General features: G+C 42.6%; 1 protein-coding gene across 1 annotated transcript; it reads right to left on the minus strand.

Annotated features, from left to right (window-relative positions):
• Positions 1 to 27159: 27159 nt before the first annotated feature.
• Positions 27160 to 59995, minus strand: GNAI1 (G protein subunit alpha i1). Its single transcript, XM_073551324.1, has 8 exons — positions 59895 to 59995; positions 59651 to 59792; positions 52064 to 52221; positions 44237 to 44365; positions 35717 to 35846; positions 30886 to 31039; positions 29240 to 29446; positions 27160 to 28777 (listed from the first exon to the last, which is right to left on the minus strand). Exons 1-7 carry the CDS (start codon positions 59897 to 59899, stop codon positions 29256 to 29258), a joined length of 909 nt encoding a protein of 302 aa, XP_073407425.1. The 5' UTR covers positions 59900 to 59995; the 3' UTR covers positions 27160 to 28777; positions 29240 to 29255.
• Positions 59996 to 72089: the final 12094 nt, after the last annotated feature.

Raw genomic sequence — 72089 nt, forward strand, 5'->3', positions numbered from 1 at the left:
TGCCAACAAACAGCAACCTTGTACGCCCTCAGAGTCCTCCTGGATGGAGAAAGAAAAATGTTGTGAAGAAGAAACGGAGAGTGGTGGTCATGGGGGATTCCCTGCTGAGAGGAACAGAGGCCACTATCTGCAGACCGGATATAACTACAAGAGAAATGTGCTGTCTTCCAGGTGCAAAAATTAAAGATGTGTCTGACAGGATATCAGGACTCTTCAGACCTACAGATGACTACCCATTCCTGCTACTACATGTGGGGACAAATGACACCGCAAGAAACGACCTGGAAACCATCTGCAGAGACTTTGAAGACTTAGGCAAGAAAGTGAAAGAACTGGGAGCGCAGGTGGTCTTCTCTTCCATCCTCCCAGTGGATGGCCATGGAACAAGGAGGTGGAATAAGATTCTGCAGGTGAACAACTGGCTACGTCGATGGTGCCGTCAGCAACGATTTGGATTTCTGGATCACGGAGTGAACTACTTATACGATGGACTACTTGCTAGAGATGGGGTGCACCTTACGAAGACTGGAAAGCATGTATTTGGAAGTCGCCTTGCTACACTTGTAAGGAGAGCTTTAAACTAGAACAACATGGGAAGGGAAACAAAAGACCAGAAAAAGCCATACACCTGACAAATGCTATTGAGAACTCTGCTATTAGAAGTGGAAAGGAAGAACAAAGACGAAAGAATCTAATTAATAAAAATATTGGAGAAAGAGAAACCAATCACAAACTAAAATGTTTCTATACTAATGCACAAAGCATGGGCAACAAACAAGGAGAATTGGAACTACTAACACAGGAAAAGAAATATGATGTCATTGGAATCACTGAAACTTGGTGGGACAATACACATGATTGGAATACAAGACTAGAAGGATACAACTTATTTGCAAGAAACAGACTTGATAAACGAGGAGGGGGTGTCGCATTGTATGTTCGAAACGCGTATATCTGCACAGAGATTGAAGCTTCAGAGACTGGGAGTTCTGTGGAAACTGTTTGGGTAAGAATACAAGGACAGAACAATGGAAAGGACACCATTGTAGGCATTTACTACAGGCCGCCTGTGCAAGCCGAAGATATAGATGAACTCTTTATGCATCAGATGGCCAAGTTCTCCAAAAAATATGACATGGTTGTCATGGGAGATTTCAACTATCCAGACATTTGTTGGGAATCTCTCTCAGGCAAAACTAACAGGTCAAGGAAATTCTTATCCTCTCTTGCTGACAACTTTATCTTCCAAAAGGTAAGGGAGAAAACAAGGGGAACTGCTACCTTGGATCTAATCCTTATAAACAGGGAGGAAATGGTTGAGGTGGTAAAAGTGGCTGGGACCCTAGGAGGTAGCGACCATGCTATTTTAGAATTTTGGATAACTAGAGGTGGAAGACCTGTGAAGACTCAGACGTCAAGGTTAGATTTCAGAAAGGCAGATTTTAAGGGATTCAGAAAGAGAATTGGAGGGATCCAATGGCTGGATATCCTTAAAGACAAAAATGTCCAGGAAGGATGGGAAATCTTGAAAAATGAAATTCTCAATGCACAGTTGTTAACAATTCCGAAAAGAGGGAAGAATAGGAAGCATTTACGGAAACCAGGATGGATGAACACAGAACTTAAGCACATGCTAAAAAGGAAGAAAAAAATGTTTATAAAATGGAAAGAGGGAGGCATATCTAAAGAAGAATATAATGCTGTCTGCAGAACCTGCAGGGCACAAATCAGATTATCTAAAGCTGAAAATGAACTGAGGCTTGCAAGAGATGTCAAAAGCAATAATAAAGGATTTTGGGGATATGTCAAAAGTAAAAGAAAAGTCAAAGATGCTATAGTATTTTTACAGGATGAAAATGATGAAATGGTAAGACAGGATGTTGAGAAGGCTGAACTTTTAAATTCCTATTTTGCATCTGTTTTCTCTCAGAAAGGAAATGCAACATCAACTGTTATTCACTGTCCTATTAAGGGAATAGAAGAATCCAGGATATCTATAAACAGAAAGATAGTGAGGAAACACTTAGCTAACCTAAATGAATTCAAGTCTCCAGGTCCAGATGAATTACACCCCAGAGTACTGAAGGAGATAGCAGAAGAAATTTTTGAACCCCTCTCCATAATCTTTGAAAATTCTTGGAGAACAGGAGAAGTGCCAGAAGACTGGAGAAGAGCAAATGTTGTCCCTATCTTCAAAAAGGGGAAGAAGGTGGACCCAGGCAACTATAGGCCGGTGAGTCTGACTTCTATACCAGGAAAGATCTTTGAACAAATTATTAAACAACATGTATGTCAATACCTGGATAAGAATGAAGTGATTAAACAGAGTCAGCATGGGTTTGTAACTGAAAAGTCATGTCAGACTTACTTAATTTCCTTCTATGACGGTATCACTGATTGGGTGGATCAAGGAAATGCTGTAGATATAGTATATCTTGACTTCAGCAAAGCATTTGACAAAGTTTCTCATACAATCCTTATTGAAAAAATGACTAAGTATGGAATGGACAAGGCAACTGTTAGGTGGATTCATAACTGGCTTAGTGATCGGACCCAAAGAGTGGTCGTAAATGGCTGCACATCCAGTTGGAAGAATGTCTCAAGTGGGGTACCACAGGGCTCTGTCCTGGGCCCTGTATTGTTCAACATCTTTATCAACGATTTAGATGAAGGAATTGAGGGTAAACTGATTAAATTTGCTGATGACACAAAGCTAGGAGGGATAGCTAATACTAGAGAGAGAGAAGATTCAAAAAGATTTAAATAAACTGGAGAAGTGGGCAGCAACTAACAGAATGGTTTTTAACAGGGAGAAATGCAAAGTACTACATCTGGGCAATAAAAATGAAAAAAGCATATATAGAATGGGAGGAATAGGGCTAAGTGACAGCACATGTGAAAAAGACTTGGGTATACTAATAGATCACAGACTGAATATGAGTCAACAGTGTGATGCAGCAGCAAAAAAGGCAAATGCAATTCTAGGATGTATTAACAGAAGCATACAGTCTAGATCACGTGAAGTCATTATTTCCCTCTACTCCTCTTTGGTCAGACCTCATCTGGAATATTGTGTCCAGTTTTGGGCACCACATTTTAAAAAAGACATCAACAAACTGGAGCAAGTTCAGAAAAGAGCGACCAGAATGGTGACCGGTCTGCAAACCCTGTCTTATGAGGAAAGGTTGCAGGATTTGGGAATGTTTAGTTTGCAAAAGAGAAGACTGAGAGGAGACTTAATAGCTGTCTACAAATATCTAAAGGGCTGTCACATTGTAGAAGGATCAACTTTATTCTCATTTGCACAAGGAAAGACTAGAAGCAATGGGATGAAACTGAATGGGAAGAGACACAGATTAGATATTAGAAAAAACTTTTTGACAGTTAGAGTGATCAATGAGTGGAACAGGCTGCCACGAGAAGTGGTGAGTTCTCCTTCAATGGAAGTCTTCAAACAGAGGCTGGACAGACATCTGACTGGGATGATTTAGCGAATCCTGCTTTGAGCAGGGGGTTGGACCAGATGGCCCAGGAGGTCCCTTCCAACTCTACGATTCTATGATTCTAACTTTCATATGGATGTGGAAGTCAATGTGAATGACTGCTGCAAATCCCTTTTCAGTTCTAGTTTAGTACATTTTGTAATAAACTGATATCGGAAAAATAAATATCAGTTTTACATGCCTGATAACAAGAAAACATTTAGTCTCTTAGGAATGGTTATACTTACAGTATTTCATATCTATCTCCAAAGAATTCTTTTCTATCTCCTTAGACTTCTAATCATTTTTCTGTATATGTCATAGCAGACTACTGTATTTACAGATAATAAAACTTAGTGCAAATATCATACACAAAATAGTCTACTGTTAGAAGATAAGCAAATGGCGCAATAACAGCAGAATTAAAGACTATTTGCTCAAACATGTTATGTTATCTGGGAGCATTTGTATAATGAAGGTGCCCATACACCTTCTCTTGGTGGCACAAAGTAGATAAAAGTCTACAGACCCTTGTTAATGCCAGGTTTTTGTCATGTAAAAATAATCATACCAAGAAGAATCATTTCAGAACTTTTTCCATGGTTAATGTCACCTATAATTTATACAATACATTTGAACTGAAATTTCTTTGTGTGAAAAAAACAAAAAGAACCAAAATAATGTGGCTTCTTTGCAGTAGAACTCCAAATATGTCCTGTGCACAGCCCGCTTCAGGTCAACCCACATATTTTTAAAAGGATTCAGGGTCTGGCCACCGTGAAAATTTGTCCTTCTTCTGGCAAAGCCATTCTTTTATATATTTGGGAGATGTCCTTACGGTTGTGCTGAAAGGTGAAATTCCTCTTCATCTTTTAAGCAGAGGACTGAAAGTTTTGATGCTAAATTAACTGATATTTGGAACGGTTCAAAATTCCCTTCACTTGGACTAAAGCCCCAATTCCAGCTACTAAAACACAATCCCAAAGCAAAATGCTGCCTCCACCATGTTTCACTGTGAGTATAGTGTTGTTTTGCTAATGTGCACTGTTAGCCAAAACTTCAACCTTGGTCTAATCAGACAATACGTTTTTCACACGGTTTTGTCAGAATTGATGGAAAATCATAGGTGCTTGGATGTGTTACTTTGTAAGAAAAAGGCTTCTGTCTTGCATACTATATAAAAAGCCAGTGTTATGATTGAGTCACCGAGGAGGAAAAAACAAAAATGCAAGCTCAGCCCAGAAAATCAGAGAGGTTGGAAACTAGCGGATTGCAGACCCCTAATCCTATCACACAACTAGCAGTAGCCGTGGAGTGTTCCTACGGTGATCCTAGACACCTCGTCACAGCCGCAGATCTAAATAAGCCTAAAGAGAGAAAAGGGAAAAATTGACTGCCCCAGAGTAGACCCCAAAGCAATAGGCAGCCCCCAACATATGACGGTGAAGCAAGATGAAAACACTAACACAGATAGAAAGATAGGATGAGCAAACGATGGGGCCCAAGCTAACTAAAAAGGACAGGACAGAAAAGCTGCTGTCTGCAATCCGAGAAAACCCTGCTAAAAATATTACCAACACAACTGATAAGCAAAAAGGACACTGAAGTCACTAGACTTCAAACCCTATATCAGCACTCAGAATATTCTGAAAGCAGAGCAAAAGAGAACACTGATCATGGAATAAGAATCCAGCACACCACCAGCCGGGGATGGCTGAACTCCAAAACAAGGTAAACAAAACCAAAACTAATAAGTTCAATAGCAGAGCAAAAACTTATCTTTGGGAAGCAAGAATCAGACTGGTCTCCAAGAATCCAGCAGAGAAATCACCAGCCACTCAGAAGGGCGTCGGCTGCCTTATATCCAGTCTGAAGTTCCTGTTACCCAGTCACAATCCACCTGATCAAGCGTTTGGTTTCTTTCATCCAAAACAGCCTCACTACTTCCTTCACCAGAAGAGGGAGATCCTCGGACACAAAAGGTGAATGAACAGATGAGCTCACAACAGCCAGACAGTAAGAATACAGATTGGAGGGGTTTGTCTTTATGTAAAGTCTTGTCTAAAGTCCACTTTAAGGGAAGATATTAGCAAAGGGAATGTGGATGTCGAGTCCATATGGGTCGAAATGCACGGAGGGAAAAATAGTAACAAAATTATATTTGGGAGTTTGTAACACCCCAAAGAGAACAGAAATCATGGAAAGTTTACTACTAAGGCAGATAGATGAAGCTGCAACCCATAATGAGGGTCCTTGTTATGGGGGACTTTACCCGGATATTAACTGGGAAACAGAGACCTGCGAAACCCATAAAGGCAACAGGTTTCTGCTAATAGCCAAGAATAATTATCTTTCACAATTGGTGCAGAACCCAACCAGAGGAGCAGCACTTTTAGACCTAATACTATCTAACAGACCTGACAGAATAACAAATCTGCAGGTTGTTTGGCATCTAGGAAATAGCGACTACAATATTGTACAGTTTCACTTGTCTTTCGCTAGGGGGACATGTCAGGGAGTCACAAAAACACTGAACTTTAGGAAGGCAAAGTTTGACCAGCTTAGAGATGCCCTTAATCTGGTTGACTGGGACAATGTCCTCAGAAATAATAATACAGAAAATAAATTGGAAATGTTTAAGAACATCCTTAATAGGCACTGTAAGCGGTTTATACCTTGTGGGAATAAAAGGACAAGAAATAGGAAAAACCCAATGTGGCTAAACAAAAACGTAAGAGGGGCAATTAACAGTAAAAAGAAAGCATTTAAACTACTAAAGCAGGATGGCACCGTTGAAGCTCTAAAAAACTATAAGGAGAAAAATTCTTTATCTAAAAAAATAATTAAAGCTGCCAAAAAGGAAACAGAGAAGCACATTGCTAAGGAGAGTAAAACTAATCCCAAGCTGTTCTTCAACTATATCAATAGTAAAAGAATCAAAAGTGAAAGTGTAGGCCCATTAAAAATTGGTATGGTTGTAGATGATGAGGATAAAGCTAATATATTAAACACCTTCTTCTCCACGGTATTCACGGTGGAAAATGAAATGCTAGGTGAAATGCCGAGAGACAAAAAAAACCCTATATTAAGGGTCACCAATCTAACCCAAGAAGAGGTGCAAAACCGGCTAAATAAATTAAAATAGATAAGTCTCCGGGTCCGGATGGCATACACCCATGAGTACTAAGAGAACTAAGTAATGTAATAGACAAACCATTATTTCTTATATTTAGAGATTCTATAGCGACGGTGTCTGTTCCACAGGACTGGCGCATAGCAAATGCGGTACCAATATTCAAAAAGGGCTCTAAAAGTGAACCTGGAAATTACAGGCCAGTAAGTCTAACCTCTATTGTTGGTAAAATATTTGAAGGGTTTCTAAAGGATGTTATTCTGGATTATCTCAATGAGAAGAACTGTTTAACGCCATATCAGCATGGATTTATGAGGAATCGCTCCTGTCAAACCAATCTAATCAGTTTTTATGAAGAGGTAACCTATATACTGGACCAAGGTGAGTCATTGGATGTGGTATATCTTGATTTTTCCAAAGCGTTTGATACAGTGCCAAACAAGAGGTTGGTACACAAAATGAGAATGCTGGGTCTGGGGAAAAATGTGTGTAAATGGGTAACAGGCTTAGTGATAGAAAACAGAGGGTGGTTATAAATGGTATATTCTCTAACTGGGTCGCTGTGACCAGTGGGGTAACGCAGGGGTCGGTGTTGGGACCTATTCTCTTCAACATATTTATTAACGATCTGGTAGAAGGTTTGCACAGTAAAATATCGATATTTGCAGATGATACAAAACTATGTAAAGCAGTCAATACAAGAGAAGATAGTATTCTGCTACAGATGGATCTGGATAAGTTGGGAACTTGGGCCGAAAGGTGGCAGATGCAGTTTAACAATGATAAATGTAAGGTTATACACATGGGAAGAATGAATCAATATCACCATTACACACTGAACAGTAAACCACTGGGTAAATCTGACATGGAGAAGGACTTGGGGATTCTAGCTAATGATAAACTTACCTGGAGCAGCCAGTGCCAGGCAGCTGCTGCCAAGGCAAACAGGATCATGAGGTGCATTAACAGAGATCTGGATACACATTATGAGAGCATTATACTGCCACTGTACAAATCTCTGGTTAGACCGCACATGGAGTACTGTGTACAGTTTTGGGCACCAGTGCTCAGGAAGGCTATAATGGAACTAGAGCGGGTACAAAGGAGGGCAACAAAATTAATAAAGGGGATGGGGGAACTACAATACCAAGAGAGATTAGCAAAATTAGGATTATTTAGTCTAGAAAAAAGACGACTGAGGGGCGACCTAATAACCATCTATAAGTATATAAGGGGACAATACAAATATCTCTCCGAGGATCTGTTTATACCAAGGAAGGTGACATTCTCTGCGTCTGGAGGAGAAAAGGTTTTTCCACCAACCAACATAGAAGAGGATTCTTTACTGTTAGGGCAGTGAGAATCTGGAATTCTTTGCTTGAGGAGGTGGTGATGGCGAACTCAGTCGAAGGGTTCAAGGGAGGCCTGGATGTCTTCCTGGAGCGTAACAATATTGTATCTTACAGTTATTGTTAGGTTCTTTTGAAGGACGTAGATCTGGGGATTTATTCTGACAGAATTTTATAGGCTGAACTAGATGGACTAATCATGTCTTTTTTCGGCCTTACTAACTATGTTACTATGTTATATTGTTGCCACCTGCAGCACATTATCAGTACTTGTCAGAAATTCACAGCCTCCCCAACCAATTTTCATTTTGTCATTTCTTCAATTTTTGAGGGCTGTCTATCCAGTCCTTCTGACTGATAACTTTCAATGAGATCGATTTGATATCATGCAAGCCAGGGATGGGAAATTAATGTTCCCAAAGGGCCACATGAGACAACATGACTATTGTGGAGTGCAAAATTTAATTCTGCTCATTACCATTTTACATCACTTCATATTAATAACAATTAAGTCTGGTGACTCAATGCTACTGTTAATACATGTTATGATAGGGCTTATTGTAACAAATTCTTACCTGTATTAGCCAATGAAAACCATATAGTTAATTGCTTTTTATTAAGCTTATATAAAACAGCAAATATGTCTGCTCATGTATTTCAGTCCTTGAATTGTGATCTACAGCGCCTGACATTAGGATGCCCCAAGTCTCAAGACTCAGTATGATGTTATCACACAGACCAACATCTTTGAGCCCGCTGCACTCAGACACACAGGCTCAGTGATGGAAAAGGGATCTGAGGGCTCCCTGTTCCATCATTGTAGTCACCGGTATCTGGACTCTGAGGGTGTAGAGTGATGTCCCCCCTGGGACAACCTAATAAAGTTAAAAAAAAAGTGTAAAAATAATTTTTTTTTAAAAAAAAATCGCTAAATTAAAAAAAAAAAAAATATTCCATAATAAATTCATTTTTTAGAAATAAAAAAAAAAAAAAAAAACATTAAAAGTACACATATTTGGTATCGCCACGTCCGTAACGACCTGCCCTATAAAACTGTCCCATTAGTTAACCCCTTTAGCGAACCCCTTAAAAAATAAAAAACAAAGCAAAAAATAATGATTTATTATCATACCGCCGAACAAAGTGCAATAACGTGCGATCAAAAAGACGCATATAAATATCCATGGTACCGCTGAAAATGTCATCTTGTCCCGCAAAAACTGAGCCGCCACACAGCATCATCAGAGAAAAAATAAAAAAGTTATAGCTCGCAGAATAAAGCGATGCAAAAATAATTTTTTATATAAAAAAATTGTTTTTATTGCATAAAAGCGCCAAAACATAAAAAAAATGACATAAATGAGGTATCGCTGTAACCGTACTGACCCGAAGAATAAAACCGCTTTATCAATTTTACAGCACGCGGAACGGTGTAAACGCACCCCCCAAAAGAAATTCATGAAACGCTGGTTTTTGTTCATTCTGCGTCCCAAAAATCGGAATAAAAAGCGATCAAAAAATGTCACGTGCCCGAACATGATACCAATAAAAACGTCAACTCGTCACGCAAAAAATAAGACCTCACATGACTCAGTGGGTCAAAATACAGAAAAATTATAGCTCTCAATATGTAGTGATGCAAAAACTATTTTTAAAATAAAAAGCGTCTTTTAGCATGTGACAGCTGCGAAAAATAAAAACCGCCATAAATAGTAAATCAAACCCCCCGTTATCACCCCCTTAGTTAGGGAAAAATAAAATTAAAAAAAAAAATGTATTTATTTCCATTTTCCCATTAGGGTTAGGGTTGTGTTGGGGTTAGGGTTGGAGTTAGAATTGGGGGGTTTCCACTGCTTGGGCACATCAGGTGCTTTCCAAACGCGACATGGCGTCTGATCTCAATTCCAGCCAATTCTGCGTTGAAAAAGTCAAATGGTGCTCGTTCCCTTCCAAGCTCTGCCATGCGCCCAAACAATGTTTTACCCCCACATATGGGGTATCAGCCTACTCAGGACAAATTGCAAAACAACTTTTGGGGTCCTATTTCTCCTGTTGCCCTTAGGAAAATAAAAAAATGGGGGTAAAAATATGATTTTTGTGGGAAAAAAATGTTTTTTTTATTTTCACGCCCGGGCGTTATAAACTTCTGTGAAGCCCTTGGTGGTTCAAAGTGCTCACCACACATCTAGATAAGTTCCTTAGGGGGTCTAGTTTCCAAAATGGTGTCATTTGTGGTGGGTTTCCACTGTTTAGGTACATCAGGGGCTCTCCAAAGGCAACATGACACCCGCAGACCATTCCATCAAAGTCTGCTTTCCAAAACGTCACTACTTCCCTTCCGAGTCCCGACGTGGGCCCATACAGTAGTTTTCTAACACATATGGGGTATCAGTGTACTCAGGACAAATTGGACAACAACTTTTGGGGTCCATTTTCTCCTGGTACCCTTGGGAAAATAAAAAAATGGCGACTAAATGATCATGTTTGTGGAAAAAATAGGATTTTTTTATTTTCACGCCCGGGCGTTATAAACTTCTGTGAAGCCCTTGGTGGTTCAAAGTGCTCACCACACATCTAGATAAGTTCCTTAGGGGGTCTAGTTTCCAAAATGGGGTCACTTATGGGGGGATCCTACTGTTTAGGTACATCAGGGGCTTTCCAAACGCGACATGGTGTCCGATCTCAGTTCCAGCCAAAAAAGTCAAATGGCGCTGCTTCCCTTCTGAACTCTGCCATGCGCCCAAATAGTGGTTTACCCCCACATATGGGGGATCAGCGTACTCAGGACAAATTGCACAATAACTTTTAGGGTCCTGTTACCCTTGGGAAAGTAAGAATTGAGGGTGAAAAGATCATTTTTGTGGAAAAAATATGATTTTATAATTGTACGGCTGTACGTTATAAGCTTCTGTGAAGCCCTTGGGGGTTCAATGTTCTCACCAAACATCTAGATAAGTTCATTGGGGGGGTCTAGTTTCCAAAATGGGGTCACTTGTGGGGGGGTTTCCACTGTTTAGGTACATCAAGTGCTCTCCAAACGTGACATGGCGACCGATCAGAATTCCAGCCAATTTTGCATTGAAAAATTCAAACGGCGCTCCTTTCTTTCTGAGCTCTGCCATGCGCCAAAACAGTGGTTCCCCCCACATACCAGGTATCAGCGTACTCAGGACAAATTGCACAATAAGTTTTCCAGTCCAATTTCTCCTTTTACCCTTGGTAAAATAAAAAAAATTGAACCTGAAATATTTTTGGTGAAAAAAAGTTAAATGTTCATTTTTTTTTTTTTAAATATTCAAAAAAAATTCCTGTGAAGCACCTGAAGGGTTAATAAACTTCTTGAATGTGGTTTTGAGCACCTTGAGGGGTGCAGTTTTTAGAATGGTGTCACTTTTGGGTATTTTCTATCATATAGACCCCTCAAAGTGGCTTCAAATGTGATGTGGTCCGTAAAAATAAAATAGTAAAAATGAGAAATCGCTGGTCAACTTTTAACCCTTATAACTTCCTAACAAAAAAAAAATTTTGGTTCCAAAATTGTGCTGATGTAAAGTAAACATGTGGGAAATGTTACTTATTAAGTTTTTTGTGTGCCGTATCTCTGTTGGAAAATTGCGAAATTTTCCACCAAATTTCTTTTTTTTTTTTTAACAAATAAACGTAAGTTATATGAATGAAATTTTACCACTAACATGAAGTACAATATGTCACGAGAAAACAATGTCAGAATCGCCAGGATCCATGAAAGCGTTTCAAAGTTATTACCTCATAAAGGGACAGTGGTCAGAATTGTAAAAATTGGCCCGGTCATGAGCGTGCAAACCACCCTTGGGGGTAAAGGGGTTAATAAATGCCAAAAAGAGGTCCCAATATTGAACCCTATGGCACCCACTGTTAACTGTGACACAATTCAAGTTTGTCCCATTAATATGCACCCTCTATAGCTCCTATCACTGACCCAGTTGATAATTCAAAATATTTTTCCCTAGACCCATTGTCCTCATTTTATGCACTAACCTTTTATGTTGCACCATATCAAATGCTTTTGAAAAGTATTGATAGAGGACAACCACAGTCTCAGTTTTGGTCCAGTCATCATAGAAGCCTTTTAGATTGGTTTATAAGGGATCAGTCTTGTCAAACTAAAATTGATGCTGGGTAACGAGGTCATTTTGTTGGAGACACTTGAGGATAGCATTTTCTTAGAAAACTTTTCAAAGATTTTACCCCCAGCAGAAATTAAACGTCTAGGCCTGAAGTATCAAGGCGGTGTTTGACCCTGTTATTAAGGAATCCTTGAATATTAGAGATACGTTTATCAAGTTAATTTATTTGTGCAGTACTCAACGAACTGGTGATCTTTCTATTTTAATGATTTCTGAGGTGGCACTGTACTTTCTGCTGGATTAAGCAGGTGACATTTATGAACAAGTTATAATATCCTTTATATCATCTGTCACACAGCCTTCATAGTTAGAGGGTGATCAAAAGATTGGCCTTTCCCTCATTCCACTTAGGTTATTACTGAGAGAGTTAATACCTTATGAAGTCTTACTCTAGATGCAGTTGAAGAACATTCATTCTTTCGTGAGGAGTCTGTCCCATTTTTTCCCCCATTTTTCGCTCTATAATTGTTTAATGGCATGACTTCCCCCTCACTTTTTTTTTCTAAACGCTTTCCTTTGGTACTTTGTTGCGAACCTTACAGTTTTTCAGTTCATCAGGTGCTTTCTCCTATTTCAACCGTATTACCAAATGGTAGGGGTGGGGAACCTTTTTATCTGCAAAGGGCCATGTAGATATTTATACCATCCTTCGGGGGCCATTCAAAATTATCAACATGAAAATTACCCTTCTACATTTGGCCAACCATTTAATTAGCTCACCCCCTAATGTGAAGGCTGAAACAGCTTCTCTTTAGTCCGGCTGTGACGTTAGGTGGTATGGATGATGTGGCTAGCCATAACTGATTTTCCATGTTTGTTTCATTCTGGAGCGCAGATATACATAACGCTACATGTCTTCTCTCAGTGGCAAATTTATCACTGATCACATTGCATTTGTAGAACTCACAGTGGGCGATCTGCCGTATATGAAACAGGAGACACACTGTCGTTTACACATCACACAGGAGACACAAGGAGCTCTATATACATCACAGGAGATGCTAAGAAAGCGGTAGATACATCACAGGAGTTGCTGGGGATGCGGTATAGTCATTACAGAAAATATGGGGCTCTGGTATAGTCATCAAAGACGACGTGAGGCTACGGCATAGCAATCACACGAGCTACAGGGCTGGAACATATACATCACCGTAGATAAGGGGCTGTGTCATAGACATCACCCGAAATATGGTGCTGGGTCATATAGTCATGGCCGAAAGTGTTGACACCCTTGAAATTGCTCCAGAAAATAAAGTATTTCACCAGGAAAATTATTGAAATTACACATTTATTTCCTCTGTATGGGAACAACACAAATAAAAACCCTGAAAAAAAACTCACCTCTGGAAGGTAACAGGTGTGGGCAGTATGAAAATCCCACCTGACACTAGATAAAAAGGGGAGAAGTTGATTGAATCTTTGCATTGTGTGTCTGTGTGTGCCACACTAAGCATGGGGAACAGAAAGGAGAAGAGAACCAAGAGGACTTGAGAACCAAAATTGTTCAAAAATTGTCCACGGTGCACAACATAAGAAGTTTTACAGTCCATGGTGCCAACTAATCTGCCTTGACATGGACGGCAGAGAAAACTTGATGAAAAGTTGCAACACAGGATAGTCTGGATGGTGGATAAGCAGCCCCAATCAAGTTAAAAGAAATGGCTAAGGGTGCATCAGTATCAGCGCAAACTATCCGTTGACATTTGAAAGAAATTAAACACTATGGCAGGAGACCAAGGGTGACCCCACTATTGATAGACATAAAAACCGCTAGACTGCAGTTTTCCAGCTTTCCAAAATGTACGCAAGCCAAAATCCTTCTGGGAAAGTTTTGTCGAAAGATGAGACCAAGATAGACCTTTTTGATAAAGGACATCATTTTACTGTTTACTGAAAACAGAATGAGGCCTACCAAAAAAAAAAAAAAAAAAAAAAAAAAAAAACACTACCTACAAAGATGGTGTAGGTTCAAAGATGTTTTGTGGTTCTTTTGCCGCCTATGGCACTGGGTGCCTTGACTGTGTGCAAGGCATCATGAAATCTGAAGATTACCAAAGGATTTTGGGTCACAATGTAAGGTCATGTCAAAAAGCTGGGTTTGCGTCCAAGGTCATGGCTTTTCCAGCAGGATAGTGGCCCCAAAAATACTTCAACAAGCACACAAATGGATGAAAAAGCACTTGAGAATTCTTCAGTGGCCAGAAATGACTGGATCTAAATGCCATTGAACACCCATGGATAGATCTTAAAATTGCTATTTGGAGAAAGCACTCTTCATATATTAGAGACCTCGAGCAGTTTGCAAAAGGAGAATGGTCAAAAATTTCAGTTCAGAGGTGTAAGAAACTTGTTGATGGTTATAGGAATTGATTGATCGTATTTATTTATTTCAAAGTGTGTGCAACCAAAAATTAAGTTGAGGGTGCCAACAATTTTGTCTGGCCCTTTTAGGCCTCTTTCACACATCCGGTTTTCAGCATCAGGCGCGATGCGGCGAAAAGTGTAAAAACCGGATCCGGCGCCGGTTGCCACCGGATCCGGTTTTTCCCCCATTCAGTTTCATTATTGCCGCATCGCGCCGGATACCTATGCGGCGTATCCGGTTTTTGCCTGATCCGGCAAAAACAGCCTGTCCGGCGTCTGGAAAAAACGTTCCATGTAACTTTTTTTGCAGCGCCGGACCGGCTTTTTCCACAGCGCATGCCCGGACTCTGTGAATGTTAACCCCACAAGTGCCCGGCGAGAGAGAGAGAGAGAGATCTCTCTCTGTCACCCGGACACTTGTGAGAGATCTCTCTCGCCGGGCACTTGTGGGGTTAACACTCACAGTGTCTGGGTGAGAGAGAGATCTCTCTGTGGGGTTAACCCCACAAGTGCCCGGCAAGAGAGAGATTCTCTTGCCTGGACACTAAGTGTTAACCCCCATGTCTCTCTCTCCCCTCCCCTCTCCTCTCCTCTCCTCCCCTCTCCTCCCTTTCAGCAGCTGTCTCATTGGCTGCCTCTGTCCACCTCGTCCTGCGGCTCCTTTAATAATGTCCGAGCCGTATCGTCTCGCCGCACACACATCCGGTGTCACGGCTGCAGGCCGGATCCGGCGGCCCGGCTTTTCGCCGCACGCCGCCGGACCCCACACACCGGATGTGTGAAAGTAGCCTTAGGGAGTTTTGTGTGACATTATGTCCAATTTGCTTTTTTATGTTGTTCCAATATACTGAAAAGAAATAAAGATGTGTATAACAAAACAATTGTAATGCTAATAATTTTCTTGGAGAAATACTTTATTCTCTGAAACAATTTCAACGGTGCCAACACTTTCTACCATGGCTGTATATCACAGGAGATATGTGGCTGGGACAGACAGAATTGCCAAGTTCTGCAAAATATGTTGGCGTTATATAAAGATTATTATCACAGGAGACTATGCCACTACTGTCTTCTACAGTGTGATGGGAGCGCATCACTCACCAACGCCGCCGACAAAGTACGTCCTGACGTTGGTACTAGCTAGTGTGTGGACCCATTCTTTCATTGCATGCGCCCCAGCATTCAGTTCTGAATGCTGCATGCAGAGTAAAAGGAAATGAAAGGGCTGGCAGCAGTCAAACCACTGATACCCTGGTGGCCAGAAAAAAGTCCTGAGGTTCCTCACCTGTGCCATATGGTATACATTGTGCACTGCCCATATTCAGGATGCTTATAAATGTGCTCCATTTGTTTGTGGACTTATTTAAACAGAGACAGAAATCATATTTTAACTGATGAGTTAGCCTTTCTGAAGCTTTGTGCTTCTCGTAGCCCCTCTACTAAACATCTTATTAAAAAGATGCACTTTATGTGAACGGTGGCTCAGTGGTTAGCACTGGGGTTCAGGGCTCCAATCCCACCAGGGGAAACATTTGCAAGGGGTTTATATGTTCTCACCGCCTCTGCATGTGTTTGCTCCGGGTTCCTCCCACACTCAAAAGACATACTGATAGGGAATCTAGATTGTGAGCCCTAATATGCCAATAATGTCTTTAAAAATGCTATAGAATTAATGGCACTATATAAATGAATAAAACAACATGTATTTTCCTGCATCTCTATTCCTCCTCTCTGTAATAACTATTCTATCCCCTCTCCTATTTCATTACTTCAGCCCAGGTCATTTTCTACATTTATAAATGCCAAAAAAAAAAGAAACGGGACTCAATAGCATGTCTCTGTCTCAGTAGCGGGAAATCCAAAATGATCAAAATCAGTGTGGGTAAACAGTGTAAAAAAATTTTTTTTCTAATAACATTTTTCAATAGGAAGCTGAGGTGGGTGTTTAGCTTCAACACTAAAGTTCTTTTTGGCTCGAATCTGTCGCTTCCTTTCTCTTGTTTTGCTGTTATACACTGTCTTGAATATTGTTGTAATATAGTATGCTGTTTCCGAGAGCCATTACGCAAGAGGCATGATACTTCCCCATGGTGTCAGCCAGGCTTGCAAAATATTTGCCTGTAATTAATTAGTTGCTCATGAGCGTACCGGAACTAGAAACTATTTTAATCCTCCCATGGCTTTTATTAGAATACCATCAGTAAGGGCACGGTACCAGAAACGCATTGAAGGCACCACAGATTTCTAGGGAATTGTGGACATTTTAACTTTCTAATAAAACAATTAAAAGTTTTACAGTTAAGCGGGCCTGATTTTTTCCTTCAAACTGCATGTGAACCCAGCGATCAACATAATGTATAATATATAAAAATGAAATGTGGTCATCAAATCAGGCCAGCTAATTCTATAACTCCATGATGCAGTAGTAATGCTCATGTGTCCCAATTGGGTATACCTTGTTGCGATGGGACAGCTTTGTTTTTTTGATAAAAAAACCCACCATGGTTACTTACCGGTAGCCGGTTTTTCCGGAACCCATGACAGCACACCTGAGAGAGGGATCCGCTCCGCCAGGACAGGAACCTACTGAAATATAAGGGGCGGCACCTCTCCCCCGCTTCAGTTAGTTACACGTTTATCCAACACCACATCACACAAATATACCCCTATTAACGTGCACACCCATACAGTGAAAAGGGGGGAAATATACGGGTGCTGTCATGGTTTCCGGAAAAACCGGCTACCGGTAAGTAACCATGGTGGTTTTCCTTTCACCCATGACAGCACACCTGAGAGATTTTTGGAGACTTCGAAACACCATAGGGGAGGGACCACCGCTTGCAGCACCCTTCTACCAAAGGTTAAGTCAGCAGAGGAGGATAGGTTTAATCTATAGTGTTTAAAGAAGGTTGATGGTGAGGCCCAGGTAGCGGCCTTACAAATTTGGTCAATCGAAACCTCTGCCTTTTCAGCCCAGGAGGTTGCCACGGCTCTGGTGGAATGAGCCTTGATGCCATCAGGAATCAGACTACTAGCTGAGAAGGCTACACTAATGGCCTCCCTAATCCACCTGGCAATAGTCCCTTTTGATACTCCATAGCCCTTCCTGGCACCCTGAAAGGCTACAAATAGGGACTGGGACCTCCTCCACTGGCTAGTGACAGATATATATATTCTAGCAGGGCTCTCTTAACGTCCAAATTGTGGAATTTTTCCTCCCTTGGATTTTTTGGATTTTCGCAAAAGGAAGGAAGGACAATCTCCTGACTTCGATGAAAATCTGATACTACCTTAGATAAGCGGGATCTGTTTTTAATACCACCCTGTCCTGAAAAACTTGTGTATAGGGTGGATTTACTGAGAGAGCCTGCAAGTCACTTACTCTACGGGCCGATGTAAGGGCCACTAAAATAATCGTTTTTAGGGTAAGATACTTTATGGGTAGTTGTTGAATAGGCTCATATGGTTCTTTTGTAAGGGCCTCTAGTACCAGGTTTAGATCCCAAGGGGCTATTCTAGGTATTGGGATAGGTCTAAACCTATGGCAGGATTTAATAAATCTAGCTACCCATCTGTTTGCTGCCAAATTTCAGTTATAAAGCGCGCCCAGTGCGGATACTTGAACTTTAAGAGTATTTACCGCTAACCCCAGCTGTAATCCTGATTGTAAAAACTCCAAGATGGCACTAATTGGGGGCTCTTGTTCTAACGGCTTACCTAGGAACTGCAGGAATTTATTCCATGTTCTGCCGTAGATATTAGTCGTTACCGGTTTCCTACTTTTTAGCATGATGGCCACCAACCCAGGAGAGAACCCTCTATCCATTAGAAGTGACCTTTCAAATTCCATGCCGTCAGATGGAATCCCTTGACCTGAGCGTGGAATATTGGACCTTGAGCTGGTAGGTCCAGGATTTCTGGCAGAACCCATGGATCTGAGAGGGACATCATTCGCAGCAGAGAGAACCAGGGCCTTTTTGGCCAGAATGGGGCTATTAGGATCACCCTTGCTTGATCTTTCCTGATCTTTCTGACTACTGTTGGGATCAGAACGCATAGGCTAGCCTGAAGTCCCACGGAATCTGCAATGAGTCCACCGCCCATGGCTTTTCCCTTGGGTTTAGTGAGCAGAATCTCTCCACTTGCCTGTTGTTCTTGTTGGCGAAGAGGTCTATCACCGATTCCCCCTATAGCCGTATAATCTTTTGAAAAACGGACCGATTTAGAGCCCATTCCCTTAGCTTCAGTGTATTGCGGCTCAGGAAATCGGCTTCTATATTTTCTGCTCCCTTTATGTGCAATGCCGTTAAAGAGAGTAGGTGCTGTTCTGCTCTGTGAAAAATGTCGCTGGCTGCCTTCATTAGGGAGTGTGATCTTGTACCCCCTGGTGATTGATGTATGCCACTGTTACTTTGATGTCCAACATGATACGGACATTGCGGCCACTGAAGAGGGGAATAAAGTCTCTTAGGGCTTTGCTCACTGCCCACAGTTCTCTCAGGTTGGAAGATGCGTCCTTTTCTTGAGGCCCCCAGGACCCCTGGGCCACATGACCCCTTAGGTGTGCCCCCCACCCTGAGGAGCTCACATCTGTCAGAATTGTGTCGGTTACTGGTCTGTCCCATGGCATCCCTGAAGCCAAGTTTGTCCTGTCTAACCACCAGTTGAGAGTCCCTGACCTCTAAGGAAAGCTCCAGTCTTCCTTCTAAACGCCCTCTCAGCGATCTTTGTACTGACAGAACCTCCCCTTGAAGCTGTCGGGTGTGAAATTGTGCCCACCTGACCGCCGGGATACAGGACGTCAGGGTACCTAGCAAGGACATCGCGTTCCTCAGGGTCATGTGAGGTTGGTCTCGGGCAGCCAAGGTCACATTTTCCACTTTCTCTATTTTGGCCTCTGGTAGTAGACAGGCTTGTTCTGAATCCAGGATAAAACCTAGAAAGGTCTGTTTTTTTAGGGGCTGTAGTCTCGATTTTTTGACATTTACCATCCACCCCAGTTTCTGTAGGGTGTCGGTCACTCGTCTCAACTGTACCATACAGTGGTCTTCTGAGCTTCCCACTATTAGGAAATCATCCAAATAGGGTATTATGATCGTGTTGTGAATTCGGAGGAAGGCTGTCATTTCCGCTACGACTTTGGTAAAAACTCTCGGGGCTATGGATATGCCGAATGGAAGGGCTCTGAATTGAAAATGCCTGAGAATACCCTGGATATAGATAGCCACTCTTAAATATTTTTGGTAATCTGGGTGGATGGGGATGTGATAGTATGCATATGCATCCTTTAAATTGACTACGGCCATAAAACAATCGTGATGCAGCAGTTTTATGGCTGTAGCTACCGACTCCATCTTGAAGGTCTGATTTTTTATCCACTGATTGGAGGCCTCAGAGGTTTATGATTGTTCTGAATGACTGGTCTGATTTTTTTTTTTATCAGGAAGAGGGGCGAGTAGAACCCTGTTCTCTCCTGTTTGCTCGGGACGTAAAAAAGGGATCTTCAGGCCTTATCTTACGATGCTTAGGATACAGGTATTGGAAGAGATGTCTTCCCAGCCTGAGAAGAGAGCACCAATCTCCCCCCTACCGGAATACTGGCATCATTGTGGGCTTTTCTTTGAAGTGGAGGTGGCTCCATCAAACATAAATCCGGACTCCTTTTTCCTTTTGTCTTCCCATCTCCTTCTATCCGCCAGAGGACGGCCCCTGTTGCATTTTCCTCTCCGATAGGGCGGCCTCCTCTGATCTGCTGGAAACCTGGGGAAGCCTTTCTTTCTGTCACTTGCTTTCTCTAAGATGTCATCTAGGTTTTTCCCAAATAAAAACCGACCATCGCATGGGAGAGAGCACAGCTTAGCTTTAGACTGCAGATCACCTGGACAGCCTTTAAGCCACAACGCGCATCTGGCGGCGTTTGATAATCCTGCCGCCCTAGCTGTCAACCTCAGAATCAGCAGAGGTGTCCAGCAAAAAAGCTGCCGCACCATGCAGAAGATACATATCTGCCAGGATTTTTTCTCTTAAGACTTTTGACGCTAGTCTCTTCTAATTGCTGCAGCCAAATCATTAGGGAACGCGCCGTGCAGGTGCCAGCTATTGTGTGCTTCAATTCTCCTGCTGCTGCTTCCCATGCATGTCTTAAGTAGGAATCCGCTTTTTTTATCTAGCGGGTCCCTAAGCACCCCTGAGTCTTCCAAGGGCAGAGCAGATTTCTTGGATCACCTGGACACCGCTGCGTCAATCTTTGGGACTTTGTCCCATATTTCTGTGTCCTTATGCTCAAAGGGATACCTCCTCTTAGAGGAGGGAAGAGCTCCGGATCTCTCGGGTTTCCTCCACTCTCTCTCGATGAGTGCCTGGACCTTTTCATTGACTGGAAAGGTCCGCTTCTTCCTCTCCTGTATTCGCCCAAACATGACATCCTCCAGGGACTTAGCCGTTTTTTCCTCTGTAGGCCCATCGTCACCCTGATGGTCTTGATAAGAGCATCCGTGTCTTCTACTGGGAAACACGGTTTGCCACCAGTGTCATTGTCTGAGGAGTAGGAGAAGAATGGGTGTTCGGCCTGAGAAAAGGCGTAGGAAGAGTCTGAGGTAGAACTAGGGGGATTCTTCCTACGCTTTTTCCCTTTTTTTAACAATGCTTTAAGCTAGCCTTCCATCTCCGACCTAATGACCGATCTAAGGTTGGTTGCGAAACTAGGAGCTTCTTCTGCCATGGTTCGCTGGATGCAGCTGGCGCAAAGGTCCTTTTGCCAGTCTCTTGCTGGGGGACTTTTACATATGGCACCAGGGCTGTGGAGTCGGTAAGCCACAGTTGCGACTCCGACTCCTGGATTTTATCAGGCTCCGGCTCCTTCATAAATGGCCAATTCATAACAAATTTACTGTTGTAAAATATTAAACATCGTGCTTATTCAGTTTCTCACCATCATATAAGTAATCAGACCACTTAGAGCAAAAACTACATTTATTAGAATACAATTAGAATATAGCAAATAACTTTTATAAACTTTTCTAAACTGTAAGTAAATATGCAATAAACACTTTTATGCAGTTAATAAGAAGAAATCTATAAATTTGTCCTCAGAAAAAGTATTGCCTCCGTCAGATCCTCCTTCATGGATGCCCTCAAATCTGATCTAATTATTTTGAGAGCAGAGAACAACCTCTCTACACTAACTTGTGTTGGTGGCAAAGCAGTAACCACTCGGGCAACATCTCTGACAATGTCAGGATACAGAGGAATCGCTTGTTGCACTGTTATTTTTGATGAACGGTCAAATTTCTCAATTTCTTTTAGTGCACATGAAAAATTCTGCTGAAATGTACTGGCTGTGTTCCTTGATGGGGATGACTCTTCTTCTATGCGGGAACGCTTTGCACGGTCCTTGTGATCCAAATATTTTTCGAAATTAAATTCTTCATCAGTTGATGATGAGGGTGAAGATGTGGCAGGACGACCAAATTCTTCTTGTTCCTCCTGACTGTTCTGCAACCCTTTCATCCTTACTGCTATTTCAAACAGAGCTTCTTTTCCTTTACTTAGCTGTTGATCATCTAGAAGAATCCGATGCATTGGGTCTACATAAACAGCTGCCAAAAGAATGTTATTTTGTAATAGTAGCTCCTCTCCGTAGCAATGCCACTTGCAATTAACCCTCCTCTTTGGGACAGGCGAAACATCAGGTTCTTCCACTCCTTTAAGAAAATACCTGGAGTTAAGTCCTCTGCTTGTAATTTTTTAGTCACTGTAAATGGGTGCTCTAGCAATTTTTCCAGCTCAGTCACCTGATTCCATCGACTTTCATTTAGCGTCAGTTGAGGGTTAGCCATGTCTACAAGAAAGGTTTTCAGTTCAACCAAGCGCTGAATCATTAAGTACTGCCCCATCGTGTGGCTTGATCAATAATTGCCCCTTTTCCAGCACGTCTCTTCAAAATTGAGTCAACTTTAGGGGTTCTGGCAACAGTAGCCAATTTGCTCACCTTGCCAATCAGTGCAGCAGCATGTCCTTCTTGCAGACTGTCTCTTATAGCCAGCTGTAGCGTATGCACAACACAGCGCATGTGATGAATGAAAGAACATATTGACAGTTTCAACAAGATCATCTAAACTATCATGTTGCTGTTCATCTGAAGCAACTTCAGTTTGCTCCTCAGTTTCAATACTGTGTTCCTCTATTTCAAACATTTCTGTGTCTGTGGACCCAGAATGTTCTTCTAGCTGCTGGTCACCATCATTACTCTCATTCATTAGCTTAATAGTACTTATCATATTTGAAGCATTGTCAGTTACGACAGAAAGAACTTGCTCTTTTTTAAGTTCATAGTCTTGCAGAACCTTTTCCACCAAGACCTGGAGAAACTCACTGGTGTGATGAGCTTTGGTGTCTTTTACTGCCAATGTCTTGGTAACTATTTCATTTTGGTCACAAACAAATCGGACATTGATGGCAAAATAGTTCACTCTGTGACGTGTGCAGGCATCCATTTTAAGAAACAGAAAGCGTCCATTGAGAGTTTTTTTAAGTTCTTCCTTTTGTTTAAAAGCTTCTTCGATTACTAATTTTCTAATACTCTCTCTCTCTCCAGAGAAACACCAAGCTTGCGGGCCATTTCCCCATTCAGACACATAAAAGCTGGTCGTGAAAATAATGAAATAGGCACACTATACTTTACAACAAGCTCTATGATCTGTTTTTTAAATGTATCTGTCATTGTCACAGTAACTTTGTCACTGACAAAATATCTTGCAACTGATGGCTGCAAAGTTCTCTGCTCCTTTGTTTGGCTGGAAGAGCTGGGCACTGGTTCATTGGTTTGGATGCAGTCTTTCTCATCCACTGCTTTCAGTACTTCTGGATGAAAGTGCTGTAAATGTCTCTTTAGATTAGAAGCTCTGGTAGGAGCATTTTTATCTTTGCCTGATTATGCACTCATCTTGGCTTCACAGCATTTGTTTTCGTCTGGATCATTTGTCATACACTGACAGACAATGTTTTCTATCTTGAGTGATGGTGAAATGTTCAAATACAGCTGATTTAATGTGATGCTTCTTTGACAGTCTCAGGTTTTTAATTCTGCATTCACAATCCAAATGACAATTGTTTTTCCTAAAAACAATTGTACAAAATTATTGCCAGGTCGTACAACTGATATAGTGGTCAGTAATACTGTTATTATTCCTCATGTACTCACAGTTAACTGATGCAAAGTTTGTTGAAAGGATAATACTTCTTACAGTCTTCCTCTTCTGAGTAGCAGGCAGATGTGAGATGCTTGGAAGATGCACACCTAGTATGATCTAGTCTAGAGGAGGAGCTTTACTACTAAGAATTTGCAACACATTTTCACTTTCAGTTTCATACATTGTAAGTAGGGGGGTTGGGGCAGCATGAGGTTAACCAAGTATAAGATTAGATAAGGGCAGTGGAGAACAGTGACACACAAGAAGTAAGAAATGTCTCTATCTCCAGCAGAACTGCTTATCACTGTTGTTCATAGTTTGATAGAACATATATATTTGAGTAACATTTATAAAATTCATATGAAAGTTCAATTATGAAATATTAATACATTTTTTTTAAAGCTGGAGTCGGTACATTTCTACCGACTCCAGCCAAAACTAACTCCGACTCCACAGCCCTGTATGGCACAATCCCTATTGTTCTTCTTACTCCCTGCTTTCTTAGGTTTTCCCTAAGGAATTTAAACATACAAAGAAGGCCCCTATTAACAACTTGCTAACATTCACGAAGATCACTCACCACCCGTAATCAAGGGTACCGGACTCGGAGGCTGAGTAGGAGCACGTGATCTGTCCTCTCTGGCTCTTGAGGAGTCCCCCGACCTGCGGCTGGGGCGACTGCTGCTTGAACGGCTGCCATGCTTGTGAGCGGAGGACTGCGAAGGAGGCAGAGACGGTGGAGACGGCGATCGCTCCTGCTCTGACCCCATGGTTACCAGTCCACCATGCCTCTTTAAATATCCTGCCTTGGTCCTGGTGGGCATCTTCTCCCCTCCCCCCCTGCGACCGCCGGCCGACCGCTGCCTCTTCCTTCAGAAAAAGCCGGCGTCACACCAGGGGCCATGTTGCCGTCACCTAGCTGACGTCAGCCGGCACGCTCCCATGACGCCCTGCGCCGCTGACGTCAGTGGCCGGAAGATGCCCGCGGCTCTCCCACGCCAGGCGCTCTGAGGGAGCGAGACTGTGGGCACGCGCAAGGGGAGGGAGGCGCGGTGGAGCCTCCAGCTGTCAGGATTCACCGCTCGCGCCCGCACGAACCCCGAGGGAACCTCCGAGGACTGCGCTTCCAGAGGCCCGGCGGTACAGGTGAGCACTGTTCTTCCCACGCCGGGACGGGTCTGGGGCCTTCACATGACAGGCACCGCCGCTGTCAGAGGGATTCCTTTCCAGGACAGGAACCCAAATGAAGCTGGGGAGAGGTGCTGCCCCTTATATTTCAGCAGGTTCCTGTCCTGGCGGGACAGATCCCTCTCTCAGGTGTGCTGTCATGGGTGAAGGGAAAACAGTGTTTACCAAATACCCCATGTTAATTATTTAATGCACTTGCTTTGTCACTTATTTATTTTCATTAGGGTATATGCATTGTCTATTATTTGGACTTGCTTGTTTCTATGGCCAGTGTGAACATGCCTTAACACTATGTATGTTTTCAAGTAAGGCGAGAGAGAGAGAGAGAGAGAGAGAGAGAGAGACACACAGACAGACAGAGAGCACGAGAGAGACAGCCAGAGAGAGAGAGAAAGCCAGAGAGCGAGAGAGAGCACGAGAGACACAGAGAGAGAGAGAGACAGAGAAAGACACAGAGAAAGCGCGAGAGAGAAAGCGCGAGAGAGAGCGAAAGCGAGAGAGAGAGCCAGAGATAGAAAGAGAGAGAGAGCCAGAGATAGAAAGACAGAGAGAGAGAAAGAGAGAGCCAGAGATAGAGAGAGCCAGAGATAGAGAGAGCCAGAGATAGAAAGAGAGAGCCAGAGATAGAAAGAGAGAGCCAGAGAAAGAAAGAGAGAGCCAGAGAAAGAAAGAGACAGAGAAAGAAAGAGAGAGACAGACAGAGAGAGAGAGAGAGAGAGACACAGACAGAGAGAGAGAGAGACAGATTTTTTTTATGTGCCACACTGGAAAACGCTGCTGCGGATCCGCAAAAAGAATTGACATGCTGCAGAAAAAAAACACGTGTTTGTTTCGACGGCATGTGCACAGCAATTCTTCATTTACCATAGACTAATATTGCCTGTGCACTACACTGGGGATTTGATGCAAATCCGTGTGGCAAAACCGCTGCGGATCGGCATCAAAATCCGCAACGTGTACACATAGCCTAAATCAGTTAGTGTAACCTTAAATAGCTTTTTCTCCCTTTGATAAAACCCTATTGCACTGTCTTCTCCCTCCTAGCTTTTTTTTTTTCAGCAGTGGCCAGGAGTCAGCATGAGCACGATGACTGATTAAGGCCATGTGCACACGATGCAGATTTGCAGCGTTTCCGCAGCGGATTTTACTGCGCAGAAACGTTGCATATCCGCATTGTGATGTACAGTACCTTTAAAATGAATGAAAAAAAAAAACGCTGTGCAGACGCTGCGGATTTTTCCGCGCGGTTTTCCTGCGGTACAAAATCCGCAGCATGTTACTTCTTTTGTGCGGTTTTCTATCTCCCCTGTTACCAAATCCGCAGGGGGAAGACCGCAATGGAAAACCGCACAAAAACCGCATGAAAACCGCGTGAAAAATGGAAGAAATCCGCAGGAAAAATGCAGGTCATTTGACCTGCGGTTTTCTTCCATTCTGCACGGAAAAATCCGCAGGGCTCAAAACTCCGTCTGCACTCAGCCTAAGAGTATGGTCAGCCTTCAATAGTCATGCTCCTCAATGAATGCTGATAGACCAGAAGCCTGGTTCTGGTTCACCACTTGCCCTTTCCATAAAAATACCAGCTGAAAAAAACACCCAAATTTCAACAATGTTTCTCATACATGATTTGCATACTTGTCATGTGCCATCCTGAATCTTTTTCTGCATCACATATGACTGGTTACGTGATTATCGCAAAGCAAAATCCTAACTATGCACTCGGTATGCTACATACAGTGCTGAACTAAAAAGTTACACTGGTCTGAACAGTCTTACTTTACTATGATTCTATGAGACAAGCTTTGTGTACTACATGAGCCCACCCGATGAGCACGTCTCAGAATGGATGCACTTTTACATCTAATATAAGCTCATTCAAAAAGGAATGACCATGAAAACCATAAAAAGAGCCACACAAAAGCCTTGATTTTAAGGACTTACCGAGTCTACTTACATTGTCTTCTTAGACTGACAAAGAACTATCCCTTTCTCTACACAGGTTCTTACCACCTTATTGGGTGAAGAAATCATACTGGTTTCCCAAGGCACAAAGCCATATTCTTAGGCTACTACCACAGGTTATCTACAGGGAAGATATAGATATTGAATGGTGACTATGTGAGATCTACTGTTGGCACTTAACGCAGCGGCCCAGGTATTTTCCAGCAAATATCTTACAGATCAAATCCAGATTTCTGGTAAATATTTCACATGGGAAATTCTGGTTTCAGAATGCTCATACGTATATTCCTAAAAGCAATATCTAAGCACTTAACAGATCAGATGTAAAACCTGAAAAAACTGTAAGGTTTATTAGGATTCATTAGCAACATGGTTTTACATGAAAAAGTCAAGAAACCCATCAATAATGTTGAACAAAGCTGTGCTCTATTATATACAAGATGAAGATGACAACATTGATAAGTCAATACATTGTTACAGACATGTATCAGGTTGTCTGCTGAATACTTTTATTTAAATAAAGTAACAAAAAAATCATTCAAGGCACAAAGAATTCATCTGTAACTTTAGTAATTATTAATCACCAAGAATTCATTCCATATAGTGAAGTACAAAACTTTAATGAAGAAGGTAACAACGAGTACAATTCATTTTTTTTTTACATGTTCTGGACAACACAAAAAAGATACTTGTGAATTTAGGGTAAAATGTGAGTCAACAATCTTTATGGATGCTTTGTGAAGTCAACTGTCAACCTACAGTGAGGTGAGGGTGGAGATCTTATGAAAAAGTGTCCCAATCGCCGCTTTTTTTTTTCTAGTGGGTAATTGTATAAAATAGAATGGCTCAAAAAAAAGGTGCAGGATTAGTTCACCTCTCAAAAAAAAGTGTCACAAGATTTCAGAATATCTTGATTTCCAGTGGGGAGGTCTACAACATAATACCATCCAAAAAAGTTTAAGGGTGAAGGAATGATGGGATTGTAAGACAAAAAGTAACAGTGAGGCAATTACAAAGACAGCATCACAAGGCCGAACATTAAAACGGAATAAAATGGGAGAGTCATCCGGCTGCACATTTCAATGGAAAAGCTGAGGTGTAGTAAAATGGAGCACATATGTGAAATTTAATTAATGCCAGACTGACTCATCTATACAAAGTACTGCCATGGTCCGCATGCCAAGTACATGACTCTTCCAACGAGAATAAGATCGTCTCAAAATATGTGTGTTTGCATGTCAGCAGCCCACAAAATGTTCTGGACAAACACCTGAAAAAAATCTATTTACAAATAAAAGATTACTTGATTCTTAAAATGTATAAAAAAATGCAGTTTTGGCACCACCTGTAAGGCAATGCGCAAGAGAACCATTACATAAGAAAAATGCACAGTGAAGGCTCAGGCCGACAGGATGGTTCTGTGTTACATGCCCCAGGATTGTGCAACTGTAAGGTGTCCAGATCTCATTCCGCTTCAGTATATATATATTTATATCTTACAGGCTTGCAAGGAAACATTGCAGAACACAGAATAAGGCAGCATGCACGCTTAAGAGGGAAGAAAAAAAAAAAAAAAAATAATAAAATATACATTATCTCTTTAAATAACCTAACAGGCGAGAAAAAAAAAATGTCCTCTAACTGCATTTCATAAAACAGAGGAGCTTTTTTGTGTTGTTTTCTTTTTTAAACAATTCAAATTATTAAAATATTCTGTTCAATGTCTGTACAAATAACATTCCTACAATTACAGTATACATACAATCAAGATACCTTCTCCAATGTGTGGCCTAGGAAATAGCGGTTACTTCGGAAAATTTACAAGACATGAACATAAATAAAGCTAATAAAAGTGGCAAAGTACAGTACTGGTCCGCTGTTCATTGAGTCTTAAATCACTCCAAAAGCCATCAAGCTATAACAGGGTGAAGTCAAATGCAATCTACAGGAGAAAGTAGATATAAGCATCGTTAGGTGTATGCAATACTGGGGATTTATTACACAGTGAAAACTTTTCGTAACAATCTCAGTCCCTGACCCACCCTATTATCCCCCCAAAAAAATCAAATAAATGAAAAAAAATAAACTTTTCATATATGGCCTTATATCAATTTATGCTATGCACTAGTAACCAGGCTGTATTATGGATCATATTGAACTAACAACTCAAGGGTCCAGATTAACTTGAACAATAAGCTACAAAAGGGATCGAGTTTTCAATTGCAGCTCAGGTGGCTGACACATGAGCTGCGGGAAAAGCTGAACCAACAAGCTCTTACTATTGCATCCGAGCCCTAAGCAGACCGATAAAGACGGGGATCAGAAAAAAAAAAAACTAACGGTCTCATCAGAGGAGCAATATTTGCATTGGTAGCTCTACCTGGTAAATAGCGAACCATCTTACCATATAATTACATGTTTTAGAAAAGGCCACAGTCTTTGAGATTGTTTTTTATGATGACATCAGTCACTGCATCAAACACAAACTGCACGTTCTTGGTGTCCGTCGCACATGTGAAGTGGGTGTAGATTTCCTTTGTATCCTTTCTCTTGTTAAGATCTTCAAATTGACACTGAATGTATGCAGCCGCTTCTTCGTACGTGTTTGAACCTGTAAAGAGTCAATAAGTGTTAAGTTTCATACACTTTTTAATAAGGAAGAAAGAATAAATAAAATCACAGCATCCAAGTAGTCTGCATTGAAGCCAAAACATTTAGGCAGGAATGGCTGACCACCACCTTATGTGTACGAGAGCCTCACAGTTTTCCCTGAAACTGTGAATATTTTTCCCTGCAATATGCGCTCATGAAAGAGGATGATGGAACTCGATATTCTGATTCAAGGATGATTTTTATTTCAAACTAGAACACAACCGGTTTCGACTTCTTAGAGCCTTCCTCAGGTAAAATGTCTGCCTGAGGAAGTCGAAACCGGTTGTGTTCTAGTTTGAAATAAAAATCATCCTTGAATCAGAATATCGACTTCCATCATCATCCTTCAGGAGCGCATATTGCTGGGAAAAAAATTCACAAAGTGTCTTCACCAACAAAAGCACTGTCCAATGCTCTCATAACTTACCAGATCCCTGCAGCAAACTGAATGGAAAGAGGAATGGAGTGATCCAGGGATTGGATCTACATGCAGTAGCAAGACACCAAATAGGTGAGTGTATTCACACCGAGTATATACCTTTGGAAACTAACTACTACACTCAGAAGTGTGTGCTTCCCACTTCTCTCCCAGTAATCCCCTCTAGTTTTCCCTGAAAGATATCGGAGTAGATAAGGGTCAGAATGTTTGATTTCAAAAGCCAGATCCTTCTGTTCTCCTGGCAGATAAGTCACTATCAGTCAGGCAGAGGGCTCTCTCAGCTCTCCATTGACAACACAACACATCACATGAACACTCAACCAAGCCGAGTGTTTCTGTATAAACAGGAGTAGGTAGTTGTCTGTTGAACGTGTCTGACAGCTATACAAGAAGAATGTGCATCTTAAAGGGCTTTTCCACTACTAGGATAAGTCGGGCAAACATTCAGATGAAGAAGGGGTTGTCCTAGTCATGGACAGCCCCTTTAAAGGGGTTTAAAATTTGACTGCAGAATTCTGAATCCTTGCAGCGTGTGCACTGCAATTGTCAGGATTACCAGATGTTGCCCGTGAGGTCACATGACCGCAAGTGTGATCCTCATACATGTGGTCATGTACAGACTTTTAGTGCTTGTCCTCACGCAATACAACGGTTTTGAGAGACTGGAGTAAGATTTTTGATGCAAGACACACTGCACCTAGTCTTAAAATCAGATGAGAGGGCGCTGCCATGACCATGGGCCCAACTAGTTTGAAAATGGCAAAAAGTTGCAAAACTTTTGTGACTTTTCAATGAGATTTATTCTGGCATAATTGCTTGGATGAATTGGGGCCTTAAACGGTAAAGAAAGATCCGAGACTGTAGATCCCACTAGCAGGCAGACAGTGCTGCAGAGACTCAGAAAAGGACGAGACATAGGAGATTCACTATACTCTACGTATCAGAAGACAGAAACGTACCTGCATATTCTGGGTAACAAATTGTTAGCGGACTCCTCTTGATTTTTTCTTCAAACAGATCTTTTTTATTTAGAAAAAGGATAATGGAGGTGTCTGTAAACCACTTGTTATTGCAGATGCTGTCAAAGAGTTTCATACTTTCATGCATTCGGTTCTAAACATAGGAAGAAGAAAATTAAAAATCACCAACCAGGCAATAAACAGCACAATTTCCTGATATGACCTAAAACATACAATTCCTAAAAAAAAGCATAGAACAAAGGGCTATTCATAAATCAGATGCCAAGGGTTAAGCTACGAAGAACTGGGCAACAATGATCTTTACTCATTAAAACTATCAAAGAGCAGGACAGACTAATGCATTCTGTAATAACATCTGCACAATAGACAATGCATTTATGTGCATTATTGCAGTTCCCATTCCCTTCAATGGAGCTCTGCAGCAACACCAGACATGCCCTATGGACAAGTGTGGAGCTGTTTCTGGAAGAAATCCCTGAAGCACATAGCACAGATGATTTGCAGCAGGTATTGCCCACTACTATTCTTTTTTTTTTTTAAAGCCATGAGCATAGTCATTTGTTTTTAACCATATAATGATGCTTCTCACAAAATTAGAATATCATCAACATGTTAATTTAAGTTCTTCAATACAAAAAGCGAAACTCATTATACAGTCATTACAGAGTGATCTATTTCAAGTGTTTATTTCTGTTAATGTTGATGAGTATGGCTTACAGCCAATAAAAACCAAAAGTCATTATCTCAGTAAATTAGAATAATTAACAAAAAACACCTCCAAAGGCATCATAAGCATTTAAAAAGGTCCCTTAAGTCTGTTTCAGTAGGCTCCACAATCATGGGGAAGACTGCCGACTTAACAGATGTCCAGAAGGCAGTCTTTGACACACTCCACCAGGAAAGTACATTTTGCATTTCATTTGGAAATCAAGGTCCCGGAGTCTGGAGGAAAAGTGGAGAAGCCACAATCCAAGCTGCTTGAGGTCCAGTGTGAAGTTTCCACAATCAGTGATGGTTTGGGGAGCCTTGTCATCTGCTGGTGTAGGTCCACTGTTTTGTCAAGACCAAAGTCAGCTAAGGGGTTTTGTCAAGAGGAAAATGAGAGACCCCCAGACCCCACAATGCAGATGAGCTGAAGGCTGCCATCAAAGCAACCTGGGCTTCCATAACACCTCAGCAGTGCCACAGGCTGATCGCCTCCATGCCACGCCCCATTGATGCAGTAATTGAGGCCAAAGGAGCCCCGACCAAGTATTGAGTGCATTTACTGAACATACATTTCAGTAGGCCATCATTTCAGATTTTAAAATAATTTTTCAAGCTGGTGTTATAAAGTATTCTAATTTACTGAGATAATGACTTTTGGGTTTTAATTGGCTGTAAATCATAATCAACATTAACAGAAATAAAGACTTGAAATAGATCACTGTTTGTAATGACTATATAATATGAGTTTCACTTTTTGTATTGAAGAACTAAAATAAATTAACTTTTTGATGATATTTTAATTTTGTGAGAAGCACCTGTAATGTCAGTACCCCGAGTGTCATGTCAGTCATAAATTCTAGTATAGTTCTATTCTTTGAACCTCTTTGGTTGAGGTATTCAACAGTGTAATTCTGACATCCAATATCGTAAAGGAGTTGGCCAAGCTTGCTATATTAATAATTTATTTTGAAGATAGGTCATCAATAACAGATTGGTGAGAGTCTGATTCCCGGCATACCCACCGATTGCCATTTCAGCTTCAGCAGAAAGTAATTACTGAATAGAGCCAAACAGTACAGCTCCTTACACTGTGTAGTGTTAGCTCCTACTGAAGTCAATGGGAATTGAGCTGTAATACTTCAGGACGACCTTTGCACAGTGTAAGGATTTGTGCTGTTCAGGCCCCATACACAGATTGTGGCTGCTGCTGGATCTGCAAACAGCTGATTGGTAGAGGGTCCAGAACCTGCAAAAATCTGATACTGATGACTTCTATTAAAGAGGCTGTCCGCTACAATGGGTAGTGGGCAGATCGATTTAAAGGTAATCTGTCACTCCTTTTTTGAGATATCATATAATGATATCATTCAATTGTGTGTCACATAAGGATTCTCTTAGTACTTTTGCTTCCCCCTGACCCCACACCTTTTATGCATAAATACCTTTTTTATATCGGTTCAGATGTATGTAAACTGCCGCTGTCCGGTCTGATGGGCGGGGGTTATTCAACTGCTCCCCCCTCCCTGTCTTGCTCTACACAAGAAGAAATGCGTAGAGCAAGACAGGGGGGGGGGGAGCAGGTGAATAAGCCCCGCCCAGCAGACCGGACAGCGGCAGTTTACATACATCTGAACCGATATAAAAAAAGAAAGAAAAAAGGGGTCGCACTCATCGAGTGAAAAGTTCATGGGTTTATTGGCATCTTAGTTGATTCATGCCAAGCTGGGGGAGTGACAGAGTGCAGAAAAGGCTGACAACGGCCGTTTCGCGCTACTCGAGCGCTTCAACGGGTCCACGATATAAAAAAGGTATTTATACATGAAAGGTGTGGGGTCAGGGGGAAGCAAAAGTACTAAGAGAATCCTTATGTGGACACACAATTGAATGATATCATTTACATGATATCTCAAAAAAGGGGTGACCGATTCCCTTTAAACCTTTGAAATATGGCTTTCTTCAACTACCTTGTGTTTCCAAATGTACCTTTTTAAAAAGGGAACCCATCAGGTTCCTCACGTCCGCCTACCCAGCAGCATTAACATGTATATGACTAAATTCCTACCCTAACCAGCCCGATATAATGTTTTTAACTGAAATCTATGTTTAAAGAAAATAGTTTTAACCTCAGCTTTTCAAATGATAAATAAGGCTTTGACTAGCCTATACAGCGTTAGTTTCCCCAGACTAGTTTGCCCTCTTTCCCCCCCTATGGGTCCTGTGTCATCACCAGCTCATGCAAATCTCACAGATTTCAGCAGCGTCACTGCGCCTCTGTAGCCGATGCGCGTCTCCCAGCTTCAGAGGCGCATTGCGCATAACCATGAGCCATCTTCTGCACTTCCGGTCATGCACAGTGCACCTTTGAAGCCAGGAAACGTACACCACGCTAAAGAGGCGCAGTGATGCTACCGAAATGAGCTGAGCACGTGTGCGATATTTGCAGGCAGCAGTTGCCGATGACACTGGCTTGTGCAAATTATGTTATCACACCCACAGGGGCATAACATGGAAAGAGGGCTGACTAATCTGGGGAAACTCCCATCGACTAGTTAAAGCCCTAATTAGAAGAGGTTAAAATTACTATCTTTAAATGGGTATTCCCGTCACTAGGATCCTAACCCAATATGTAGTAGGAATAATAATAATAATAATAATAATAATAATAATAATAATAAATGATATTAGCACATTACTACATTTCTAATTGGAGGTTAGTTTTTCTGATTCGGCATGTCTCTTTCCTCATTTGCAGGCATTGCAGAACCTTAGGTATCCATGGTTACGACCACTAACAACTAACTCACTATATCATTGGACCATGGATACTTAAGGTCCTGCAATGCTTGCACATGCAACAGGCATAGCGAATCAGAAAAACTATTCTACCTTTCTAATTGTAGGCACATACTAATATTATTATACCGACATAGGATCTTGAAGATGGGAATACCCCTTGAGGCATAGATTTTAGTGAACAGCATTACAGAGCTGGTTAGGCAAGGCATTTAGTTATGTATATGTTAATTTTGCTGGGTTGGAGGGCATGGGGGACCGGACAAGTTCCCTTTAAGAATTGGTCATCAATATAAGAAGTCTGGAAAACGCATTTAATTCAGAATAATAGCTAGCAGATACATTAAGATAGAAATATACTGACAAGACTTGCAAAATTACAGCAATGCCTTGCAGGGCCAAGCTACACAAGTTATGAGATTCAGCCTGGAGAATAAGATATTGAAGGGTCCACTTACAATCAATGTGAATAGGTCAGAAAAAAAAAAAAAAAACAACAAGTTTCTGACTTTATAAGTGAAGATGCTGCAAACACTCTCCGTGTAATCGCACGTTTGTGGGTTTTGTCATGTGGAGTCATACTAGTCTAAAATTGAAAGACGGCCACGTGTGCCAACTCTGCCTGCACATTCTTCATTCTTATAGTGATCTGGCAAGGTCAGACGATTCTCTCTGTCATTCTTCTCCACTAATATAGCTCACTTATATGGCAGCCCAATCATTATAATCCAAGAGAGTCCTTGTGGTTAGACCCACATACCTCTAGTATTTAATACATTTCTAATGCCCCAGTCTGTAAATGCACGGCTATATGGAGGGAGGTCTGGCCACATTCACAGCAATCAGGAACAGGCAAAAAGGGCAGAGGGCGAGATCCTCAAGGAGAGAAATGTCAAGTTCAACATTGCTATAGTAACACTTGCTTAAAGTGGTTTTCCATTTTTTGGAAAAGCCCTGTTCCATGGCCGCTGTTTCGTTTAAAAAAAAAAAAAAAAAAAAACCACACTTGGCCATCAACTTGGACTAAGTCACCGATACTGACACTAAGAAGCAGGGTTGGAGATTCAGTACTGGACCTGGGGGGGAGGAGGAAAGTAGAATTTTTAACAAAAGTTTTATGAAACGGGAACATCCCTTTAAAATTACTAAACAAAATAGATGGATTTTTTTGTATCCACTTTTAAAAAGACAAAGCAGAGAGTGCAATGAAAGGTTAATAATGCAATGTATCTGAATGTAGCAGATAGCTGTAAGAAATATAATCCACAAAGCCCAGCTATCTTCTGCCCTTTCAAACCTTCATACTCACCATTTCTTCATCTTCAGCTAGGACCAAGTCGTAATCACTCAGTGCCACACAGAAAATGATTGCAGTAACTCCCTCGAAGCAATGAATCCACTTTTTTCTTTCAGATCTTTGGCCGCCAACATCAAACATCCTGAAAAGGAGGCAAAACGATCAGCAGTCAGTGTCATTGCTATGTGCTGATGAACCCGAGCTGTGAGGACAGCAAATTGTTTCTATCAAAGTTTCCTATACATACATGACTACTGAAAAACATCTATACTATGTGATCAAAGGACAGCATTTGTCACCAACTATCAAGGAGAAGGTCACACTACAGACTATACTTTTGAAGTGGACAAGTCAGTATGAATGGCTGATTGAATACAAACTACTAACTGTCATCTTAGCTATTCACATGCTAAGCACTCCATTGTATGCATCAGCAGAAACTCCTAAAGTGCACTGAGGACCCTACTAATGCTGCTCTACAAGCATACCGTCCACACGACGGCCTTAAGGCCCCTTTACATTTAGCGATGCACCAGCGATCCGACCCGGTCAGGATCGCTGGTGCATCGCTAAATGATCGCTAGTGAGCTTTCACACCTGAAGATCACACAGTGATGCAGCAGCGACGCAGCGCACGATACTCACCTTTCACACACAGCGATACTGACGTCCTCCCTCCCGCTCGCCTCTACGCGTCGCTCGTCGGCGCCAGCAGGAAGCCCAGCAGGAAGCGGACGACGAGAAATGGAGCCGGACATTCTCGCGCGATCAGCGATGGACAGCGGGGGAGCCAGTCAGAAGTAAGTATCACACATAGCGATATCGCTATGTGTAAAACCCCCTTTAGGCACCACCGGCATACAGTCCACACGACGGCCTTAGGCACCACCGGCATACAGTCCACACGACGGCCTTAGGCACCACCGGCATACAGTCCACACGACGGCCTTAGGCACCACCGGCATACAGTCCACACGACGGCCTTAGGCACCACCGGCATACAGTCCACACGACGGCATGGAGTGCAGTGGGCTATGCCATTTCACTAACTCGGGACTTATGATAACAGCACACCTCACTTTTCTACGCTGTCTACCTAACTCCTATTCACTTCTATGGGAGTTGCTGAAACAGTGCGCCATAGCTGCACTCTGCTGTGTTTTTGGAATCCAATCTCTGTAATCTGCAGATTAACTCCACATCTGCCGATTAATAGCATGGTTCTGTTTAAATTCTGAACACAAAACTGCTTTCTCCAAAAAGTTAAAACAGCAACTCATCTGTCCATAGTGTGTGTGGTATTGCAGCTCAGCCACATTTATTTTAATGGAGCACAGCTGTAATAGTAGACAACCGAAGAATTTGTATTTTTATTAATCACAGGCCATTTTTATATACTGATAACATGCCCACTTCAAAATGAAATATTTAATTTAACCCTAAAGGACTAAAGGTGGAGACTATAGCCAATATTAAAGGGGTTAATAAAAACTGCAAATGGTATTTAACGAAACACGATGAAAAAAACTAAACAACCCTCACTTTTCTTTTCCCCAGCAATTCAGAAAAGCAGAAGCAGAAGTCCACCACGTGGCAGGCAATCAGTGGCCACAGTGATCGAATGTCACACTGCTGGCATCATGGTGCACTGCGGCGCGGAGATTAACAGCACGTTACCATTGTGGCCGCTGACTGGTTACATTGATTACATGAAGCCAGCATGTGGCCAAAGAGCAGACGGACTGCCAGAGATACTAAACGGAATTGTCAGGAGAATAAGAACGTTGTTTTGCTTTTGTACAATTGCAGGTAAAAAAAAAAAAAAAAATTATATATATTTAAGCTTGATAACCCCTTTAGTAACCTAAAAACAGGAAATAAAAACCAAAAAAAAAACAAAACATACTTTTACACTGGAGATAAGTCTGGAAGGAAATGAAAACAAAAGTCTGTGAAAAAAAAAAACAATCATTGTAAGCAGTAACCATTAATAACATTACTAGATGCCATGGTGTTTAATCTGCAGAGAAGTCTGGGGACAATACTACATTAGAGAGACCAGTACATCGGGCCCCGCGCCCACACAGCAGCTCTCATCCAGTGCCAGGTGTGAGGAGTTCTGCACAATACGGTTTGTCTAGGTTTCTGTGATTTTCTATCAAATGGGTGAAATCCATAAAGAAAACAAGAAAAATATGCAATAGACAGGATGGCAGAAATGTGTAAATCCATGATATGCCCTTAAAGGAAGACGCAAACCATCGCCAAAACTGAACTAAACTAATCAGTCAGTCATGGGGGATTTCACACTTATAGATATTATGCCTGTAATGTAGTTTTCTCAGCAGTTACACAAAAGATTGTTATTAAGCAAATGAGGTTCTCAGTGCACCGTAGCCATGGACAAGCTCTCACAGCACAGTTCTAGCCCGTCCTCCTTTGTTGATTGCCAGCACTTGCTGGGCTAGAGAAATCGCTCCCTAAGTGTGCATGCACAGCAGAGCCGACACTGCAATGTCCTAAGTGGACGCTGCAGACAGGAGCAAGCCACATATGCAGTGTCGGTGCAAGGTACAAGAAGGAGCACTGGATCCAAGCAAGGGAGCAGAAAGGTTCAGAGTTTGGCCACAACAAGGGTGCAAAAAAGAAAAGAATTTGCAGCTATATCTGAAAAAAAATCTATAGGCATGATTTTTTTTTTTTTTATAGGAGCCAAGTCCCCTATATATGGCTAATTAGTTTACATTGATTTCTTTTTTTTTTTTTTTTTTTAAGGGGGGGGGATGATAGGACTTCATTAAAAGGAATCTATCACTACTCCAAACTCATTTACATTAATAAATATTTGCTTGCTTCATTTACTAACAAACCTTGGGCACCTTTACTCATAACTCTGCCATTTCTTTGTTATTCCTCTTAGAAATCTAGGAACAAACCGGCAATGGGGCGCTCTCATTTTTCCTGTGTACGCGGCTGACTGGGCAGCATCCAGCACTCAGCTGCACACCTTACGCCCACTTGGTAATGTATTCCCGTGTTTCTAGGAGGAATAGTAGAGGAACAGAATTATGAAGTTGAGTAAATAAAATAATCTTAAAATAAAGTTCTAAAACTTCTCGTTGCTCTGCAGTGCCTCCGCTGAAGGCGACAAGCTAACATTTCAATAGCAGATTTAACGCCTTATTATTGGCATATTCACTAGAGATAATCTACAGAGTAATATGCATTTGCATTAATCAAAATATATTTTTAGTAGGCAATTTCACTTGGGCATTTGTGCCTGTAATCCTCTACACAGATTACAGCTTGCTGTGTTTCTTAATGCAGATTTCACTTTCCCGTCTCATGATTTGCTGCCGGCCTTTGAGCTTGGCTGCTCTGTAATGACATTTCCTTCACTTCTAGTCACCCTTTAAACGTTCAGCGGTGCATGTGTACGACGGCAATGACACCAATGATCGTAAGCTGCGTGTATAGTTACAGAAACAAAAAAAACATGTCATACAGGACCAGCTCACACATTTACAAGCCAGAGAAATGATCTTTCTACAAAAAATCCTAACATAGTATTAATCCAATTTGCTGACTGAAATCTATGTGCATACAATTTTCAGGAATTTCAGGCTAGATCCTTCAAATGTAGTAATGCTAGACACCAAGTGTTATATGGTTTCAAGTTCAACAGTGTAACCTGAAAGCCCTTTTACAAAGAAGGGGATAGGATTTATAGACGTAGAATGCAAGTCCACAAGGGCAGGGTACTCTGCACCAGTCTATCATTGTAAATTTGTTTACTGTAAACGATATCTATGACTTTGTATGTAACCCCAACTCATGTACAGCACCATGGAATTAATGGCGCTATATATAAATAGAAAAATAGGAGCTGATGTGCAGTACCCAGCAGCGGCCACTAAACACTGTATGGTGCTGTGGTGCTTATATCATGCTACCACTGCAGCTGATCGGTTGTCAGGGCCTGCCATCTGTTCCTAAGGATAGGTCATCAATATCACAGTAGTGGACGTCCCCTTTAAGGGGAATACATCTGCAGGTTTTTGCAGCCTCATCTGAGAGCAGCATGATGTACGCAAAAAGAAGCAGAATCCAACTATGTGTCACTTCGATTACAGGGTGAAGCCGTTCTAACACAGATTTTATGATTTAGCAATGCAGCAAAGCTGAGAAAGCAAACCCTACCCACACCAGGCTCTCTATATACAATGCCCATATGTTGAGACATTTTCACTGCCACCTGTGTGCAGGTGGAGCAGGAGGCACAGAAGCGCCCTGACTACCAAGGAATCCGACATACAAACTCTTTGCAGATGGAGATAAGTGTTTGTTCTCCTCATGTTTGTGTGGGTTTCCTCTAGGTTCTACGGTTTCCTCCCACACTCCAAACACATACTGATAGGGAATCTAGACTGTGAGCCCCATCAGGGACAGTGCCAATAATATCTGTAAAGCCCTGTGGAATTAATGGCGCTATATAAATGAGTAAAATAAATAAATAAAACTCTTCTGGGATCTCCATGCGCCATTTGGACTCTATACAGAGCGACTATGTGATCAAGGCCCAGGAGCGGGGCGAAATGTTAAAGGGAATCTGTCACCCCATTTTCGGCCTATGAGCTGCGGCCACCGCCATCAGGGGCTTATCTACAGCATTCTTTAATGCTGTAGATAAGCAGCCCCCGATGTAACCTGAAAGATAAGAAAAACTAGTTAGTTTATACTTACTGGGGTCGTGGCGCCTGCGCACTGCTGTACTTTGCTCTGCCCTCAATAGGGCAGATAAAGCATGCCTGCGCAGGAGCCGCGGAAGTAGTAAGAAGGAGGACGTCATCGCTAGAATATGGGAGGCACCGGACCGCGACACCCATCGGAGCGGACCGGACCCCCGGGTGAGTATAATATAACTCGTTTTTCTTATCTTTCAGGTTACATTGGGGGCTTATCTACAGCATTACAGAATGCTGTAGATAAGCCCCTGATGGCGGTGGCCGCATCTTATAGGCCAAAAATAAGGTGACAGATTCCCTTTAAGTTGTCTGCCACTTGCACTTATCTTGAGCAACTATTAAAAAATTAAAAACATTTGCACTAAAGTTTTGAGAGTGCGGTGAAAATTTCTCAACATGGTGATCCTGGTGTGATGAACAAAGCAGGATTTAGTGCTCCAATGTCGAATAGCAAGGCCTCCTAGTATGATAATGAGATAAGGCCCAAAACAGAACTTCAGAGCTTGAGTTGGAGCCACGCCATCATGGGGCAGGAAGGGGCCTGGGGGCTTCAATTAGAATATACCTGTCAGCTAGACACAGAAATACACATCCATTGTCTCTCCCTGCCACCCCGACTCCATCCTAGGATCATGAGCACATCTTTCGAGTTATGGACTCATGGAAAATATCCGAGTGACCCTCAGGAAATCGCGCACCTGGCAGTGCGACTCCTGAGTCGGTGAGGGCTCTGGGACCTGAGATATAGAGATTGGCCCTCCACAGCGACCCAATGGGGCCATGTTTGCTCTCCACACGATAGGCAAAACAAACCGCACTCACTGGTACCTCTCATGTCCTGATCCAATCATGCTGTTGAAAGTTACCCACTTTCTTAGATATTGGGAATAAGTTCTGCAGGGAGCTAAAGGGTGGAGATTATTAGCCCACCCTCTGACACAGGGGGAGGAGCCTAGCGTGCTTAAGAACTAGCAGCACATGGCAGAGACTCACTCTCTCACAGAAGAACCAGACGATGATGATCTAAGAAGGAACTGGGGACAGATCTGCCAAGGGGAGCAGCGGCCCACGCTTTGGGGTCTGTCCAGCAACTAAGATTCTTGTACCTGTGGACTGCAGAGCTCCCGGCGCCCACATGCAACCTACAATCTGGTAAATTGACCTCCAGCTCCACCTCTAAGTCTTGTACCCTTATTGTTATATTTTACTCTGACTGCAAATCTACTGTAATTCCATTGTATAGCTTACTGTATATTTCTGTAATTATCTAGTGCGCCCTTAAGGCAATTAAACCATAAAATTAATCTTGGGCTGATCCTTTTACTCTGATTACGAATATTAGAATACCCAGCGGGTAACAGGACATCCTCCCCGGCGGCCATTTGCTCTAGGTGCAGTTCCCTTACTGACCTGAGAGACAAAGGGGGCGCCGGAGAGCTGTGCCTGTGTAATTACGTCACATTGGTGATGTGGGAGGAACGGTTACTGTCCCTCCACACCTGGAGTTTGCCACTCCCTTCCACCAGCACCTCACGCTGCAGCTGTGAGCACACCAATCTCTCCCTATACAGTGTCCATAGACAGTGAGCTTCTGCTCACAGAAGGGGGAGTGTCAGACCAGAGCTCAGAGCAGCTAGTCACAGCAGTAAAATACTGGAGATGAAACAGTCATTGTAGTGCTGTCTGCAGATTACATGGCAAAAACCTGCTGACAAATTCCCTTTAAGAGTCAGTGGTATGTGAATAAATCTAGTGAATGTAGTGATCTAGGCTTTACAAGGTACAGAAGGGAAGAAATTATTCAAGCTGCTGTTTGCCCAGCGCAACTTATAATCGCCGACACTTCAATAAAATTACAGAACACAATCAGTAGAGACCGCTCATCTGGATTGGTAATACACACAGGTGTGCTAACAATCGCAAAGGAGGACCTACTAAATCTGGTGCGGGCCGAAGTGACACTTTTCAACATGTACTTTGGACAAACCGTCTGCAATAAAGCTAACATTTAACAACAGCAAAACATAGAGCTATTGTCTGTGTATATACATATCGCTAGGGAATGCCATAACATTCTGGACATTCTTTCTTACAGCAAATCTGTTTAAGCGGACGCAATTCCATAATATTAACCCTAACAGCAAAAAACAAAAGTATTTGAGCTGTTTGGTTAAGAGCTTAAAGAGAATCTATCACCAGGATTTTGCTAAGTAATTCGAGAGCAGCAAAGACCCAGATTCCAATGATATGTCACTTGGTGTGTTGCATAATGTAATTTTGATTCAATCGGTTTTCTTTTCTGCAAATCTCAAAACACTGAGCCCTGTATAACCCCCTCCGTACCGCACCACTGATTGGTAGCTTTCTGTGTATACTGTACATTAAGGCTGTGTGCACACGCTGCAGATTTTGCTGCGGTTCCGCAGCGGTTTTGGCCGCTGCGGACCCGCAGGAGTTTTTGCTGCGGTGTACAGTACCATGATTCCCTATGGGAATCAAAAACCGCAATGCAGACGGTGCGGAATTTTCCGCGCGGATTATCTGCGGTTTTCAATCCGCAGAAAGAATTAACATGTCATTTCTTTCTGCGAATTCTGCTGCGGTTTGCCATCTCCTCCATTGAGGAGATGAAAAACCGCAGGGCAAAACCGCAGAGCAATCCGCAGGTAAAACCGCAGGTATTTTGACCTGCGGTTTCACCTGCGGATTTTACAAAATCTGCACCTAATCCGCAGCGTGTGCACACAGCCTTACAGAAAGCTGCTAATGAGTGGTGAGAAAACCTTACTGCTGATACCGGCGTGAGTGATGCTGCACATGCGCCACACACAGCAGCTTAATTACCAACACTTGAGACAGTATATAGTAGTGGTTTGGCATTCAAGTAATGACGATCCCCCCCAAAGGAAGCCTACGTGAAACACGCGTCGGGGGTTGAACGATCGTGGTATTCACACAGGGAATGATGGGTAAGCAGCATTTCCTTGCGCCATATCATTGGTTACTTAAAAGACTCAGCACTACACTATTTTTGTTGATATTATTGGGTATGATGCATTGGACATTTAAGTAGATTTACTATTTGGACTGCTGCTTCTTTTGCCCTCCCCTGTACTTTAGTCTTTATCAACCATGATTTTGTCTACCTGAGTTTTCACCTTTGATCTGGATTTTATTCTTGTATGCTTTTGGTATTGTATTTTCTTAATAAAATCAATATTTTTTATTATTGGAGTAACAAATGACTCCCTGTTTGTAGGATAAAATAATGAGTGGTGAGGGCAGGTTACACAGAGCAGTTGACTAGAAGGCATGAGACACCTAGTCCTGTAGGTATAATCTGCTGCTGATAAAACACTGGGTTTATTGAAACAATAAAACCGCTCAGCAAGACATATCAATGGAATCAGGCTCTCTTTCCCTACATCACAGTTCTCTCAGAATGCATAGCAAAAACCTGTTGACAGATTCCTTTTAATAAATGCAATGAATTGAGAAGTTTGTTGCATTCATTAGGGAAAAGCTTTCCTGCCTCATCCAACAGGTGGGAAAAGGGGAGGTTAAAATAGCATACGCTCTACAAAATATAACTATTAACCCCACTGGCTAAATCTATTCAAGCCAAATGGGCATGTGTTAGAATGATTTTGCCCCCTTACTACGCTCTTGATAAACAAGGTAGTATATCATGATGAACGATCCAATATAATTAAAGCATAAAAATCATAGCTATGAAATGATCACATTATCTCTCTATAGAACTCAAATTAGCACCGAAAGGTCTTACTTGAAATGAAGGTCTTTAAAGGTGAAATGTGTTTCCACTATGCCGGTCGTCTTCACCCTGGTCCTGAGAACATCTTGCTGAGTGGGAATGTAACTGTTCTGAGCTATTCTGTCCAAGTCATTGAGATAACTGCAACAAAAAAAATGTTATTGTACTTGTACAAGTTGTAGCATAGTTGTATTGAACTCATTGTCAATTTACCATTAATCTGATAATCCAGCTAATGAAAATAAAGAACACTCATTTTGTATTTCCTTATCTCTCCTAGCTATGTAATGATGTGTAAGTGCATTACAGTACTTATCATTTGCGCTCTTCTCTGGTTTCCAGCTCCATTCTGATCCTCTTCTGGCTGATGTGCCCTGAAAACAGACAAGTCACTTTCTCAACGTAGGACTATGGAGCCTTGTTCTGAAGCTCCATAGACTTACAGGGAAGGAAGCAAATACTTGTGTGAGCTAGCAAAAAAAGGGGAGCAGTCATGTGGGACAAAGGTCACTGGAAACCAGAGAAGACTGTAATCAGTAAGTATGTTAATGCACTTACACATAATTGCATATGCAGTTGCGAAGGATTAAGAAACTAAAGTGTCAACATTAGACTTCTTAGTTCTAAATTTCTTTTGTATGGTTATACTATGATTAACTCCCTGTCACTCCAGAGTCGGCCACCTCGGTCACCCACATGGACATTGGTGTGAGGATGTCTTGTTCTCTCATCACCTGACCAATGAAATCTGTGACTGGCAGCAGCGGCCAAATGACTGGAATGAGAGGTCATTCCATGCACATGCTCTCTCATTGACTGTTCACTCACTGTCCCACATAAAACATTGGCAACATCTTGTGCTGGATCAACGACAGTTATTTTTTTTTTAATACCTTTACTGCCTTTTAAGTTTGTTTCTCCTGTTTTTCTTAGTCTGACAATCTTTATAGTTGTATCATCTTCAAATAGCTGATCAGAACAGGTGCCAAGCTGGATCATAAGTGACCTCAGATTGATAGCCCTCCTAGGGACAGGGTATTAATTATAAAGAACGGGAAGACTTTTATAAGAAACTTTAGGGGAAGAGAACAAGCTTTCCATACTTCATTATACTCTTTAAATTACAAAGTTCTTGAAAAGAAAGTTGGGTTGGAAACAATTTTATTTATAATAGAAGTTCGGTCTCGCTTATATTGTTGTTCTGCCAACTGTTCATAGTTTAATTATATGTGACCTACCCTACTCACCATCAAATCTGATACTTATCAATTTCCGCTTATTAACATTGTCACTGTTGAAAAAGGAGCAACTAAAGAGCAAGTGAGCTTTAGACGGCATGCAACAAACCTAACCAAGAATGAAGCTGCTCTTTAAAGGGAACCCTGACATGAGACCCATGCTGCCTGTACCAGAGTCTCGCTGCATCACTGCCCATCTTATTCTGTTATACTCAACCAGGGCCATGTGTCTCAGATGAATAGTCTGAGACATATCCCCAGCGTCTCTCCTCCGCCACGCTCCCCTACACGGCTGCTTTGATAACTCTGATCTCCTTCCTGCATCATACTGTACCAACCTGTATAAATACTACACTTTATATCAAAGTTTTTGGCAGAAGAGGATTCTGAAGGATCATACATATTAGATTGGTAGCAAGATCCAGTACCATTTTTGTATTGCTTATAAAGACTAGGTAGCTGGATTTCTAGATGTCTGAGCCTTGAGGTGTCCATACACATTAGACGTCAGCCGAGAACTATACCTCCTGACCCGTACACTCGCAGACTGTGGTCAGTAAGAGGGCATGTGTTTTCACCAGGGAGGAGGGAGCAAGTCAATGCCATGAAAAGCTATGTACAATGAAATTTAACACCCCGGATGACATTGGGGGACACGTGGGAGCCCTCGTTTCTTGCCCTGCCTCCTCAACATTCATCTAATACGTGGGGGGAGGTATCCAGACATAACTGGTAAGAATGAGTTGCAGTAAATAAGCACACTCCGCCAAGGAATATTAGGGAAGCCGGTTATATGTACCGTTATATAGAGGTGTAACGTTTTGGCAGAAACTACTGCTCTGCCAACATTACTATTCCTGTATACAACAGGGACAAGGATATTCTGAAAGAACAAATATTAGAAGGAATGTCAAGACTAAAGCATTGCCACAAAGACATAACAAGGGCTTTGTACGCTTCCTTTCCGAGACACTTTCTTCAACATTGCTCACATATTTCTGGACTTATTTTTAGAAGCAGTAAAGAGTGCATCATGCATCAGTCATAGGGATAATTATGTGACAGAAATAAAGCCGTGGGTGGACAGAATCACTACAGTTACAGAAAGCGGCCTCTTTCTTGACTCGGCTTGGTTTCTTCCTATCATTTTTGTGGACTCCTTGAAGATTACACTCAGAGCTGGTACGTCAACTTCAGAGCTAAGTGGTTTCCTTATAAACCCACGATAGGTGCCAGATCACATGCTCTACAAGTGTGCCGACAGATATTCCCACCAATAGACTAGCTGTCCAAGTAACAAACATTCCTTAGAAAATGGCAGAAGTCATATTTGCCTTTTCGTTCCAATAACTTACATTGTCCCAATTCTGTTTAACCCCTTCATGACCCAGCCTATTTTGACCTTAATGACCAGGCCATTTTTTGCAATTCTGACCAGTGTCCCTTTATGAGGTAATAACTCAGGAACGCTTCAACGGATCCTAGCGATTCTGAGATTGTTTTTTCGTGACATATTGGGCTTCATGTTAGTGGTAAATTTAGGTTGATAATTTTTGCGTTTATTTGTCAAAAAATCAGAAATTTGGTGAAAATTTAGAAAATTTTGCAATTTTCAAATTTTGAATTTTTATTCTGTTAAACCAGAGAGTTATGTGACACAAAATAGTTAATAAATAACATTTCCCATATGTCTACTTTACATCAGCACAATTTTGGAAACAAAATATTTTTTTTGTTAGGAAGTTATAAGGGTTAAAAGTTGACCAGCGATTTCTCATTTTTGCAATAAAATTTACAAAACCATTTTTTTAGGGACCACCTCACATTTGAAGTCACTTTGAGGGGTCTATATGGCAGAAAATACCCAAAAGTTACATCCATTCTAAAAACTGCACCCCTCAAGGTACTCAAAACTACATTCGAGAAGATTATTAACCCTTCAGGTGTTTCACAGGCACTAAAGCAATGTGGAAAGAAAAAATGGACATTTTAATTTTTCCAACAAAAATTTTCTTTTAGCATCAATTTTTTCATTTTCACATGGGAAACAGGATAAAATGGATGCTAAAATTTGTTGGGCAATTTCTCCGGAGTACAACGATACCTCATATGTGGTGATAAACCACTGTTTGGGCGCACGGCACGGCTCACAAGGGAAGGAGCGCCATTTGACTTTTTGAATGGAAAATATGCTGGAATATTTAGCGGTTGCCATGTCGTGTTTGGAGAGCCCCTGTGTGCATAAACATTGGAGCTCCTCCACAAGTGACCCCATTTTGGAAACTAGACCCCCCAAGGAACTTATCTAGATGCATAGTGATCACTTTGAACCCCCAGGTACTTCACAAATTGATCTGTAAAAAAAAACACTTTTTTTTCACAAAAATTTTCTTTTAGCCTCAGTTTTTTCATTTTCACATGGGCAACAGGATAAAATGGATCCTAAAATTTGTTGAGCAATTTCTCCTGAGTGCACAGATACCTCATATGTGGTCATAAACCACTGTTTGGGTGCACGGCATGGCCCGGAAGGCAAGGAGCACCATTTGACTTTTTGAATGGAAAATTAGCTCCAATCGTTATCGGACACCATGTCGCATTTGGAGAGCCCCTGTGCACCTAAACATTGGAGCTCCCCCAACCAAGGGTACCAGGATAAATTAGACCCCAAAATTTGTTGTCCAGTTTGTCCTGAGTACGCTGGTACCCCACATGTGGGGGGGAACCACTGTTTGGGCACACGTCGGGGCTCGGAAGGGAAGTAGTGACATTTTGAAGTGCTGACTTTGATGGAATGGTCTGCGGGTGTCATGTTACATTTGCAGAGCCCCTGATGTACCTAAACTGTGGAACTCCCCCACAAGTGACCCAATTTTGGAGACTAGACCCCCCAAGGAACTTATCTAGATGTGTGGTGAGCACCTTGAACCCCCAAGCGCTTCACAGAAGTTTATAACGCAGAGCCGTGAAAATAAAAAATATTTTTTTTTCCACAAAAAAAAAGATTTTTAGCCAGCAATTTTTTTTTCACAGGGGTAGCAGGATAAATTGGCCCCAAAAGTTGTTGTCCAGTTTGTCCTGAGTACGCTGATACCCCATATGTGGGGGATGACCACTGTTTGGGTACACGTCGGGGCTCGGAAGGGAAGTAGTGACATTATGAAATGCTGACTTTGATGGAATGGTCTGCGGGCATCATGTTACATTTGCAGAACCCCTGATGTACCTAAACTGTGGAACCCCCCACAAGTGACCCCATTTTGGAAACTAGACCCCCTAAGGAACTTATCTAGATGTGTGGTAAGCACCTTGAACCCCCAAGTGCTTCACAGAAGTTTAGAACGCAGTGACGTGAAAATGAAAAATATTTTTTTTTCCTCAAAAAAAATGATTTTTAGCCAGCAATTTTTTTTTTCACAAGGGTAGCAGGATAAATTGGACCCCAAAAGTTGTTGTACAGTTTGTCCTGAGTACGCTGGTGCCCCATATATGGGGGGGAACTATTGTTTGGGCACACGTAAGGGCTCGGAATGGAAGTAGTGGCGTTTTGAAATGCAGACTTTGATGGAATGGTCTGCGGTCGTCATTACGTTTGCAGAGCCCCTGATGTGCCTAAACAATAGAAACCCCCCACAAGTGACCCCATTTTGGAAACTAGACCTCCCAAGTAACTTATCTAGATGCCTGGTGAGCACTTTGGACCCCCAAGTGCTTCACAGAAGTTTATAACGCAGAGACGTGAAAATTAAACAAAAAAATTTTTCCACAAAAATATTTTTGTAGCCCCCAATTTTTTATTTTCCCAAGGGTACCAGGAGAAATTAGAACCCCAAAGTTGTTGTGCAATTTTTCCTGAGTACGCTGATACCCCATATGTTGGGGTAAACCACTGTTTGGGCACACGTCGGGGCTTGGAAGGGAGGAAGCACCGTTTAACTTTTTGAACGCAAAATTGGCTGGAATCAATGGTTGCACCATGTCGCGTTTGGTGACCCCCTGATGTGCCTAAACAGTGGAAACCCCTCAATTCTAACTCCAGCCCTAACCCCAACACACCCCTAATCACAGCCCTAACCCCAACACATCCCTAACCCTAATTCCAACCCTAACCATAACCCTAACCCCAACAGACCCCGAACCCTAAACCCAACCCTAACCATAACCCTAACCACAAGCCTAACCCTAATTCCAACCCTAACCCTAATTCCAACCCTAACCCTCTTTCCAACCCTAACCCTTTCCAACCCTAACCCTCTTTCCAACCCTAACCCTCTTTCCAACCCTAACCCTCTTTCCAACCCTAACCCTCTTTCCAACCCTAACCCTCTTTCCAATCCTAACCCTCTTTCCAATCCTAACCCTAACCCTCTTTCCAACCCTAACCCTCTTTCCAACCCTAACCCTAACCCTCTTTTCAACCCTAACCCTAACCCTATTTTTAACCCTAACCCTAACCCTCTTTTCAACCCTAACCCTAACCCTAACGGAAAAAAAAAAAAAAAAAATATTATCTTTATTTTATTAGTTCTGCCTACCTATGGGGGTGATAATCGGGGGGTTTATTTACTTTTTCTTTCATTTTGATCACTGTGAGAGTGATCAAAATGAAAGAATGGAATCTGCAGCCGGCAGATTCGGGCGGGCGCACTGCGCATGCGCCCGCCATTTTCAAAGATGGCGGCGCCCATCATCCGGACCCGAGGGACACCGGGAGGGACGGGGGGACACCGGAGGTACCGGGGGGGTGAGGGGGGGGATCGGAGGCTGGCGGGGAGCAGAGGGAATGGGAGGGGGGCAGATGATGACAGGGGGTGGAATCGGTGTCTCCAGCCATGTCCGATGCTACAGCAGCATCGGACATGGCTGGATTGTAATATTTCATCAATTTTCATTGATGAAATATTACTATCGCTCTGATTGGCTGTTTCACTTTTAACAGCCAATCAGAGCGATCGTAGCCACGTGGGGGCGAAGCCACGCCCCCTGTGGTGAATTACAAAGCCCCCTGTATCTGCGGGTCGGGTGACCTTTCAGTGACCCCGGTCACCCGACCCGCAGGGGGGCTTTGAAGTCATGACGCCACATAGGCGTCACTGGTCAGATTTGAACCAGGTTTCATGACGCCTATGTGGCGTCATTGGTCGTGAAGGGGTTAAACTTATCTTTAGTACTTTGTAGCTGAAGCCGGCTGCTGCAGAAATTATTTCCTAACCATGCCCTACATGTACAGTAGATGTCAAGAAGAGGTCACCAGGTCAGAAAAGGACTTTTTTTGTTCTTATTTTATTCCCACTGCTCCTCTGAGTATTCAGTTTGGCGCTTCTAGAGATGTGGGCCTTTTTATTTTGTGACAATTTTTATGATCTTTACCAAAGGGGTCATGCTCACAGGAATCTCTGGGTGGGTCTTTTATGCTGGCCTGTATTACCCTTGGTAAATATTATACAAACTATCACTAAACAAAAAAGCCAGTATTCCTGGATTCGTATGGCAGATTTATAGAAAAAAAAAAAAAAAAAACAGAATACCCAGGGGAGCATTGGAAATAAAATTTAGAGCCAAATTGGCCACATTTCACCTGGTGACACATCCTCTCTAAAGGCACTGTGTGCTGCAAGGATTCACTGGTGTCTGTGCCAGGAACGGTGGTAAGGTATGTGATGTGCATATTCCCAGCCTGAACACATCTAGTGGACACGGGATCGCTCAATACACTACTGTAGTGTTCCCCAACTCCAGTCCTTAGGGCCACCAGCAGGTCATGTTTTCAGGATTTCCATAGTATTGCCCAGGTGAAAATTGCATCCCCTGGCCAGACAAGAATTCCATCACCAGTACAATACTAAGGAAATCCTAAAATCCATGACCCAATGCTGGCTCTTTAGGACCAGAGTTGAGAAACGCTGCACTAGAGGGTCCAAAATGCCATTGTTGGCAAACACACAGTAACAGAGGAAATATGTTATATTATAATTATTACATATATTCTAGTAACCATTTTTTCTTTGTTACACGTTACCTTTTTAGGCTAGTTTCACATTAGCGTTTGGAGGCGCAGCGAACGCTCACCGTGAAGCCCTGCCGCGCCTCCTCCGGTCAGCTCCGCCTATGGGTGCATGCCGCTGCATGCGGCCTGCGTACCTTATCTTTAGCATTGGGTACGCAGGCCGTGCGCAGGTATGCTTTTGCTGCCACATGCGTCCTTTTGACAGGGCGGCGACCTACGCCAAATGCAACGAGTCAAAAGGACACATGTGGAGGCAAAAGCATACCTGCACACGGCCTGCGTACCCAATGCTAAAGATAGGGTACGCAGGCCACATGCAGCGGCATGCGCCCATAGGCGACGCTGACCGGAGAAGGCGCGGCAGGGTGCGGAGCTTCACGGCGAGCATCTGCTGCACCTCCAAACGGTAATGTGAAACCAGCCTTAGAAAGTGACCCCCAGTCATACATCTCAAGTATTTTATTGGTTGTAGGAGGGTTTGTATGCAGCAGCATCCGAGTCAGTCTGTCTAGACCAGATAGCTGGACATACTGTACTTCCCTTACAGTATAAAGATAATAAAATGCTGCTTGTAAATGAAAGATTTATACTCACTAAGCAGCAGAGTCATTCAGCTGGTATTCTCTCGATCTGTTAAAACAGGCTTGTACACCGCCATCTTTCCATAAACGCTTGATGACTCCGGCCAGCTCAGCCGTCATAAAACCTTCTTCTGCTGCTCCAGCCAATACAAAAAGCTGTCGTGCGTCATCCTGGATATAATAAAAGATATTTACAGGTCATCGAAGATTTACTACTTATTTACAAAATTTAGCAATACACATTTACCCCAGCATAGGTTTTAACATTTATTTTTGCTTAACTGGAATATTTTAAGCACCAATAAAATAGTTTGGATTATGAAAAGTTGTACAAAGCTTTCAAATGCATCTTAAAAAGCTAAAACAGACCTTGAAATGCGTCCAGCATGAAACAAAAGGACTTTTGTGAGATTACCAAAAGAGGTTCAAGTGTAAATCCAACTATGGACCATCATTTCATATTTAGGCTGCAAGGAGACAGGATTACGAAGGGATTTGGATCTCTGCACTAGGAAAAAATGGGCTATGATCTTAGTAACTTTCCAAAATTTCAGAATAGAGGTTTAGACCTAAAAACAAATGGCGTTTGTAGTTGGACTTACACTTTTAGCTAAGCGCCGAAAGCTCCTATTGTAAATCTTAGGGACCAAGAGTTTAAGGGGCTGAATATTAGTGCTTGGCAATCGGCTTAAAAGGACACATCGGATTGACTATACTAAGCTGCTCCAATCAAGCGATGCCCACTCAGCATTTCTATAGGTTGTCCTTTTCAGTAGAACTTTCATTTCCTCAACTCTAGTGGTCTGTAGTGATGAGCGAACGTGCTTGGATAAGGTGTCATCTGAGCATGCTCGGGTGCTAACAGTGACTTTGGCTTGCATGAACAACATGTTCGAGTCTCCGTGCCTGCATGTCTCGCAGCTGTTAGGAAATCCTGCATGTGTTGCGGCTGTCGAACAGCCATGAGAGTTGCAGCCGCAGGGACTTGAACATATTTTTCGAGCATGCCGAAGACACTCGGATGGCACACAAGCATGCTTGGATGACACCTTATCTGAGCACGTTCGCTCATCACTAGTGGACTGTGGGGGCCTTCTGAGATGGTCCAAGTAAGGCACAGTTGACCAAAGTAACAAAATAATTAAAAGCATATAATACTTTACTGGAAAATACAGTCATAAACAGCATATTTCAAGACAGCAAGGCTCCCTTCTCAAGTTGAGGAATATATTAGGTACATAATATACACGCACACACTTAATAAAATTACTTGAGACATGGGCTGCTTCGCACCTACTGCATGCCTACTATAGGGAGCAGTATGCCTACCTACCAAGACGAGCCTCCATATTCCACCCATGCTTTTTTCTACACCCAGCTCAGTGATTGTGAATTGTCGACGTAACCTCACCACTGCAGTCAAAACACCAAGACAGGAGCAGTGACAGATCCAGCAATAGACCCATAGAGGGCGAGTACCTGCTTTGTTTGTTCTGACTGGTATATACCAGTAAGTGGCTGGGATCCACCATTTTAAAAATTGAAGGTCCCGACATTTTTCAGCTTAGTGCTGTTCTAGCTGTCAAAATACCAGATTCGCCAATACCTCTTAGAAAACAGATCTGATTATTAGTAGTGATAAATTCTAGTGTGAACTTACATGAAGAAAGTCTATAAAAAGGAATCATTTATCTCCATTTATATGATGAGCATCGCTAATTGTGAAAGAATGAGCCATTATGAACAGTGTGAATACAATCAGTTCTTTAACAAATCCCACTACAGTATTAATGGGTTTTTCAGGTTACAAATATAGCAGATGACAAAAACAGCCTACCAAACCAGGGCTGTGGAGTCTGTAAGCCAAACCTGCGACTCCGACTCCTCAATTTCCCTTACACCGACTCCGACATATATTGCTTATATTTAAGTGAAAAATTTATTGTAGGCAATGTGAACATCATTTAATCATTTTTAAGATACAACAATCAAGATATTTGGATAGAATATAATCTAAAGTTGTATTCCAATAAATAACAAAAAACTAATAAATTGTAAATATGTAATACACGATGTAATATTGAAAATATATATATATATATATATATATATATACATATATATATATATATATACATATATATATATATACACACACACATACACACACACATACATATATACACACACACACATGTACACATACATACACACTATGTAAAACTATGTAAGTTGCAAAAGACAGTTTTCAATAAAACATACTAAATAACATTTGTGCAGTCTATGAATTTGTTCTAAGAAATAGAATCGCCTCCATCAGATCCTCCTTCATAGATGACCTCAAATCTGACCTAATAATTTTAAGACTAGAGAACAACCTCTCTACACTAACTTGGGTTGGAGGCAAAGCCGTAACCACATGGGCAACATCTCTAACAATTTCCGGGTATAAAGGAATTGTCTCATGCACAGTCAGTTTTGATGAACGGTTGAATTTTTCTTTTTCTTTGAGAGCAAGTGAAACATTTTGCTGAAATATGGTCAATCTGCTTGCTATAGGAGACGGAGTGAAATCTTTTTCCTTGCGGCAACGCTTTGCCTGCTCCATATCATCCAAATACTTGTCAAAGTCATACTCCTCATCTGATGAGGATGAAGATATGGCAGCAGTGGCACTGTCAGGACCCAAGTCCTCTTGCGCTTGGCAGTCCTCCTGTAGGCCACTCATCCTAACTGCTACCTCAGTCAGAGCTTCTTTTAGTAAGCTGTTGATCATCAAGCAGTATACGATGACTTGGGTCCACATAAACAGCTGCCAGAAAAATGTTATTTTCCAATAGCTGTGTCTCTCTCCGTTTCATTGAAGCAGAAATGCCATCTGCGATTAAACCTCCTCTTTGGGACAGGCAAAATAGCAAGTTCTTACACTCCCTTATGAAGATGCCAGGAGTTAAATCCTCAATTTGTAATTTTTTTAGTCACTGTAAGTGGGTGATTAAGCAATTCCTTCAATTCAGCCACCTGTGTCCATTGACCTTCATTTAGGGTTACCTGAGGGTTCGCCATATCTATAAGAAATTGTTTTAGTTCAAGCAATCGCTCAATCATTAAATAAGTTCTGCCCCACCGAGTGGCTTGATCGACAATTGCCCCTTTCCCAGCACGTCTCTTCAAGATGGAATCAATTTTAGGGGTTCTGGCAGCAAAAACCAATTTCCTCACTTTTCCAATCAGATTTCCAGCATGTCCCTCTTGCAGACTATCTCTTATTGCCAGCTGCAGCGTGTGCACAACACAGCACATGTGATGAATAGGAAAGTGTTTTGAAGCACCTTCAACAAGATCATCTATTTCTAAAGTATAATTTTGCTGTTCTTCTGTAGTAATATCTGTTTGTTCCTCAGTTACATGAACAACACTGTGGCCTTCCATCTCAAACATACTGAATCCTAAATTGTCTTCTAGTTGTTGTTCACTACTCTCATTCATCAGTTTAATTGTACTTACCATGTTTGAAGCATTGGCAGAGGCAAAAACACGGCGGAAACGCTTAAAAATGCAACGTGGGCACACAGCCTAAATGTACAGGGTCACAGGAGAGCAATGCTTTATGCTGTATATGGCCAATATAATATTTTAAGGGTCTATTGTACAAGCAGGTGTATACCCCACACAGGAAGAGCTGTTCTTCTATCATTGTTTATCAGCATTAATGCACAGATTATTTATGAGATTTAATTACCACTCTAAGGGTACCGTTACACCTAGCAATGCACCAGCGATCCCGACCAGCGATATGACGCGGTCAGGATCGCTGGTGCATCGCTAGGTGGTCGCTAGTGAGCTGCCACACAGGCAGATCTCACCAGCGACATCGCTGGGGTCGGGGGTCGCTACTTACCTGTCAGACGTGGCGATCCTGACGTCCTCCCGCCCGCATCCACGCGTCGCTCGTCGTCACAGCAGGAAGCGCCGCAGGAAGTGGCCGACGAGGAATGGTCCAGGACCTTCTCACGCGATCAGCGATAACCAGCGGGGGAGCCGGTCGGAGGCAAGTATCACATGCAGCGATATCGCTAGCAATATCGCTGCAACGTCACAAAATCGGTGACAGTGTGTAAGGGTACCGTAACTTCACACAGGGCGTTTTTGCTGTGGGTTTTTTTCTGCAGCAGCTCTTAACACCTCACTACTACCAGACATTACCTCACAATAGCTCTTAACACCTCACTACTACCAGTCACTCCCTCATAATAGCTCTTAACACCTCACTACTGCCAGTCACTCCCTCACAATAGCTCTTAACACCTCACTACTGCCAGTCACTCCCTCACAATAGCTCTTAACACCTCACTACTGCCAGTCACTCCCTCACAATAGCTCTTAACACCTCACTACTGCCAGTCACTCCCTCACAATAGCTCTTAACACCTCACTACTGCCAGTCACTCCCTCACAATAGCTCTTAACACCTCACTACTGCCAGTCACTCCCTCACAATAGCTCTTAACACCTCACTACTACCAGTCACTCCCTCACAATAGCTCTTAACACCTCACTACTGCCAGTCACTCCCTCACAATAGCTCTTAACACCTCACTACTGCCAGTCACTCCCTCATAATAGCTCTTAACACCTCACTACTACCAGTCACTCCCTCACAATAGCTCTTAACACCTCACTACTACCAGTCACTCCCTCATAATAGCTCTTAACACCTCACTACTGCCAGTCACTCCCTCACAATAGCTCTTAACACCTCACTACTACCAGTCACTCCCTCACAATAGCTCTTAACACCTCACTACTACCAGTCACTCCCTCATAATAGCTCTTAACACCTCACTACTGCCAGTCACTCCCTCACAATAGCTCTTAACACCTCACTACTGCCAGTCACTCCCTCATAATAGCTCTTAACACCTCACTACTACCAGTCACTCCCTCACAATAGCTCTTAACACCTCACTACTACCAGTCACTCCCTCATAATAGCTCTTAACACCTCACTACTGCCAGTCACTCCCTCACAATAGCTCTTAACACCTCACTACTGCCAGTCACTCCCTCATAATAGCTCTTAACACCTCACTACTGCCAGTCACTCCCTCATAATAGCTCTTAACACCTCACTACTGCCAGTCACTCCCTCACAATAGCTCTTAACACCTCACTACTGCCAGTCACTCCCTCACAATAGCTCTTAACACCTCACTACTACCAGTCACTCCCTCATAATAGCTCTTAACACCTCACTACTGCCAGTCACTCCCTCACAATAGCTCTTAACACCTCACTACTGCCAGTCACTCCCTCATAATAGCTCTTAACACCTCACTACTGCCAGTCACTCCCTCACAATAGCTCTTAACACCTCACTACTACCAGTCACTCCCTCACAATAGCTCTTAACACCTCACTACTACCAGTCACTCCCTCATAATAGCTCTTAACACCTCACTACTACCAGTCACTCCCTCACAATAGCTCTTAACACCTCACTACTGCCAGTCACTCCCTCACAATAGCTCTTAACACCTCACTACTGCCAGTCACTCCCTCATAATAGCTCACTGTCACTATCGACACCTCACTAAGCACATCCCAAACTCTTGGCTGTGAGGTCATTTCCTGCTGGCCATGACTTTTCTGCAGAAAAAAAAGCAGCAAGTAATGATACCTGCATTTTTGCAGCGCTTTCTTCAACACCCATCCAATGGGTGAAAAAAACGTAGCAAAAACGCTGAAACAAGTGATATGCTCCATGTCCAAAAAAACACAGCAAAGCACAAAATCCTGATGACACAAAAAACCAATGTGTGTGCATGAGATTTCTGAAATCTCATAAGCTTTGCTGGTCATGGAAAAGCAGCTGAAAAGTAGCATAAAAAAGCTGAAAAAACGCAGCAAAAATGCCCAGTGTGAACTTACCATTAGAAAAGGGTGAATAGAATAAATGTAAAATTCACCATGTATTAGTAAATCAGTGCGAAGAGTGATGGGCAAACTCTAATCGCTATGCATATTTTACTTAGGCCTGTATCACACTTCAGCTTTTTTGTGTCAGTTAAAGTCCGCCAAAATGGCGGAAAGCGGATCCGTTGCTAACTGATGTGAACTGATGCCACCGGACCGTTTTTTTTGACAGATCCAATGAATGAAGAATTTTAAAGGAAAGAGAGAAAGATTTTCCAGCCGCCAGAACAGACTTTAGGGTTAAATTTCCGGCTGAGTGAAGTCTTTCGGGCATGCGCAGTGTGAAGTGCGCATCCTGCCGCCCGAAAAAAACGTTACATGTTCCATTCGGGCATGTCGGCAGACTGCAAAATTTTGGCGGATCCGCAAAAAAACGGATCCAACAGATGGCCATCCGTCAAGATCCGCCGGTAATGCAACTCAATGGGGAAAAAAACGGATCCGTCAAAAAAAATGGTGGATCCGTTTTTTTTTGCAAAGCGGCTGATCTTGACTGATGGACAAAAACTGATGTGTGAAACAGGCCTTAGAGACATTAACACTCTCTAAAAGCAAGACAAAAGTGGCTGCACTAGAGGATTTGTTCATTCACCATTACTCAGATAAACCGTCTTTTTACACTGAACAAACAGCATTCAAATCCAATGCGGGGTGCTCAGCACAGAAAATACAAGTCTGTTCTTATATATAAAGAAAAATAATGCGGCACTCACCAGATGGATTAAATATTCCAAAGTCCTTTTTTAAGTTCATCCAAGTGAACAAGAGACTTTGTATGGGATTTGCGGGTTAGGCCTCTTTCACACTTCAGTTTTTTTTACAATCAGTCACAATCCGCCAGGTTTTGAAAAAAACGGATCCTCAATTTTCTTTTGAGGATCCGTTTTTTTCCCCCATTGACTTGCATTAATGGCGGATTGTGACGGATTGCTGTCCGTTGCATCCGTTTTTTTTGAGGATCTGCCAAAAGTTGCTGTCCGCAAAAAAACTGAAGTGTGAAAGAGGCCTTAGGGAGGCATGCAGGGAGCGTGCAGGTGGACGACAGTCGTTTTGCATGGCAAGCGCTTTAACGGGTCCAATACTGTATACTCTCTTTCTAAACTGAAAGTGCTGATCTTCTTTCCACGTAGTTTTAGGGTAAGTTCACACTAGGCGTTTTTGCTGCTTTTTTAATGCTAATTTTCAGCGGCCTTTTACGGTACCAGCAAAGCTTATGATATTTCAGAAATCTCATGCTCAAAACATTACGTTTTTTGTCATCAGTATTTTGTAAATTGCATTTTTTCAGTGTTTTTCACCCATTGACTTTAATGAGTGGTGAATAAATGCACTAAAACCACAGGTTGCTGCGTTTTCTGTGCCAAAACTTGATTCTATTGAATACGATTTTTTTTTCCAACACTAAACTTTATCAGCGTGCACAAGAGAAATGTAGCATGCCAAAAATGCCACAAAAAAGGCAATAAAAACCAAAGGAAAACCTGCTTTTTTTCTGTAACTTCTTTCCTGCTAAGAGATCAGGTTGTGCTTGAGAAAAAAAAAAAAAAAAAAGCTGAAAAAAGCCTAGTGTGAACTTACCCTTATTATATTCCACTGATACAAATGACATAGTAGCAATACTTACCGCTCTTGTTGGGTCTCCAAAATCTATCTTCAATCTGCCCATGGCCCGGATAATGGCAATGATGGACTGTATAGTGTTACTGTATACTACAGCTTTGTACTGTTTGCATTCCTCTTCTGAGTAACCTGCTTCATGGATAATCCTGGAATGGAGGAATAAGGTTACCCAAAAACTAGTTTTCTAACAGCCCCGATAAACTTAAGTACAGAAAGTATGGATGATCTACAAGCGGAATCACACTTACTTCATCTGTTTGACAATTGTGCTTTTCCCCGATTCTCCAGCACCTAGGGGGGGAGAAAACAAAACACAAGATCAATCACAATAAAGGTTAGAGAGATTTATTTAAAAACTGATACAATGCCACTAAAATATAATAACGTATGACAAAGAAAATAACACAACTTAAAGTGGATCTCTTTTAGCAGATTCACAACACAAACTGCATATATTAAACTGATCTCCTAGACCTTAGGCTATTGTGCACACAGTTTTTTGCCTCTGCGGATTTTGTAGTGAAAACCGCAGATAAATCCACAGGACTAAAGTCCTGCGGTTTTGCCCTGCAGTTTTACACCTCATAATGGATGAGGTGTGAAACCGCAGCGTTTCTGGACAAAAGAATTGACATGCTGCAGATTGTAAACCGCAGGAAAACCGCGCGGAAAAATCCGCAGCATGTGCACTGCGTTTTCCAGTTTACCATTGAAAACAATGGTACTGTACAACGCACCTAAATCTGCTGCAGACCCGCAGAGCCTGAAACGCTGCGGATCTGCAGCAGAATCCGCACCGTGTGCACATACCCTTAGATTGGGGAATTTATTTTGAAAATCCATGTCTGAATGGTTGTACAGTCCTTTTAAAAAATTTCTCGCCTGATATAAAAATGAGTATTTTACGCCTAAAATCAGATTTCAGCTTAGAAGCATCAATGAAACTGAATGATCAGCTCCTAGAAGCGACAGAATTTTTATGCAAAAGGCTACAACTAACTCCACACCTGTCATTTTTAACCCCTATAAAGATGCAAACCATCACCACTTTCACCATGAAAACACTTCACTCGTTCTGATGCAACGTCATTTCTAACAATCGCTTTCATTCATTTTCTAGTATGCCGTGGAGACGGAAAATAATATCACTAGGGTCTGCAAGATGGGCCAGTCCTCTTAATACCTAAAAGAAAAAAGGGGGTCGCACAGAAACCCAAGGATACAGGCAAAAACGACAGTGGGATTTGTAGCAGCTATACATTGGTGTTCCACACACAGATATCCACAGCCGGCGAAGCTACTGTTGCAGACCTTCTGCAGTCTGGCCAGGCTCAGACCACCAAGTTCACAAGCTGCAACATCTGGACAGACCATGGGCGTATTGATCGAACTTCCAGCCGCACAGGCACATATGTGGTTGTAAGTTTAGGGCAGGAGACCCACGGTTAATCAAGACATTTCAGGAAATCTTATCCACAGTGCTGCTGGTACTGCTCATAGGGAGGTAGGCACTCAATCGTGCATTCACCAGCATCCGCTGCACCAGACACCGTAGCACTGGCTACTGGAACTATGCACATACGATGTTTCACCAGCAATGCTTTCCGGATGGTATTAGGAGAAAAATGTATGCGCAGTCCACCCCCATTACACAACATGTTATAATCTATTTATAAAATTAATGACATTGATACATCCAGGAAACCCCGATATTATACAGTGCAGCACTGCTAGCTGAACTGGTTATAGAAGAGGAAATGAAGAGCGTAATACCCAGAAAGAGACATTCATACCGAGTGCTGTAACACTACAAAGGCCAACCAGAGCAGCTTCCTGCAAAGAATAAGAATTGACCCCTTTAAGTGTATATTTCATGCATGTAGTATGAAGGGGGTTAATATAACCAGAATAAATATTAGTCTGGTATTTACCGTAACTACAAGTAGCACAGACTGCAATGTTAGGAGACAATATCAATGGCAGCGCTGTAACATTTTTCAATGTCAAATAAGCTCACTACAAGGAACATTGACACTGTAGAGTGGAAATTTTAGCGTACTCCCTGACCTCAGCCAAAACAAATGAAATCCAGGTGAAGACAAAGAACAGAGGCTGGTTATTTAATATGGATAAGCGTTTACCTCCAGAATACCTTCCCTATGTATGCCTGCAGAATGGCCACCGTGCCCTATAGCCCCCCAATTAGATAATCACATAGTAGAAACTAGTCCGCGGACTCTGTTGCTCCTCTTGCTATCTGTAGGCTAACGAGAATCGTATGTTCCCCTCTGCACAGTATTTTATAGTTGGAAAATACAATCTACATTAACAGCTGAACAACTTTATATAATAACATAGTTATTAAGGTTGAAGGAAGACTTTAAGTATATCTAGTTCAACCCATATCCTATCCTAACTGCTTTAACATGTTTATCCAGAGGAAGGCAAAAAAAAACCATGTGGCACACAGTAAGCTTCACATTGGGGAAAGAAATTCCTTCCTGACTCCACATACGGCAATCAGACTAGCTCCCTGGATCAACGCAATATCAAGGAAACTAGTGTATATACCCTGTAACATTATACTTTTCAAGAAAGGCATCCAGTCCCCTCTTAAATTTTAGTAGGGAATCGCTCATTACATCATATGGCAGAGAGTTCCATAGTCTCTCACTACTCTTAAAGCCCCGTTACACATAACGATGTCCCAGCGATCACACCAATGATCCAACATGATGGGATCGCTGGGACATCGTTAGACAACCCCTCCAGCGATCAGGACCAGCGGGCAAGCTGGTTTCTAATGTAAACATCGGGTATCCAGGAGCCACGGCTCCTGGATACCCGATGTTTACCTTGGAAACCGGCGCACACGCTGGTTTCCAAGGTAAACATCGGGTATTTAAGAGCCGTGCGGCTCCTGGATACCCGATGCTTACATTAGAAACCAGCGTCGCTGATCTCTCGCTGCCACACGCAGCGATGCGCACTGGCCAGCGGGAGACCAGCGATCAATAAATGGCCCAGGCCGCTCGAGAGCGATCAGCAGTACCCGGCAGGGGGGCCGGTCGCTGATCCCCGTCACACACAGCGATCTTGTAAACCCATGTTGATATTGGGTCATGAGGTTATTCTTCTTCAGATACTCCAGTATAGTATCTCTTAGAAAACCCTCCAGGATTTTACCCACAGTTGAGGTTAAGCTCACTGGCCTATAATTTCCAAATTCAGTTTTTGTCCCCTTTTTGAATATTGGCACCACATATGCTATACGCCAGCCCTTTGGTACAGACCCTGTTATGGAATCTTTAAAGATTAAAAATAATGGTCTATGTATGACTGTACTTAATTCCTGCAATACTTGGGGGTGTATCCCATCCAGGATTTGTCAATTTTAGTGATTTTTAGATGCCTCCATACTTCTGCTGGGTTAAGCAGGTGACATTTAATGGAGATTTTATTTTTTTTTTTTATCACTGATCATATTGTCTGCCATGGGATTTTCTTTGTTAAAATAAAGTAGTTTGTACTAAACCTCCGACTCCAGCTCAGACTCCTCAATTTCCATGACACAGACTCCATCAAAATGGGCTCAGTCTTCACGACTTCGACTCCACAGCCCTGCTGTCCATGGGCAAACAGCACAGACCTGATCCATGGATTGGGGCTGTGTAAAGCAACCCACACATCTGTAGTCAGCAGGATGGTCAGACAGACATATCTAGTGGGGATTCCTGAATCCCGAATACATGATTTCTTGGGAGAGAAGAATCCAGCCTGGTGGATTACTATGACCGACCCTTTTGTTCTCCCTGGATCTATGCCGCTGTCAGAGGAGTATGACAGTGACCGTCTCATAGGGAAGATTGGAGCGCTAGGCCGACAGCCAACATGTATTGGGGCCTTGTGTTCTATAAGCAAGGTCTAAAAATTATTTCACTTTTTGTGTAGAATATTCTATGGGGACATTATGATCAGTGATGCACTGTAAACAATAGAAAATGACAGTTTTTCTTGTGTTCCCAAATGCCATTTAAAGCAGTGGGAAATTTTCATGGCTGCTGTGCACAACCATATAAACAGATCAAGCAAGAAGAAATTCCAACTGCCCAATAAAAGGCATTGGACTGTAAAAAGAGCAACAAATTAGCTGCAGCAAAACTGAAGTTGGCAGCCGAGCCTCCCCAATTAAACAGCCTGCCTTCACGAGGTACATGTGACCTTGGAAAACCTTCCTTTAATCCTTCCACAAAGATCACTAGTTCATATGCATAGAAATGCATGCTGTGATTTACCCCACACCTGTGTAAAAGTATGTGCAAAGGAAATAGCTTGAAGACGCCCTCCATACCCTTTAGATAGCAGTCTGGCAGCCATCTCGCCCAACTACCCCATACAGTGGAGTGCTGGCTCTGCAGATGTGGGAGGGTTTGACCGACTATAGCATAATGTGGATGGAGGCATACATAGAAAAAAAAAAAAAAAAAAAAAAACACTTTACGTGTATATTCCCATCTCAGACACTTATGGCGCCTCTAACAGGGCAGCCAAACCTCTGAACACAGCACTACCCCCTACTGAGCATGTACATAAAGTGCAGCCCAGATTCACCTCCCCTAGTGAACATGTACATAAAGTGCAGCACAGATTCACCTCCTCTACTGAGCATGTACATAAAGTGCAGCACAGATTCATCTCAACTAAAAGCAGAGATCCTTAGACCAGGAACAGAGCTGACATTTATAGGAGATTTTATACTTTTCCCAAATTCTTAAGAAAACATTTACAGCACATCCTGCATTGTACTACTGCACCCAATGTATTATATATTATAGGAGTCAGTGTGGAAGGAAACCGGAGTACCCGGAGGAAACTCAAGCAAACATGGGTGAGCATAAAAACTCTTGCAGATGTTGTCCTCTGCATCCATCAGGAATTTAAGGCATATGTTGTGGACATGTTCTGTGCAGATTTAGGTTACTTTTTTTCTGCAGCCAAAATCTGCTCTCTTGGCAGTAAAAACAATGCACTCTGCATACTGAAAAAAAGTTTGTCTTCTAGAAAGAAAAAAAAAAAAAAAAAAAAAAAAAAGGATCGCTGCTTGTGAACACACCCTTAAAGAGGATCTCACAGATGCGGTATTTGGATGGGAATATTCAAGCTGTGGCTGACATTTTTTGAAAGTCTTTCCGTATGTATCATACTAGAATACTATAACCTGCAGTGTTATTTTGCAGCGTTTTAACTTAGAAAACAGTGTTTTTGGGGACTAGAAAAAACAATCCATTAAAACAAATGGAACGGATTCACAAATTAGGAAAAAAATAATAATTGGGTCCCTGTGATATCTGTCATATAACGACATATGAATGTGCCTCTAACGTGCAAGAGAAAGTGAATGTCTGACTGCAGAAAAAAAAATTAAAAAAAAGGGGGGGGTTAAGCATGCTGGATTTTCTGTGTACCGAATATATTACTATCCTTGAAAAACGATGATGAACCTTTATCTGTAAAGAATAATGTGTAATAACTCATATGACAGCACACTTTTGCCATTTATGTACTAAACAGAAGTCTGTCACCAAGGTACGGGGGAACCTAAGTATTTCAATAGGTGACATTGTTTTTTCACATTTTGCAAAAGAATGACTTCTTTCACAACAGCCATTAATAAGAAAAAAAAAAGTCCAATTAAGCCGTTATATCCGCAGGGCACGATACTGACGTAGAAAAATAAGTGCTGGCTATGGATGACTTAACTCCATGACAACCGCTATAATAAATACAATTTAAGTGTCTAGCAAGCGTCACCTTAATGAAAGGTGAAAACCACCGCTTCATCTCTTTACCTAAAGGAAGAGCAGAACGATAACCCAAAAATATAAAAAAAGCCCCCAACAGCTGCTCTACCTGCACTTGGAGGAAGAAGCCGAGAAGCTACTTAACCACAACACTATGAAGGGCTCTATGCCGGACTCGCTAGCAGACTGGACACCTGCCTGGCATCACAGACAACTCCCCCATAATGCGAGCGCAGAATAATCCCCCTATTCCTTCACCTCTACCCTGAAACCTTCTTCCCAGCTGTCCAGGCCCGAAACTTACGGTGTGGGATCCTGTTGCTTGGTTACTATTAGCTGCTACTCAATATTTCATTTGTTATCTCTGCCCAGCTCATCACCATGGATGTGTGGACTGTACACGCACACACCGTGCCGTTATCAGAGAACGCCCGAGTGTAAAACAACAAAAACAGCACACAGCTTTCAGCCTACACAGCAAGTGAAGTGGTGCGCTGTCACATATAGATGGTAGATGGACCCAGAACAGATGACATATCTTATCAGCTCCAGCTTCCTATTGATCATATATATGCACTTTCACAATGGACCTCACTGGCAAACCTTATAAAGCAAAGAAATCGATTAAAGGTAAGTCAACATCAGGAAATTACCCATTGTTTAAATCAGGTCATACAGCTATTTACAATAAATAAATTCCATACCATAATCTAATAAACAAAAAAACAGTTATCTTGGTCATCAGACTTAGTTTCTATCCTTTCATTTACAGTTTTCAGCATGCTCATTATCAGCACAGGCAAAATTACAATAAAAGGTAGCACCTTTCCCCAATCCCTTTGCACATGTTCATTACATGCTTCAACATAAAATATGGGGTCAGAGTCTGCACATCAAGGCTAATGTACATGTATTGTTTCCTAAAACAGGAAGTTAGATGAAAACACCCTAACTCCCCTTTAGGCTATGTGCACACGTAGCGGAACTCTCACGGAAGTTACCGCGAGAATTCCACTCCACGGGAAAACCGCATTTTAAATTCCAGCGATTTTCCCGCGGAAAAACTAGCGATTTGCAAGCGTAACTAGCTTGCAGAATGCTAGCGTTTTCCAAGCGATCTGTAGCATCGCTTGGAGAACTGATTGACAGGTTGGTCACACTCGTCAAACATAGTGTTTGACTAGTGCGACCAACTTTTTACTATTGAGGCTGCCAATGCGGCATCAATAGTAAAAAGATCTAATGTTAAAAATAATTTAAAAAAAAATAAAAATAAAAATAAATCGGGTTATATTCACCTTCCGGCGTCCCGCGCAGCCTTCCCGGGCCTCAGCGATGCTTCGTTCCCAGTAATGCCTTGCGAGACTTTTAATGATGTTGCGGTCTCGCGATAATGTAGTGATCTCACGAGGAATAGGGACCGCTACATTATCGCAAGACCGCGACGTCATCAAAGGTCTCGCAAAGCATTACTGGGAACGGGAGCATCGCTGAGGCCCAGGAAGGCTGCGCGGAACGCCGGAAGGTGAATATAACACCATTTTTTATTTTTCATTCTATTTTTTTACAGGGATATGGTACCCAGAGCCCGGAGGACAGTCTCCTCTCCTCCACACCCTGGTACCATCCGCAAATGTTCTGCTTTCTTTTCAAATGGTGGGCAAAGCCACATATGGGAAGTAAGCGGAACAATGCAATCCTACGGGTGCGGGATCGCCGCAATTCCGCAAAATAATGAGCATGCTGCGTATTTTTCTGCGATGCGATTCCGCCGCGGGAAAATCCGCAGCATTAGCACAGCATTGCGGAATCCCATAGGATTGCATGGGATGCTGTTTTTTTGCGGCAAAATAGCGCATTAGAAAACGCAAAAAAAAAAAACGCGACTTGTGAACGCAGCCTAAAAAAGGGAACCAGTCATCCCACCCAGGGCGTTTTTAAGTAAAAGAGCCACCTTCAGCATCACTAAGGCTGCACTCTGTGAAGGCGGCTCTTCTGTTTCTGATCCCTAGTAATGCTGAAATATTGACTTTTATAAATTGCTCCCCTTACCTGTATTGAGTCCTATAGGTATGGTGTGTCCCCCTGTAATCCCCCTGTTGCGTCTGTGCACCGCCTCCTCCTGTGTTGCGGTTACATGCCGGCGCCTGTGCCGTACCAACAGTTCTCGGGCATGTGCAGTGCGCGCTGCCCGGGAACTGGCACCAGGCTATCGTGCCTGAGTGTTACAGAGGCCCCAGATCCCGCCCCGCAGTGTGTTATGATGTATTGCGGTTATTGTGACGTGGGGCAGGGAATCTGGCGCCTCTGCAGTGAGCATCTAATCTGCTATGTGCGAATTCACCCGTAGGTTATACACAGTATGTCAATTGCTATGGAAATATTTTATATTACTCAACCAATTACACAGAGTCCCTTATACTGCCATGCAAACCTTTGCTGTCATTTCTTTAAAGTAATGGATATAAAATACAAAATCACTTTCTATATAGTCTAGATGACAAAAGTGCAGCCATTTTATACATATGGATCCTATGAGTCTCCAAGGTAACAGAATACTTACATATCCTGTGTGGGATCACTCTGCATATGGGGCCTTCTCTAGCCAAATGGTTACAGCTATTAACCCGCAACACGCTGGGGGAATCTGCACATATGGCCTTCCATCTGGTCCTCATTTCTAATTACCCTGTACTTTTGAATACTTAGCAAGTTGGGTGGTGTATGCCGTCATCATGGAGACACATTCACTTGCAGCATGCGTAGATGTGAAAAATAGCCAATTGCATAGAAACTTCAGCTTTCATTCTAAATTCACTGAGGCATTGAAACATACAGCCTTAACGTGGAATTCCAGGCATTTCTCATAATTAAGGAAATGTCCACGATAGGGGTCATTTTACATATAAGAGCTGGTAACGCAAAACTGCCTTCCTTTAATCATATTACCATGGGGCATAAATCGACTGCACGTTACTGAGCAACACAGTCACATTTGGTGGGGGTCGGAGACCACCTGTGTAATGTATGGAGACCACATGACTGCTTCCTTCTGCACAGCAGATACATTGGAGTTGGGCTCTTCACACTGTTGCAGCTGACAGCTATGATATCTGTTCCTGCCGCCAGAATGACAAATAAAAGTCCATTATAAAAAAGTGGGAGGTTCCTGGTCACGAACATGGACACAGCTGCATAGTGCACACAGACACAGACACGCTAGGTAGAGCAGCTTAAAGAAGATGTCCACTACTAGCACAACCCCTTCTCGATCTGTTTGGCCTCCATATACTCACCTCCCGTGACTCCCTGCCTTCGTACGAAATGAACATGAAGATGAAGTCAGAGAGCAGCTGCAGCCCGGACTTCCTCTTGATGTTCAATTCGGCAGCAGGCGGAGACACTGACGCCAGCGCTGATTGGGCACGGAGCACCATGTGTCATACGAGAGCCCTGGGACCGTGAGTGCCGAGACCGCTAGAATGACGCTGGCAAAGAAGGCGAGTATAGGCTTTTTTATTTTAATCTGGGCCAAACATTTAGATCAAGGGGCTGTCCTAGTAGTGGACAACCCCTTTAATATTAAAGCGGACTCACAGATGTAGGGCATAGATATCCCAACATTCCCGATCGCTTCACTTCTGCCACAAAACTTTGTCATGTGCATTCAGGCCGGTGTATTCTCTTCAATGGCACTGTGGCACTGGTAGCAGGCATTGTGCCTTCCTTTCATTCTGCCCACACAGCAGACATGCCCTAGGATTGAATGCATTATGTTAGGCTAGTTTCACACTAGCGTTTATGAGCGCAGCGACGGCCTGCGCACGGCCGCCGCTAAGCCCCGCCCCCTGCCCCCCCCCCCCCCGCCGGTAGCTCCGCCCACCGGCGCATGACGCTACATGCGCTCTGCGTCCCCTATCTTTATCACAGGGGGCGCAGGCCGTGCGCAGTATGCGTTTGACGGCGCATGCGTCCTTTTGACGGTGCGCCGACCTGCGGCAAACGCAACCTGCTGCAGTTTGGTTGCATCGGCGCACCGTCAAAAAGGCGCATGCGCCGCCAAACGCATACTGCGCACGGCCTGCGCCCCCTGTGATAAAGACAGGGGACGCAGGGCGCATGCAGCGTCATGCGCAGGTGGGCGGAGCTACCGGCGGGGCGCGGCAGGGGCGGGGCTTAGCGGCGGCCGTGCGCAGGCCGTCGCTGCGCTCATAAACGCTAGTGTGAAACTAGCAAGACATGTGAACAGTAGTGATGAGCGAGCGTGCTCAGATATTGTGTTATCCAAGTATCTCGGGCGTGCGAGTAATATGTTCGAGTCCCCGCAGCTACATCTTTCACGGCTGTTAGCCTGAACACATGCAGGGATTGCCTAACAGCTGCGAAAACCGAACATATTATTCGAGCACGCCCGAGACGCTCCGATAACATCCAAGCGCACTCCCTCATCACTAGTGAACAGCCATACAGCTCAAAAAGTTCCCCCCATCTTTAAAATTACGGAATGTTCGCATGTTGCGTATTTCATGTAAATTTCACACAAGAATTTGTGGTGAGAAAAGCAGCAGCATAATGCAGTATCAGCCAAGTAAATCAGACCTCAGGAAATCGACATGCTGTGCAGATTTTGAAACCTGCAACATGTCAATTATTTGCACAAAAACTGCAGAGATTTCACTCTTTGCAATGGACCAAAATACGCAGCAAAATTAGCATCAAAGACCAACAGATTCTGCAGCAGAGACACTGCTGAAAAATTTGTACAAAATGTGCAGCATGTGAACACTTTCGAACAGTTAATCTCAACAGATCCCAGCAGGGCTGTGGAGTCAGTCGTATAGTCCGACTCCTAAAATATATAATTGGCACAGTAGATCAGTGCAGGATATGCTGTAAATGTTTTCATAATTTGGAAAAGTTATGAAAAGTCCTATAAATGTCTGTTCTGTTCCTGATCTTTGCATCTGGGCTTTTAGTTGAGATGAATCTGTGCTGCACTTTATGTACATGCTCAGTAGGGGAGGGTGAATCTGTGCTGCACTTTATGTACATGCTCAGTGGGGAGGATGAATCAGTGCTGCACTTTATGTACATGCTCAGTAGGGGGGGCCAATCTCTGCTGCACTTTATGTACATGCTCAGTAGGGGGAGGTGAATCTGTGCTGCACTCTATGTACATGCTCGAGGAGCGGTATGTGTGCTGCACTTTATGTACTTGCTCAGTGGGGAGGATGAATCAGTGCTGCACTTTATGTACATGCTCAGTAGGGGGAGGTGAATCTCTGCTGCACTTTATGTACATGCTCAGTAGTGGAGGTGAATCTGCTGCACTTTATGTACATGCTCAGTAGGGGAGGGTGAATCTGTGCTGCACTTTATGTACATGCTCAGTAGAGGAGGTGAATCTGTGCTGCACTTTATGTACATGCTCAGTAGAGGAGGTGAATCTGTGCTGCACTTTATGTACATGCTCAGTAGAGGAGGTGAATCTGTGCTGCACTTTATGTACATGCTCAGTAGAGGAGGTGAATCTGTGCTGCACTTTATGTACATGCTCAGTAGGGGAGGTGAATCTGTGCTGCACTTTATGTACATGCTCAGTAGGGGGAGGTGAATCTGTGCTGCACTTTATGTACATGCTCAGTAGGGGGAGGTGAATCTGTGCTGCACTTTATGTACATGCTCAGTAGAGGAGGTGAATCTGTGCTGCACTTTATGTACATGCTCAGTAGAGGAGGTGAATCTGTGCTGCACTTTATGTACATGCTCAGTAGAGGAGGTGAATCTGTGCTGCACTTTATGTACATGCTCAGTAGTGGAGGTGAATCTGTGCTGCACTTTATGTACATGCTCAGTAGAGGAGGTGAATCTGTGCTGCACTTTATGTACATGCTCAGTAGAGGAGGTGAATCTGTGCTGCACTTTATGTACATGCTCAGTAGAGGAGGTGAATCTGTGCTGCACTTTATGTACATGCTCAGTAGAGGAGGTGAATCTGTGCTGCACTTTATGTACATGCTCAGTAGGGGAGGGTGAATCTGTGCTGCACTTTATGTACATGCTCAGTAGGGGGAGGTGAATCTGTGCTGCACTTTATGTACATGCTCAGTAGGGGGAGGTGAATCTGTGCTGCACTTTATGTACATGCTCAGTAGAGGAGGTGAATCTGTGCTGCACTTTATGTACATGCTCAGTAGAGGAGGTGAATCTGTGCTGCACTTTATGTACATGCTCAGTAGAGGAGGTGAATCTGTGCTGCACTTTATGTACATGCTCAGTAGTGGAGGTGAATCTGTGCTGCACTTTATGTACATGCTCAGTAGAGGAGGTGAATCTGTGCTGCACTTTATGTACATGCTCAGTAGAGGAGGTGAATCTGTGCTGCACTTTATGTACATGCTCAGTAGGGGAGGTGAATCTGTGCTGCACTTTATGTACATGCTCAGTAGGGGGAGGTGAATCTGTGCTGCACTTTATGTACATGCTCAGTAGGGGGAGGTGAATCTGTGCTGCACTTTATGTACATGCTCAGTAGAGGAGGTGAATCTGTGCTGCACTTTATGTACATGCTCAGTAGAGGAGGTGAATCTGTGCTGCACTTTATGTACATGCTCAGTAGAGGAGGTGAATCTGTGCTGCACT

This window comes from Dendrobates tinctorius, unplaced genomic scaffold (genome assembly GCF_039654945.1).
Source record: "Dendrobates tinctorius isolate UK_male_01 unplaced genomic scaffold, ASM3965494v1 ptg000174l, whole genome shotgun sequence".
Lineage (NCBI taxonomy): Eukaryota > Metazoa > Chordata > Amphibia > Anura > Dendrobatidae > Dendrobates > Dendrobates tinctorius.

What these genes read in the sequence shown, in the direction of transcription:
- GNAI1 (XM_073551324.1), bottom strand. An exon ending in TTGGAGACCCAACAAGAGCG is followed by an intron (nt 52,222 to 59,650) that starts GTAAGTATTGCT and finishes TATTATATCCAG; the next exon opens with GATGACGCACGACAGCTTTT. An exon ending in TTTAAAGACCTTCATTTCAA is followed by an intron (nt 35,847 to 44,236) that starts GTAAGACCTTTC and finishes CCTCCTTTTCAG; the next exon opens with GATGTTTGATGTTGGCGGCC.